The sequence below is a fragment of the Pantherophis guttatus genome, chromosome 4, assembly GCF_059756535.1.
Source record: "Pantherophis guttatus breed Tessera chromosome 4, ASM5975653v1, whole genome shotgun sequence".
NCBI lineage: Eukaryota > Metazoa > Chordata > Lepidosauria > Squamata > Colubridae > Pantherophis > Pantherophis guttatus.
Window position 1 is genome coordinate 9,993,628 of NC_142066.1, and position 72,089 is coordinate 10,065,716.

The 72,089-nt window shown below is 39.9% G+C and overlaps 2 protein-coding genes across 2 annotated transcripts; one reads left to right on the top strand and one right to left on the bottom strand.

The window, feature by feature from the left end:
* Positions 1-3,298: 3,298 nt before the first annotated feature.
* Positions 3,299-25,738, top strand: LOC117658698 (vomeronasal type-2 receptor 26-like). The gene is made up of 3 exons (XM_087893298.1): positions 3,299-3,859; positions 22,860-22,986; positions 24,840-25,738. Exons 1-3 carry the CDS (start codon positions 3,299-3,301, stop codon positions 25,736-25,738), a joined length of 1,587 nt encoding a protein of 528 aa, XP_087749424.1.
* Positions 25,739-55,761: 30,023 nt separating this feature from the next.
* On the bottom strand, positions 55,762-62,864 carry LOC148113703 (vomeronasal type-2 receptor 26-like). The gene is made up of 4 exons (XM_087893299.1): positions 62,776-62,864; positions 61,791-62,082; positions 58,550-58,676; positions 55,762-56,660 (listed from the first exon to the last, which is right to left on the bottom strand). The coding sequence occupies exons 1-4, from the start codon at positions 62,862-62,864 to the stop codon at positions 55,762-55,764; spliced, it is 1,407 nt and encodes a 468-aa protein (XP_087749425.1).
* Between the last annotated feature and the right edge of the window lie 9,225 nt (positions 62,865-72,089).

The window sequence follows — 72,089 nt, forward strand, 5'->3', positions numbered from 1 at the left end:
TTATTGTATCAAACATGCTTTAATCCATTAAGTTCCCACATTGAACATAATCCCATTAGAAAGCTGAAATTGTCACCCTGTGTAATTTTTTACTCTCCTCGCCCTTCAAACAGGACCTTTTCTACATTAATGTAATTTTTACATCTTTTTAAGTTGTTAATGAAATTGATAAATTCCGTGTTCTTTTGGGAAGTCAAAAATAATTTCCCTATATAAAAGATAATAAACACAAACAGTTTTAAATATCTCCCTTTTCAAAACCTTTTATGATTATCACCAGATTCCTCTGCTTTCTCGATGCAATGACCCTTGTCTCCCTGGATCCAGGAAGAAAGCGATTGAGGGGGATCAGTTCTGCTGCTATGACTGTATTCCCTGCCCAGAAGGGAAGATTTCAGATCAAAATGGTAGAATGGGGATTCTACCACTTTTCATTAGACTTAAGCAAAAATTAACAAATTACTTGATGCAAACAATTGAGGTGTTTTTCACTATTATAGAATGCAGATGATAAAATCCCTTTACTTTTCTTCCAGATATGAAAGATTGCTTTGAATGTTCAGAAGATCAGTATCCAAATAAAGAAAAGAAAGGCTGTATCCTGAAACTACTGATCTTTCTAACTTTTAAAGAAACTTTAGGAATTGGTTTATCCTCAGCAGCTCTTTGTTTCTTCTTCTTGACCTCTTGGGTACTTGAAACTTTTATTAAGTATAGGGATACTCCCATTGTCAAAGCCAACAACCAATCCTTAACCTACACCCTCCTTGTCTCTCTTCAGCTCTGTTTTCTGTCCTCTTTGCTGTTCCTCAGCCAACCTGGCAAAGTGACTTGCATTCTCCGACAACCAACTTTCTAGTGTACTGGCCAAAACTACCACTGTGGTTGTGGCTTTCATGGCCACTAAACCAGGATCTCAGATGAGGAAATGGGTGGGGAAAAGATTGGCCTTTTCTATTGTCCTTTCCTGTTCTCTCTTCCAAATATGCATTTGTATTCTTTGGTTGTTGACATCTCCCCCATTCCTTGATTTGGATATGAAATCAGAAGTCCAAGAAATGATTTTACAATGCAATGAGGGGTCAACTTTCTTCTTCTACTGTGTCTTGGGCTACATGGGTGTCTTGGCCATTGCCAGCTTTATTGTGGCTTTCCTTGCCCGTAAATTACCCGACAGCTTTAACGAAGCCAAGTTCATCACCTTCAGCATGTTGGCCTTTTGCAGTATTTGGATCTCCTTCTTTCCAGCCTATCTGAGCGCAAAAGGCAAAGCCATGGTAGCTGTGGAGGTCATCTCCATCTTGTCCTCTAGCGCTGCATTACTGGGATGCATATTCTTGCCAAAATGCTACATCATTGTTTTGCGGCCTGAATTGAACCACAGGGAACAACTCATAAACAGAATTAGTAACCCACGTGACCTTTCTGGTTCAGCTAAAGTGTTGGAAAACAAAAATAATACAAAGACTGCTTTCTACAGGAAACTTACTTAAATCTATTCATACATTTATTTTCAGAGCAACCTGTTATCAGATAGGAATAATATGGGAAATGTAGTGAAATGAAAAGAAAAGTGAATGAATGAATGAAAAGTGAAATGAAAATGAAAAGAAATGTGCCCCCACAGAGACCCTTCTCTGTGGGGGCACCTGCTATCTGGAATGAGCTCCCCCCGGAGATACGGAGGATCCCAGATTTACGCACCTTCTGCCGTGCCCTCAAGACCTTTTTATTTCAACAGGCTGGCCTGGCCTAACTTCCCTTTTTAATTGTAAATTTTAAATCTGTTTTAAAATTTTAGGGGTATTTTAATCTGTTCTGGGCCAAACGATTTACTTGGGTTTTATATTGTCTTTTAAATTTTGTAGTCTGTATGTTTTATCTCTTTGGCTTTTCACAGCCCTGAGTCCTTCAGGTGTTGGGCGGTATATAAATCTAATGAAATGAAATGAAATGAAATGTATTTTTCTTTCTGTCTCACGCTTTATTCAAAGTGTATGCTGACCAGTGATCATAACAAAGAGTGATTTGAATTAGTTTACAATACGAAACCTGCATTTTTAAAGAAAATCTGCTGAAATTCAGATGAAATCATAGAAAAAAATGTGTACCACTCTCTGATTACAAACTATATCAAGAGGGCAACATCAAGATTAGCTACAGGAGGGTTTTAAAAAAAGAACTTGTACTCTTTGAAGAAAGAGGTGAGAGGTGGCCAAGTTGAGAGGTGGGCCAGTTGAATGGGAGCCTAGCTGAGTTTTGGCCAAATGAGAAGTGGCCCATCTGAGATATGGTCCAACTGGGAGGTGGATTGGCTGAGAGGTAGCCCACCTGAGGGGTGGCCCAGTGACCCAGCCTGACACCTGAGTGGAGCCAGTGTCATGCAAACAGAGGCCACTGAGCAGCAGGGAAATGAAGCTAGTTGGGGGTAGACCAACAGCTCTGAACAGCAGAAGTGCAGAGCTACCTGGCGGAGGAGTGAAGCACCCTGAGCAGTGACTAAGAGCAGAGTGGTGAACTAGCAGTGGCTGAGAGCAGCACAGATGACCAACTGAGCAGCGGCTGGCACAGCAGTGGCTGAGAGCAGCATGGTAGACCACCAGCAGCTGAGAGCAGCACAGTGGACCAGCAAATCAGAGTTCCCACATCAGCACATCTTACCAGAAAAACCTCCTAGAAAATAGCCAGAGACTTCCAACAAAAAAAGGAAATATTACTTCATAAAGGGCCAAAAAATTCTGGTAAATTCTTAAATTTTTAAAATCCCCAAATTCTCTTTCTTAAGAAAAATTAGTTTTCAATTTTTCAGTTTCTTTTTTCAATTTTTGTTCCAATGTTCCAATTTTAATCTTTTTTCAACTCTTAAATATCATTTTTAATTTAAAATTCCTTTTTCAATTTTTATTTTTCTAATTTTAAAATTCTTTTTTCATTTTTTTAATTTTTAAGTGTTTTTCCATTATATTTTTTAAATTATATATTTTTTACATTTTATTTTTTAAAAATTATCATTTTTAATTTAAAATTCTTTTTTCAATTTTTATTTTTTTTTAATTTTTTTTATAAAATTCCTTTTTATTAATTTTTCAATTTTTTTTCAACTAAGCATTTGAAAAAAAAGTTTAAAAAAAAAACCAGAAAAAGAGACAGACACTTAAAACTTGGAAGTTAGTGATGAGTTTTTCAAGATAGAAAACAGAACGTCAAGAACTCTTGTAAACTCACACTTCACAACACAGAAAATATTTAAACTTTTAGAAATTTTTGATTTTTTAGCAAATGAACAAAGAAAAAAGTCATGGAGATAGAGACTGAAATTATAGTGATTTGCAAAGTGTGCTATATGTTTCAGCTTATGCCAACAGAAGGTCAAAAGTATGTATGTATCAAATGTAAACTACTTGAATTACTAGGAGAAAAAGTAAAGGGTTTAGAGGCAACTCTAGCTACTCTGAAACTCAATGATCAAAGTGAGAAATCCCAACCTAAACAAGAAGACTACACCAAAATAAAACCCAATAGGGAGCATGAAGCTTCTAAAAAAATGATAACGCCATATATGAACATAAAGAAGAAAACATCAAAACACATTAGAGAACAAGCAGCTTCCGTAACAAACCAGCTTACACATGTACCCAAAGAACAAGATGGATGGAAACATGTCACTCTTAGAAGAAAACAACCAAGAGCAAAGTCCCTACTATCTACCTTAGCCCACTCCAATGAAGCCCCTCTGGAACTGAACAATCACGTTTATATCTTCCCACTGGAAGAAAATATACAGACCCTTACAAAAGAGCATTCATCAATAGTTTCTAAAAAAGAGGCAAAACCTGGGATTCCTATGACAGGAAGAAAAGTATTCCAGACTTCCTAGGGGGGGAAAAGGTGAATATTGGTGATAGGAGATTCAGTTCGTAGGGGAACAGAAACTATAGTCTGCAGACAAGGCAGTCAATCTAGCGAATTATATAGTTTCCCTGGAGCAAAAATCAAAGATGTAACTGAGTACCTTACTAACATAATCAAGCCCACAGATTACCACCCCATTCTTCTCCTACACTACACTCCTACAAGAATGACAGAACAATGAATCTGAAAATAATAAGAGATTACAAACAGCTAGGGAAGAAAGTTAAAGAATTAGGAGCACGAGTGGTATTTTCATCTATACTTCCAACAAAAGGCCAACATCCAATGAGAGAGCAAAGTATTTTAGAAATGAACCACTGGCTGAAAAGCTGGTATCATCAATAGAACTTTGGATTCCTAGACCATCATCTGTATTACCTAGATGAACGGCTACTGGCAAGGGATGGACTGCAACTCACAAGAACTGGAAACAATACATTCAGAAAATGACTGGCTCATCTTCTCCAAAGGGCTTTAAACTAAAATTGAGGGTGGGGGCAATCTTCATGACCTAAAGAACCTAATTTCAAGCAAAAACTACTAGATAACCAACCACATAAGGAGGAAGGGAGCAGGGGTGGTATTTACTTACTTTCCCTACCAGTTCACAAATGTGAGCGCATGTGTGCCTCAGAAACATGCCTAAATAGGATGCCATAGAAGTAAATCTTGAACCACAGAGAGTTTGGTACAAGGGGTAGTAATTTCTCTGTCAGATTCATTGCTTCAAGTTTTCAGCCTCGGTTCTCTTCTGCCAGAGTATCTCTTCAAATCCTTGTGATATTCAAGATAAAAATTTGTACTCACGTGGATCTTCAAACAGAAAATGATAGAGTTTCTCATTAGATGTATTCTCAAATATAATCCTTAGATCAATCTTTAGATGAAGTATTGGATTATATATGCTTCCCTATGGGTAGGATGGAAGGCAAAACATTTTCACAATAACAAGATCATCAAGATGTTTCTCCTGATGTTTTTGGTGCACAGAGTAGTTTCTCTGAGCTGCCCTGCAAGTGATTCTTTCCTTGTTCCACATTAGTGGTACCAGCCTGGAGACCTCATCATTGGTGGGATAGTGACTCACATGGGCTACCACTTTTATGAATTTAAATTTATTGAAAATCCTTCTATAACTCCTTATGAAATACCAGTGTAAGGATTTTTTTTCTTTATCTAATCTTACACAGACTTTCAAAAATCTTTTATATGAATAAAAGCTGTTTGTGCACAAATGTAGTATTTTTAATGTAATCTATGCCTTGTTTTTCTTTCAACTGTATCTGATTATGAGAGAAGAAATAACCTTTACATTCTTTTAAAGTCTTTCACATGAAATGTACAAAATTTCAAATCAAGAAGTCTCTATTTGAATGTTTACTGAGGTAAAGATAATTTTAGAAAGATTTGGCACTATTTCTCCTCACAAAACATTTATTTATTTTATTTTATTTATTTATTTATTTAATTTATATACCGCCCTACTCCCAAAGGACTCAGGGCGGTGAACAGCCAAACAGTAAAAATACAGAAATACAAAATTTAAAAAGCAAAGTAAAATCAAATTAAACAAGTTTGGCCCAAACATATTAAAACCCCAATCATTTAAAAATTTGTTGTTGTTGTTTTAAATCATGTCTGACCTATTGTGACCCCATGACAACATTCCTCCAGGTTTTCCTGTCTTCTACCATCCTCTGGAGTCCATTTAAGCTCACGCCGAAAGCTTCAGTAACTCCATCCAGCCACTTCATTCACTACCATCCCCTTCTTCTTTTGCCTTCAATCGTTCCCAGCATTAGGCTCTTCTCTTCTCTTCTCCTTCCTTCTCATTAGGTGGCCAAAGTATTTGAGTTTCATAAAACATACATACAGTAAATGAATGATACCTCCTGAATCTCTTCATATACCATTTTCTGTAAATCTCATAGAAAATAAATATAATACTTTGAAAAAAGTCACTACTTATATTTGTTGCAGTACATATTTGTTGGAAGTCATGAGAATGCTGTTTAAAATAAATCTGAACTCTGCATGAATTATTTAGCATTGTATCAAAGCTAAAATCTTCCTACTACTGTCAGAGAAAAAAAAGTTTGTGATTCATAGAGAAATGATGCCACCTTACAAGGCTGTAAAATTATTTTGTCAATGGGGGGATTTAACCTATTTGCAGTGTATTCACCAAATTTCATCAACACATTCTTGCCTTGGCCTTTGCTGTGAAGGAGATCAATGAGGGCTCTCACCTAATCTTACCTAATGTCACTCTTGGGTTCCACATCTATGACTGTTACCTCCATGCAAGGATGACCTATTGCACCACTCTGGACCTGCTTTTCAAATCCCAGGAATTTGTCCCTAACTACAAATGTGGTAGCCAGAAGAATCTCATGGCTATCATTGGAGGACTGGATTTTGTATCATCATCTCATATTGCTGAAATTATAAGTTTCTTCAAGATTCCACAAGTATGTTGTGAGAAGATTAACCAGAAAAATTCTGTATTCTGTTGCTGTTGTCGTTGAATAATTAAGGAACATTAAAATTTAGTCTCAGGTTCATGTTAAGATGTTCTTCCTGGCTTAAGGTCTATTAGTTAGCATAATTTTGAAACTACTATGCCAAATACAGGAAATAAGAATCCATAGACATTCCATACCAGAGGGAAGATTTGAACTCTTTGCTTCTATGAAAACAATTGATCAATTATATGTATTTGAAATAATTTCAAGAAATTCCTTTCTGTATTAATACTTAGAAGAATTTCAGGAAAATAATTCCTTCCTTGGATATATTTTATATTTGGACTAGACAGGACGATCAGATTTAATCTAACAGCTCAAGAGAATACTACTAAATTTTCTTTTAGCTGACGTATGGCTCATTAGCCCAAGAGGAATTTCAGAGCAGTAAGCTCTCTTCACTTTATTTCATGGTCCCAAAAGACGACCATCAGTGCCTTGGGATTATCCAACTGCTGCATCATTTCAGGTGGACATGGATTGGGATTTTTGCTGTTGATAACAATGATGGAGAACATTTCTTCTTTTATCCGCCTCTAGGGGGATCTGGAAGGAAATCATACAAAATTTCTTAAAATGAGGGAATGTCATAATCTCTTTGCATCTTAGTGCTGTGCAAAGGAAGGGGAACTGCATTTATTATTCATTGTAAAAATAACACATATTTCAAAAATGAAGTCTATTTTGCATTGCAAATTCCCCCCTTAGCAAGTGTGTGCATTTAAAAAAAGCATTTAAACATTAGCCACTTATTTTCTCATCAAAAACAAATAATTATCTCCTACAGGAATCACCATATTTTCTGAACTAGGCAAAAATATCCAAGACTGCACAGAAGGCTATTTCAATTCAACAACAATCAACGTATCTTGAACCCAAAGGGATTTGCACAAGGATAATAATGGCTGTGTATCAGAGTCATTGCTACAGGTTTCCTCCCTCTGTTCTCCTCTGCCAGAGTGTCTGTTCAAGATATGAATTCGCACTCTCATGGATCTTCAAAATCCCAGTGGTGGATTTTCTGATTAGGTGCACTCTTAGATATAAACCTTGAATTAATCGCTGTATTAACTATTGGAATAATGAAACCTTTCCTGTAGGATAGGATGAAAGACAGAGGCATTTTCAAGAGTGAAGATGTTGCTCCTTCTGGTGTTCCTGATGAAGAAAATAGTGACTCTGAACTGCCCTTCAAGTGATGCTTTCCCTGTTCCACATGAGTGGTACCAACCTGGGGACCTCGTCATTGGTGGGATGGCATCCCGCATAATTTACAACCTTTTTGAAATAGATTTTAAGAAATATCCTATTATAACATCTTATGATATACTAAAGTAAGGATTTTTTTTTCTTTTTGTAATCTTAATCAGTTTTCCCAAAATTGCTTATGAGAGTAAAAGGATTTCAGCATAAATGTAGGCTTGATATCTAATCTAACTCTCTCTGTCCAACAAATGTTTCTAGTTATGGAAGCATAAACAATTTTATTTAACTTATGGTAAAGTTTATCATACAATATATGAAACTCTGGTGCAAAACATCTTTTGAAGAACATTTGTAATATCAAAAAAAAAAAAAAAAAAAAACCCAAAAACCCACCTCTATCATCAATCTTAAAAAACATAAAATAAATGACTGATACTTGCTGGATTAGTTCATATTCTATTTTGTGAAAATATTTTCTATGTTAGAAAATAAACTTGGCATCATAAAAAGGCACTATTTTTATTTCTTATAGCAAATATTTGTTGCAAATTATGCAAATACTGTAGAAAAAGAAAATTTAAATCAAATTATACAGCATTTTAGAAAACTTATTACTTTCCTACTTTCATCGGAGAAAGAAATATTTGATATTCATATAGAAATGATGCCTCATAATGAGAATGATCAACTTCCTTTTTCAACTGGGGTATTTAAATCATTTGCAGCATATTAATCAAATTCTACCAGCACATCCTTGCCTTGGCTTTTGCTGTGAAGGAGATCAATGAGGACTCCCAGATCTTACCCAATGTCACTCTTGGGTTCCACATCTATGATAGTTACTACAACCCAAGGATGACCTATCGCACCACTCTGGACCTACTTTTTAAGTCCCAGGAATTTGTCCCTAACTACAAATGTGACACCCAGAAGAATCTCATGGCTATCGTTGGGGGATTGGATTTTGTCACATCATTTTATGTAGCTGAAATTATAGAATTCTTCAAGATTCCACAAGTAAGTTCTGAAGGGATTGAGAAGAAAATATTTAATCTTATTGTTGTTCTGGAATAATTAATGAGCATCAAATATTAGGGTTAGGTTTGTGTAAAGATGTTCTGCATGGCTCAAAGTCTACTCCTTAGCACTCTTTTCTGAAACTACAATGCCAGTTATAGGAAGTGAGTATCAGTATGGTCATTCCATACTTAAGGGAAGATTTGAACTGTTTCTATTAAAGCAATTGATCTAGTATATATGTTTGAAATATTTCCATCAAATTTGTTTCTATATACTTTAAAGAATGCTGGGGGAAATGTTCCTTGGATATATTCTGTATGAAAACAAGATAGGAAAATTTAATTTAATCTAAAGACTCTAAAGAATACTACTGGACTTTCCTTTAGCTAACATATGGCTCATTAGCCCAAGAGGAATTTCAGACGAGTAAGCTCTCTTCACCTTATTTCATGGTCCCCAAAGAGGACCATCAGTACATTGGGATTGTCCAACTGCTTCACCATTTCAGGTGGACATGGATTGGGATATTTTCTGTTGATGACAACAATGGAGACAAATTCTTACAGAAAATACAGCCCTTACTTTCACAGAATGGAATCTGCTCAGCATTTATAGAAAGGCTTGATCAAAAAGTCCACTTGGAAGATTTCCCAGAACTTGATGAAACATTCTCAATCATTTCAATTAATATGTTGTATAGCAAATCTGATGTATTTCTGGCCTATGGAGAATCCTGGACAATTATGTGGCTAAGATTTATAATATTTCTGCTGGATCCTGAAAGCAAGGAAAAGGCATTATTTAGAAAGGTGTGGATCATGACTGCCCAGATTGACTTTATCCTATCAGGCATTCAAATCGCTTCAGATCTCAAGATGTACCATGGGGCTATTTCCTTCACTGTACATTCAAAGGCAGTTGCCGGTTTCAAGGAATTTCTTCAGGCCATAAATCCTTTTTCAAATGACAGAGATGGGTTTCTGCAGGAAGTTTGGGAACAAGCATTTGATTGTTCATTTCCAAAGCCAGAGTTACAAGGAATGCATAACAAAACATGCACTACGGAGATGAAGTTAGATGAACTTCCTGCACCTTTGTTTGAAATGGAAATGACTGGACAAAGCTACAGTGTCTACAATGCTGTTTATTCAGTGGCTCATGCTTTGCAGGATCTACACATATTGAGGTTCAATAGGAGGAAAACTATGATGGGTAAAAAACCTGATCTTCCACAGTTGCAGCCTTGGCAGGTATTCCCTTTGCATTGGACTCTTCTCTTATTTCAATGAATGACTTGTGGAAAGTCTTAATATATTCTGTATGTGTAATCTACTATGTAAAAAAACATAGAAATAGGATAATTTCTTGACAGTGATAACAATTAATTAGTGGAAATTTTTTCCTTCAGAAATTCTGGGTGCTCCATAAAATATTTACAGGCCCCTCACATCCTGGACATAAACTGTTTCAACTCCTACCCTCAAAACGACACTATAGGGCACTGCACACCAGAACAACTAGACACAAGAACATTTTTTTCCCGAACGCCATCATTCTTCTAAACAAATAATTTCCTCACAACTATCAAACTAGTTACTAAGTCTGCATTACTATTAATCTTCTCATCGTTCCTATCACCCATCTCCTTCTACTGATGATTGCATGACTGTAACTTGTTGCTTGTATCCTTACAATTTATATTGATTGTTTCCTAATATGACTTGATTGCTTATTTGTTCCCTATGAATAGATAGAATAGAATAGAATAGAATAGAATAGAATAGAATAGAATAGAATAGAATAGAATAGGAGGTTTTTTTTTTTTTTTTTTTTTTTTGTATTATTGGCCAAGATTGGACACACAAGGAATTTGTCTTGGTGCATATGCTCTCAGTGTACATAAAAGAAAAGATATGTTCATCAAGAATCATAAGGTACAGCACTTAATAATAGTCATAGGGTATAAATAAGCAATCAAATCATACTAGGAAACAATGTCAATATAAATCATAAGGATACAATAAACAAAATTGCAGTCATGCAGTCATAAGTGGGGGGAGATGGGTGATAGGAATGATGAGAAGACTAATTGTAATAGTAATGCAGACTTAGTGAATAGTTTGACAGCGTTGAGGAAATTATTTGTTTAGCAGAGTGATGGCATTCAGGGAAAAAATGTTCTTGTGTCTAGTTGTTCTTAATGACTATCATTAAGTGTTGTACCTTATGATTCTTGATGAATGTATCTTTTCTTTTATGTACACTGAGAGCATATGCACCAAAGACAAATTCCTTGTGTGTCCAATCACACTTAGCCAATATAAAATTCTATTCTATTCTATTCTATTCTATTCTATTCTATTCTATTCTATTCTATTCTATTCTATTCTATCCTATCCTATTCTATTCTATTCTATTCTATTCTATTCTATTCTATTCTATTCTATTCTATGGGATATTTATGAAGAGATTGGATAGCCATTTGTTTGAAATGTTGTAGGGTCTTCTTGAGTTTGCTGGTTTATTAGAAAACCTCCAAGGTCTCTTCCAACTGCGTTGTGTTGTTTTGTATAAAATAGATACCAAAAAATCTGTTTCTGTTGCTATTCTGTCATTTGATTATTCTGCCATTCAGATTATCAAGAAGCTACTATAAAAATCATGGTACACATGTTGATAGCAGTTATGTGGGAAATCTCCACAGCTTTACACAATAATAGTTGTGTCTAAGATGGCGTCCCGGCGCTGAATCCCGGATCCTTGGGGGCGATGCCTCGGCTTGGGGGGACTTCGGGGGGGTCATTTTGAACAGCTATGACCCCCGTTTGGGAAAAAGAGCACCTGGGGATCCCATTGAGAGCTTTGTTAGCTCTCCGGACCACCCCAGCTCTGAGGAGGACGACGTTGAAGCGCCGGTGGGTGAGGGCGTGAAGGATGCGGCCTGTGGGGGCGGCACTAGCACCGGCGGCTATGGGCGGTCGCGGCGGTGGCGGCCCCCTGACGACGGCAACGTTTGAGGCCCCTACGGAGGTTCCCCACGCCCCTGGATGCCTCGAGGAAGATCTAGAGGCAAGGGGCGGCTGGGGGAGTCCGTGGGGAGGCCGATGGCGACGGCGACGATGGTGGCGGCGGCAGCCATGGCGGCGGCTGCGGTGATGGCAGCTGGTGTCGGGGCAGCTCCCAGCGGCTTGCAGACCTGAACTACAGCATAGGATTCTTCAGCAACAGCCTTAGACTGAGCTCTGGGAGATTGGAGAGTGTTGGACCCTTGGGGGAAGGGTTACCTACATGGAGACCCAGAGACACCCCCCCCCAGGACGAGCTGGATGGGGGGGGGACGAAATAGGGCAGCATTATCCATCAGATAATGGTTGAGGGATTTGCAGGGGTCGGAAAAGAACTACAAACCTATGCGGCTTGAATTTCCCCTCCCTCTTCCATCCTTTGGACCGAGTTTAGGCCTATGGGCCTTACTACGGTTACAGCTACCCATCTACTTTGGCCTGCTGAATTATTCCGAATTTTCCCCCTTTTACATCTAGCCTGTCTGAACTCCCTGCCATGTAAAATCTCTTCAACGTGAATTTACGAACTTAAACCTCCTTCCGAGCAGGATACTTGGACTCCCGGATGCTACTAATCCCAGGAGGGATACTGGTTCTATGGACATAAGGCCAGTGGGAGGCGGACTATGGCTATCCTCACGCCCGGATTTCCATCAGAGTTTCTATGGGTGGCCTAGGTGAGAGCATGGCTGCCCTGGAAACCTCCGGGGTCGAAGGATATGCACCTCCTTGGCCATTGTCGTGAGAGGACAATGGGCTTGATGGCCTAACCATGGACTAGAATTTTCCCTATGTTTGTAACATCAGCGGTACTCCCTTCCCTTGGACTTTGTCTCCCCTGATGATTATATGTATTCGGTGTCGGAACTCCTCACCCTGCGAGATTCTCCCCTCTCGCAGGTTTGGCCCTCCACATTATCGAGGGCCTATCTCGATGACGGACTTTGGAGTCCAGAGAGATGGCATGGAGCAAGTAATAATTTGTGGGGTTTTTTAGGGAATTTTTTAAAGATTTTAAGGGGTTCTGGGAGGGGGGTTTGTAATGATCTTTCTAGAGAAATTGGGAAGAAGACTCTGGGGGATGGGGGGGGAGATCCACCAGGGTCAGAGCCGAGCCCGGCACAGGGTAACGATTTGGGAGGTGTTGGTCGAGGGACTGGGAAAGGGATGGGGGACGATACCTATGAGGTCTGTAGCATCAGCACGGTAGATGGGAGGGGCAGATATGGTGGGAGCAGGGGACCATATCATGTGTTGGGGGCTCGCACTCGCTGTTTGAGAGCAATTGCTTGCCCCGGTCCCCATGGCTCCTCTCGGAGACTAGGTGGCTTAGACACTCAGGATCTGGGCCTTCGGCTGATGTTATGCAATGCCAGGTCCATGGTAAATAAGGCCCCCTCATTCACGATCTTATACAAGAGGGAGGAGCGGACCTGGCGGGTATTACGGAGACCTGGTTGGGCCCGGAGGGTGGCGTCCCTCTGGTTGAAATGTGCCCACCAGGCTTCAGAGCATTCCATCAGCCGAGGGTCCAGGGGAGGGGCGGGGGGTGGCAGTTATTATTAACGAGGATCTGGATCCAAGGGAGACCACTGTGCCTCAGATAGCCGGATGTGAGTCCCTCCTTGTGAGGTGGGGCCATGGGGTTCAGATGGGCTTGTTGCTTACGTACCTGGCTCCTTGCCGCGTGGCAACAGCCCTACCTGATCTACTCGACGTGATAGCCACGGTGGCAGTAGATACACCCAGGCTTTTAGTCATGGGTGATTTCAACTTGCCATCCGTCGGTGAAACGTCTGAGGTGGCTCAGGAGTTCATGGCTTCCATGACGGCCATGGACCTGACCCAGTTAGTTCATGGCCCTACTCACAGGGGAGGTCACACTCTGGATTTGATTTTTGTCTCTGGCCAGTGGTTGAGTGGTCTTGTTATAGGGGATATAGACATGGAACCCTTGTCATGGACTGACCACTCACTCCTTCGCCTAGATCTTCGAACCGCGACCCCTCGCCGCAGGGAGGCGGACCCAATTAGATGGATCCGCCCCAGGCGCCTGATGGATCCTGATAGGTTCCAGACGGAGCTTGGGCCATTTCCTGAGGATCTAGCACATGACTCGGCCGAGGACCAGGTAGCCGCCTGGGATCGGGCGGCTGGTGGGGCCTTGGACCGAGTTGTGCCTTTGCGGCCTCTGACCCGATGCCGATCCCGGGCGGCTCCTTGGTTTACTGAGGAGCTGAGGGAAATGAAGCGCCGGAAAAGACGCCTGGAGAGCGGTTGGAGGGCCAGTCTCGCTGAATCTGATCGAACACTGGTAAGGTCGCATATTAAGACCTACCTAGTGGCGATAAAGACGGCAAAGTCTAACTACTTTTCCGCCTCTATTGCGTCATCAGGGAATCGTCCGTCCACCCTGTTTAGGGTGACCCGCGCCCTGCTCCATCAGGGAGTGCGGGAGGATCCCTTAGAAGGCAGGGCGGAGGATTTCAGACAATACCTGTATGACAAAATCGCTCAGATCCGGGGGGATTTGGACTCTGACTGGGTAGATCAGGGCAGGGTGACGAGGAACAGTCTTGAGAATGTTATCTGGGAGGAGTTTGATGCTGTGACTCCCAATGATGTGGACAGGATTTTGGGGAGACTTAGTGCAGCCACATGTTTACTGGACCCGTGTCCCTCCTGGTTGGTACTGGCTTCCCGGGAGGTTACACGAGGCTGGCTCCAGGGCGCAGTTTGTGTTGGCAGGGGGGCAGAGGTCGACCTTGAGGCCTCTCATTTGTGGAGTGCCGCAGGGATCGGTCCTCTCGCCCCTTCTGTTCAACATTTATGTGAAGCCGCTGGGCGAGATCATCCGTGGCTTTGGGGTGAGATACCACCAGTACGCTGATGACACCCAGCTGTACATCTCCACCCCAGGCCACCCCAACGATGCCCTTGAAGTGATGTCCCAGTGCCTGGAGGCTGTGCGGATCTGGATGGGGAGGAACAGGCTCAGGCTCAACCCTTCCAAGACTGAGTGGCTGTGGCTCCCGGCATCCCGATATAGCCAGTTGACTCCATCACTGACTATTGGGGGCGAGTCTTTGGCCCCCACTGAAAGGGCCCGCAATCTGGGAGTCCTCCTGGATAGGCAGCTGTCTTTGGAGGAACATCTGACGGCTGTTACCAGGGGGACCTTTTATCAGGTTCGCCTGATTCGCCAGTTGCGGCCCTTTCTTGATCGGGATTCCTTGTGCACAGTCACTCCCGCCCTCGTCACCTCTCACCTTGACTACTGCAACGCTCTCTACATGGGGCTCCCCTTGAAGAGCACCCGGAGGCTCCAGCTGGTCCAGAATGCAGCAGCGCGGGTAGTGATGGGAGCAACATGGCACTCCCATGTAACACTGCTCCTGCGCGAGCTGCACTGGCTCCCGGTGGTCTTCCGGGTGCGCTTCAAGGTGTTGGTTATCACCTTTAAAGCACTCCATGGCATAGGGCCTAGCTATCTCCGAGACCGCCTTCTGCTACTGATGACCTCCCATCGACCTGTGCGCTCCCACAGAGAGGGCCTCCTCAGGGTGCCATCAGCCAAACAATGTAGGCTGGTGGCCCCCAGGGGGAGGGCCTTCTCTGTGGGGGCTCCTACCCTCTGGAATCAGTTTCCCCCGGAGATAAGAAGAATCCAGGACCTCAATGCCTTCCGTCGTTCCCTGAAAACCTATCTTTTTCAGCAAGCTGGGTTGGCTTAAGAAGAAATTTTTAAAATTTTTAAATTCTTTTAATTAGTCTGTGATTCTTAACTTTTGGGCCAAAATTTATATATATTTTTAAATGTTTTAATATTTGTATTCTATGTTTTTTATCTTGGCTGTACACCGCCCTGAGACCTCAGGGAGAAGGGCGGTATATAAATTGGAAATTAAATTAAATTAAATTAAATTAAATAGTTAAAATGATAAGTAATATTACTTTTAGTTATCATTTACGAAAATAATCAATTCTCCAAGAACATTCAGTGTAGCTCATTAAATTTTCATGATTGGCAAGCTGAGTTTTCTGTCTCTATCAGATATTTAGAGGAATAGCTGACTCCTTTTAACTGTGGCATGCATAGTATGAAACAACTCTATGTTTGCAGTAGTCTCTAACTCACATTTATCTATTAAAGAAAGCTTGTGTCTCAAATTGTAAAATCTGGTTAAAGAAAATTAGTCAGACCTCAGACTCTCAAATAGCTTTGTACCAATGAGTAAATATTGGATATGATCTATCTTGAATTAGTTTGCTAAGTAGTAAAGTTAATTGGATAAAGTGACATAATTCCAAAAGCCAATTTTCATTCTGTTTCAATTCATTTTTACCTTTCCTTAAAATAATATTGTTGCAATATTTTTAGGATCAGACTCAATAATAATAATAAGAGTTAGAGGTTTAAATATATTTCTCTTTAATTATAATAGGCATTCTATATTCACTGAATATTCACAGATAGAAGCGAAGAAAATGGTGAAGGTGGCTCCTTATATATACAAGGGGTGGAGCCAAGAGTGGGAGTGGTGAATTATGAATACATTAAGAGTCAAAGAATAAGTTAACCCCTGATATCCCTTATATACATTATTTACACATTAGGGAATAAGGCATTTACATCTGACAAATCCCCCTCTAAATGCCGGTTCGCTATACAACACCAATTACATTCAGATTCAGGACAATATAAGACATACAATTTAGAAGTTAAATATTTGTGCTGTTTAGAAGGTAAAGGCTTCGTCAATATGTCAGCTAATTGTTCAGAGGTATCACAATGCACTGCTTTGATAAATCCATCTTGGGACAATTGTCTCACATGCTTAAATTTTATATCTATATGCCTGGATCTTTGTCCAATGGCATCGGATCTAGATATTTCAATGGCTGCTTTATTGTCTTCATGCATAACAAAAGGCAAAGCAGGTTTTTTCCAAACATCTGAAATTAAATCATTAAACCATACAAGGTTATTTGCAGCTTTGGATAAACAAACATATTCCGCTTCTGTGGTTGAAGTGGCTACCAGTTCTTGTTTACCAGTGTACCAGTAAACTGGACAGTCATTTAATAGAAAAATATAACCAGAAGTACTTTTTCTGCATGATATATCTCCAGCCCAATCCGCATCTGCGTAACATGTAAGTTTTGGTTCTTTATTATCACTAGGTTCTAATACTAGGCAAAAATCTAATGTACTTTTCAGATATCTTAAAATTCTTTTGACAGCTTCCCAGTGATACATTGTTGGTTTGCTAACGTGCCTTGATAATAAATTGAGTGGTAATGCAATATCTGGCCTAGTCCAATTAGATATATAAAGAAGTGAACCTATGACTGATCTATAAAATGTATTATCCTTGAATTCAGGGGAAGATTCATCAGTATTTCTAAGGAAATCAGTTTGCATAGGAGTGTCACAGGGTTTGGCATTGTTTAAATTGCATTTGTTTAGAAGTTCAATAATCTTATCTTTCTGAGTAAGTTTGAATCCCCTTCTAGTTTTGTTAATTTGTACACCAAGGTATTTGTTTACTTTACCTAGAGATTTCAACGAGAAATGTTCATTTAGCTTGTTTACAAAGATTTCTCTTCTCTCTTTGTGTTTTCCTATATATAAAATATCATCTACATAAATCAATACAAATTCAATGTAATCATCACTCTTTTTGACAAAGAAACAGTTATCAGCAGTGGTAGCGTTGAAATCCATGGTCTTAAGTACTTTTACCAAGCAATCGTACCATCTTTTGCCAGATTGCTTTAATCCGTATAAACTCTTGTTCAATAGCCAAATTTCATTTTTATTAGTGTATTGACTGTGGGGTGCTCTTACATATATTTCCTTATCTAGTTTTGCGTGTAGATACGCAGTCTGTATGTCATATTGAAATACATCAAGATTGAGTGCAGATGCTACTACTAGAGCTGTTTTAACACTCTCTGTTCTTACTGTGGAGGAGTACGTGTCAGTATAGTCCTCCGGATATTTTTGTGCATAACCTTGTGCAACCAATCTAGCTTTGTATAGAGTATTGCCTCCTTCTAGGTTCTTAATTTTATAAATCCACCTGGTACCAATAATTGTTTTATCTTTAGGTGCAATCGCAGGTGTGAATACATTTAATCCTTGCAAACTCTCCATCTCTTTTTTCATAGCTAGTTCCCATTTTTCCTTTTCTTCACGAGGGAGTTTTAATACTTCCTCATATGTATTAGGTGTTATTTGTTCACCATCCATATGCATTATGTAATCTCTGTATTTATTTGGTATTTGATTTCTGTTGTTCCTAATAGCTCTTTCAGGTTTGCTATGGTTGTCATGCAAATATCTTGCTTCCTTTTTTGTTAATGTGTCTGTCTTTATTTTGTATTGACTATTTGTCCATGTTTTGGTTTTGTTTTTATTTTTGTTGATATTTTGATTTTCTATTGTCCCTTCCTCACGAGATTTTGTATCTTTGCATTTATTTGGAAATATTTCATTAAGATGTAATTTAGACCAATTGGCCTGTTCATGGAACACAGCTGTTCTGGAAACTATAAATTTGTTATTATTATCAATGAATCTGTACCCTTTGGTGCCAGTTTCATATCCCATAAATCTTAGTCTTCTGGATACGTTTTCTCCCTTTCTTCTCAACTGTTTAGGTATGTGTACGTCTGCAGTGACCCCAAATATGTGCATGTGTGCTAATTTTGGTTTCCTATTATACATCACCTCATATGGTGTCTTATTCACAATACTGGACCAGGTTCTATTTTGAGTGTAATTTGAATAATGTAAGGCTTCTGACCAAAATTGTTTGCCTAAACCAGCATCCTCTAATGTGCACCTAATCATGGTTTGTAATGTGGAATTCTTTCTCTCTGCAATCCCGTTCTGGAACGCAGAAAATGGACTAGACGTGTAATGTAGCATTCCTCTATCCTTTAACCATTGGGAGAATTCTTTAGACATGAATTCACATCCCCTATCTGTCATAATTTGTTTTATTCTGATATTATGTTGTGTTTCTATGCGTTTGTAAAATTCCTTAAATTTTTGAAAGGTTTCATCCTTGTGTTTTAATGTGTAAACAAAACCATAGCGACTGTAATCGTCTACTATTGTTAGGAAGTAACGTTTTCTATAAGTGATTGATGGAGTTAATGGGCCAACTAAGTCCATGTGTACTAAGTCAAAAATTTTGTTAGTTGATCTGGTGGATTTTTTTGGCCTGGGACTAGTTTTTAGTTTAGTAGATTTGCATACTGAGCATTCCAAATAATTTTCACAATTTTTTATTTTGACACCTTCTGCGTGTTCAGTCATTTTTTGTACTACAGGAAAACTTGCATGTCCTAACTTCCTATGTAAGATGTGAGCACACTCATCATGAATTGGTTTACCTATTTTTGGTTTTTTCTCATTGTGTGTATCTGTGTGATCATGAGATATTTTACATTCATCATTGTCACTGTTACTAATATTTTCATCATCTGCCTCAATACAATCTTCCATATTTGAATCAATGTTATGTAACCATCTTTCTTTTGTTATCAGATAGGGTAGGCCTCCTTTAATCATCACAGTGCCTACATTTGTTTTATTCTTCTCTAAAGTTGCTTTTCCCTTTGAGAAAACTATATTGATGTCAGAATCTCTGCTTAGTTTTATGGCACTTAGTATGTTATGAGGTATTTCTGGTATTAACAATACCCCCTCTATTTTTCCTAGACCAGGTAAGGTCACATTCCCTCTGCCTAATACTTGAACCTTTTCTTGATTAGCTACCTTTATTACAAACTTATCTTCTGTAAATGAAGATAATATATTTTTGTTATTAGTGGTGTGATTAGTTGCCCCAGAATCAATAAGCCAATTATTGTTCTCATTTTGTTGCGTTTTAGTGCTGTCTTGTTTATTTAGTCCATTCAGTGAACCAGATTTTCTCTCTTTTGAATTTTCTCTGCCCCCTCTACTTTCTCTGTAATTTGGTGGGCTTCTATATTTATGTCTATCTGTGGAAGACTGTCTATAATTGTATTTATTCCTATATTCTGACCTATGTCTTTCCTTTGAAATTTTGGGACAATCTCTTCTATTGTGTTCCCTGGACCCACAATTGTGGCATTTAAAAGTTTCATTATATTTTTCTTGGGAAGCTACCTTCCTAAAAGATTTGTGTTCTGTGTGATTGCTATAACGATTTTTTCTTGAATTGTCTTCTGCTATCAATTTGTTAGATAGACTTTCTATGGATAAATATCCTAGATTGATGGTGTCTAAGTGTGACATAAAACTATCCCATGATGAATCAAGTGAATTGATAATAACACTTTTCATTGTTTGATCTGAAATCACTTCCCCCCTCAAATGCAGCTCAGCTCTTATTTTGTTTAAAGATATTAAATGCTCACTTATGGAAACCCCTGGTTTTACTCTGGAAGAAAAGAAGTCCTTAGACATTCTTGTGGTGGTAGCTACACTATCGCTGTGAAACAAATTAAACATGCATTGGATTATTTCTGAGACAGTTAGATTTGGTTTGATGCTATGATACATTGCAGGAGATACGCTAGATATTATTAAGAAAAATGCTTTATGGTGTAAACAATCTATTTTTAAAGTCCAAGGTCTTCTTGGGGGACTAGTGATAAAAAATAGTAAATTTTCTTTCATAAAGACAACCTGGAGTTGTTGATACCATTCTTGCAAATTAATGCCATCAACCCTAAGTTTTGGGAAGTCACTGGGTAAGTTTCCCACATTATTTTGTCCATTACTTACAACCTGAGGTAGTCCGTGGTCTCGCAAGTGTAGGAAATTGCAAAACGGCATGGGGATGCTCGCAACGAGTCTGCGCGGTTCTCTGGCCAGTTCAAGTCTTTCCAGACCGTCTACGTAGTTTCGCACATGCGCGTTGTTCATTTCTTCTTTGGCGTCGTCGTGGAAGGTTCTCTCCATTGTAGCTCGCTCGCTCCGCTCCTCTTCAGACGAGTCGGTCTCTGGCTCGGTCTTAGGAGTTCTGATGGCGGCGACTGCTCTTCTCTTTCTTTTGGGTGCGTTGGCACTTGCTTCGGTCTGCGGTGTGGGGCGGAATCGACATGGCTCTCTGGGCTCGGGCGTCGTCGCTCTCGAAGTCAGGATGGGAGCGTGCAGGTCTTGAAGTATCGGCTTGTTCGCTTGCTTCTTCGTTGGCGCTTTGGAAATTTTTAATTTTGGCCCAAATGCAGCAAAAAGCGTCTTCATTGCTGACTTTACTTGGGATTTCGTTAAGTCGTCTTCACTTTCTGATTCTGGCTCTTCCGAAGAGTTTGAATCCTCCTTTTCACTTTCGTTGTCTGATAACGTTTTTCGCGCCAGAAATTTTGAACTGAGCATTTTGATTGGCTCTGCTTCGTTCACTTTGGAGGCTTGTTGAAACCAAGATGGCTGCCATTCAAAATTTCGCGCGGGATCACATTTTTTCTTTTTCATAACGACTTTCTCTGTAGTCATATCACTCACAGTTTTTTGGTCTTTGGGTTTCTCTTTAGCGATGTTTTTCTCTCTCGCTGCTCCGCTGTTCTTCAGCATTTCTTGGAGGTTCGCGATGAGGCTTTCATCATTCTTCTGGCTTTTTAATAACTTCAATATCTCTGACCTGAGTTCGTTATTTTCTATTTCGATTTCCTCCTGGTCATCATTTTCATTTATTAATTCTTCTTCTTCAGTGCTGTATTCTTCGGATTCTCTCGAAATCGCGTTTGTGGATTCGTTGATTATTTCTTGTTCAGTTTCTATTTCTTTGCTGTAGGCCCTGGTGTTGGGCCTATCTTTCTTAGACATTTTTAGGTATTTATTGAGTCAATTAACCATCCTCTGCTACCAGCTTGTTGCAATATTTTTAGGATCAGACTCAATAATAATAATAAGAGTTAGAGGTTTAAATATATTTCTCTTTAATTATAATAGGCATTCTATATTCACTGAATATTCACAGATAGAAGCGAAGAAAATGGTGAAGGTGGCTCCTTATATATACAAGGGGTGGAGCCAAGAGTGGGAGTGGTGAATTATGAATACATTAAGAGTCAAAGAATAAGTTAACCCCTGATATCCCTTATATACATTATTTACACATTAGGGAATAAGGCATTTACATCTGACAAATATCAAATTAATAAGAGAGTAGACTTGGAAATTTCCATGCGGTATTGATTATCAATTTTCTAAGTATACATATTTAATAATAGTTATTGGAATGGGAAGAATGAGTGAATGAAACTTGAATATGTTGTTTTCCTCTCTATTATATTGCTTTTAATTCTGTTTCTGTTTTATTCCCTTTCAAGTAGCTCCATTCATTTCTTCAAGGCATTTCCTTTAACAATTCAGCTGGGGAGAAAGTATTCCTGAATGGGAAAGGGGAAGCAACAGGTGGATTTGACATCACCAACTTGGTCACTTTTCCAAACAGATCCTTTCAGAGAGTTAGAATTGGAAAGCTGGATCTACAGGCTCCAAATGGGAAGGAATTATCCATTGATGAAGATACAATTGTCTGGAATACAGCTTTTAACCAGGTATCGAATTAGTGAATTGACTATGCCTTAATCCATTATGATCCCATATTGAACCTAATCTCTTTCAAAATCTGATTCCTGGATTTTAAAGAAACAGTGGAATATTCTTTTCAAATGTTGTTGATGATCAAACATTAAATTGACAAAATGATATTACAATACAAAAGCCATGTTTGCATATTCGGTTTGCATTTCCATTTGAAATCACAAGAGTGGTCATGTTTCCATGAAATTGTCACCCTGTGCAAATATTTATTCCCCCTGCTCTTCAAACAGGACCTTTTCTACATAATTGTGGTTTCTACATATTTTTAAGTTGTGGACGAAACTAATAAATTCAGTATTCTTTTCTGTGAGCTTGTCACCAAGTTTTATTATTTGTTTGTCCTGTCCTACAAATAGGAAATTTTGTACATCATTCTAATTTCTAGTTTTTTTTTTTTAATTCCTACATCTTTTTATCTATCTTTTGGGAAATAAAAAAATAATTCCCCTCCATAAAGGAGAAAAATTACAAACTGTTTTAAATATCTCCAAATTCAAAACCTTTTATGCTTATCACCAGGTTCTTCCAATTTCTCGATGTAATGACCCTTGTTTCCCTGGATCCTGGAAGAAAGGGATTGAGGGGGAACAGTTCTGCTGCTTTGACTGTGTTCCATGCCCAGAAGGGAAGATTTCAGATCAAAATGGTAGGCTAGGAATTCTACCATTTTTTATTAGACTTAAGCAAATTTTAGTAAATTAATTGGTTGCATGAAATTAATAAGGTGATTTTCAATAATATGGAACACCAAGAAAGGAGAGTATTTGCAGCTCAGGGTTGAAATGAGGAGTCCTTGGTACTCTCTGAGCTTGCTTGTTTTCTTGCAAATGTTTCATTACCTTAACTAGGTAACATGATCAGTGCTAGTAAGGAGTGATGTTTGCTGTCAGTTGTGTGGGTATCCACATTCCAACAAAATGGATACCTACACAACATTATCAAAAAGTCCCTGATTACCCAATTCAGTAGAGCACAACCAACTCAAACCCTAAAAAGAATTACATTGCCATATGTCAAGAATATCTCAAAAACCACCAACCGACTATACAACTGCATGGAATCAGCTTTTTTTTTTTTTTTGCTTTGATTTATATGCCGCCCTTCTCCGGAAACTCAGGGCGGCTTACAGTGCGTTAAGCAATAGCCTTCATACTTTTGTATATTTATACAAAGTCAGCTTATTGCCCCCACAAACTGGGTCCTCAATTTACCCACCTTAGAAAGGATGGAAGGCTGAGTCGACTTTGAGCCTGGTGAGAATTGAACTCGCAGTAATTGCAGGCAGCTGGATGTTAAATGCTGCCTTAGTAGGAGGCATTAGCTTCCTACACCACTCAAGCTCAGTGTAGCACACAAGCCAACTAAAGCCCTTCAAAACATTCTAAGCAACTAAAAGGCTAAGCAACCCTAAAAGAAAAGAAACAGAAGTCATCTCAACATACAATGTAAGAATTGTATGTATTGCAGTGTAAGAAACAGGAAGACTGGAAGAACGCATCCATGAACACTGGCAGTCAGGAGAAATGAAGAAAATTCTTTAATTTCACAACATATAAACAGATTTAACTATAGTTTCAATTGGGAAACTGTGACAATCCTAGACCAGGCCAATTCCAAAACTGCCAGGGAATTTCTAGAAGGCTGACACTCTGACAAATCAGCCACTTATAGACACACAGACATTAACAACATCTATAGACTATGCAAAAGAGGCAATCAGCCCCAAGGAGAACAAAAAGACTCCAGCATCTCCAGAGAATGGAAAGGGGAGTAGAGGGATAGATAGGAGGGGAGAAGAGAGGAAGGGGAGAGAGAGGAACAGAAGAAAGGAAAAAGGAGAGGAAGAAAGGGAGGGGAAATAAGGGTAGGAGAGGTTAGAAAGGGAGGAAGAAGGGAGGAGTGGGGGAAAGAAAGAGGAAGGAGAGAAGGGGAAGGAGAGGAGGAAAGAAGAAAGTAGAAGAGGATAGAAGAAGGGAGGGAAGGGAAAGAGAGGAGAAGGAGAAGAAGGATTGTTGTAAAATAAGGGAGATGGAATGGTAGGATGAAGATTGAACTAATATAAAAGTTAAAAGAGCATATGTATGATTAACAATGGATAAGAGACTGTACATTTAAGATGTGTATGAGAAATATAAATAAAAAACTTTTTCAAAAAAAACCCAAAAAGACTCCAGCACATCTCCACCAGTAATCAGCATCATATCAGCAAAGATTAACTCCAGTGTTAACTTCAGACCAACAAGCAAGTATAAAATACCCCAAAGAAACTGCCAAAGAGCCATCAATAAACAGCCCAACCAAGGAATCTCTAAGACAGTCCCCACCCATACAGACAGGCAAGATACCAGAATATAAACTGACAGCAAGCAGCACTCCTTACTAGCACTGAAGATATTACCTAGCTAAGGTAATGAAATGTTTGCAAGGAAACAAGAAAGTTCAGAGAGCACCAAGGGCCCCTCAATAATATGAAAAAAATATCCTTGATTTTCCTTCCAGATATGGAAGATTGCTTTGAATGTCCAGAAGATCATTATCCAAATAAAGAAAAGAAAAGATGCATCCAGAAACTGCTGGTTTTTCTAACTTTTGAAGAAACCTTGGGGATTGGTTTAGCCTCAGCAGCTCTTGGTTTCTTCTTTTTGACATCTTGGGTACTTGGAACTTTTATTAAGCACAGGGAGACTCCCCTTGTCAAAGCCAACAACCGTTCACTCACCTACACCCTCCTTGTCTCTCTTCTGCTCTGTTTTCTCTCCTCTTTGCTCTTCCTCAGCCAACCTGGCAAAGTGATCTGCCTTCTCCGACAATCAATGTTTGTCATCACTTTCTCAGTGGCCATTTCTAGTGTACTGGCCAAAACCATCACCGTGGTTGTCGCTTTCATGGCCACTAAACCAGGATCTCAGATGAGGAGATGGGTGGGGAAAAGATTGGCTTTTTCTATTGTACTTTCCTGCTCTATCATCCAGGTATGTATTTGTATTCTTTGGTTATTGACATTTCCTCCATTCCCTGAGTTGGACATGCACTCAGAGCTCCAAGAAATGATTTTACAATGCAATGAAGGATCATCTTTCTACTTCTATTGTGTCTTGGGCTACATGGGTATCTTGGCCATCGCCAGCTTTATCGTGGCTTTTCTTGCCCGTAAATTACCCGACAGCTTTAATGAAGCCAAGTTCATCACCTTCAGCATGTTGGCCTTCTGCAGTGTGTGGATCTCCTTCTTTCCAGCCTATCTGAGCACAAAAGGCAAAGCTATGGTAGCTGTGGAGGTCTTCTCCATCTTGTCCTCCAGTGCTGCATTACTGGGATGCATATTTCTGCCAAAATGCTACATCATTGTTTTTAGGCCTGATCTCAACCACAGGGAGCAACTCACAAAGAGAAATTAGTGCATCTTTTGATTTTTCTGTCTCAGAGAAATAGCTAAAAAAATGACTATTAAGACTATTATCTATAGGAAACATATAAGTGATAAGAACATAGAGTTTTTATTTCTGTCAAAGAAAGATTTGTGTAGGATGTTTATGATTATTAAGGTTTATTATGATTGCCCATTCCAAAATCAATGCCCTTGCTGCTTTATTTTCACCATTTTTCAAGATTCTTTAACCTAATGCTTTCTCCTTTTCAGCACTTCCATTGAACTTGATTATGGTCATCTCGTTTTTTTTATTCCCTGTTAGGATATTTCATATATTGGCTCAAATGAAGTTTTATATTCGACGTTTTTATGCTTTGAATTCCTAAAGCATTAAATAAATATAGTAAAAAGCTGGCTTCCATTTTAAAAACATATGTTTAACACAGTATCATAATATATTAACTTTGAATTTGTTACTGTTCTTTCAAATGTAAAATTTATTGAGTTTGAGATTCCTGTAAGTTTAACTGCATTTTAGAAAAGGATGACAATTATTTGAGTGTATTCTTCTAAATAGATTTTAAGCAATAAATTAGATTATTTGAACTTCGATGTATGGACCTGCTTTTTTTTTTTTGTCTGATATTAATCCCCACTCCCATCATTGTTTACTGGGTCACAACAGAAAATATCAGAATGACATCTGATCAAAAGCAGAAGGAGCAGCTGACCATGCCACACTGGATGCTATACTGTGCCATTTTTGCAATCTGTGCCCTTTGACAGTGCTCCAAATAATAGAAAAGATGCAGAATTTGGTCCATCCAATGTCTGTCAACTTCAAACCGAACCTGGCGGGAACCCTTTTCTCGTTTTTCAGTTGCCACATACTATGGAGGTGGGGTGTTTGTGTGAAGATGTTGGGATTCATTGCCTGACAAAACACCCATCTTTCCCATGGGTACCAAGGTCATCTCCACAGGTGTCAGATAAAGAAGTGTGGGAGTGCCTAAAGAGCCTGCCAATTCATTTAATTGGACAACGTGACCAGTAACACATGGGAAGGGAGTCATTTGCTATTTTATTTATTTATTTATTTATTATATTATATTTTTATACCGCCCGTCTCCCGAAGGACTATTTTAATTATACTGAAACCCTGGGAAATGTTTAGAGTTGGTTTTCCATTTAAGTGTGCCAATATGATGTACCCAATAAAGAAACTCTTTGGGGAAGATTCCAGCCTTGGAGTTTTGATTGGCTTGGGCTCATTAGTTGGAACCTGGACAGTATCCCTGGTACAGCTGGAAGCTCTGGTGCTATAGTTTCTGGCAAAGGAGTCACAATAGCCTCAAAGATGCTTTTTTAAAAGGCAACTGGACTGATCTTTCCTTGAGGAAGAAGAAATTTCACTTCTCATCCAAGAAGCTTCATTGGTTCTGGCAGGATGGTTGAATTATGAAGGGATTAGTTCTGACAAGATAGAGGAAGGGTTGGCAGGATCGAATTTTCTTTGCAGTCATTTGGTCTTAGCATTCTCCCTGAGAGCTCTTGAGGCCACAGGGTCATCTGTATCAGAGTGCAAATGGGGATAGAATCTCCTTAGAACTGCTGAAGGGAAGTTCCTTTGAAATTCCAGTTTTTCGCCATTTGATGCTGCTCATAGAAGAGCCTCTAAGCACTATGCATTCTCACCACCTCTCACAATGATTTTGGAGGGGGAAACAGTGTATGAATTGAAAGAAATTTTGGATTCTAGGTGAAGAGGCAAGGGCATTCAATATTTCATCCATTAGGAAGGCTAACTCATGGGAGAATGCTAGGAATGTTCATGGCCCCAACTTTTAGCAGCAACTCCACCAATATCTTGGTACCAATATCTCCACCAAGAGCCTTGGTAGTACAGTGGTCTAAGGCACCCTGTTATTAAGCTGGTTATTAAGACCAGCTGCCTGCAATTACTGCAGGTTCGAATCTCGCCAAGGCTCAAGGTTGACTCAGCCTTCCATCCTTTCTAAGGTAGGTAAATTGAGGACCCAGTTGTGGGGGCAATAAGCTGACTTTGTATAAATATACAAAAGAATGAAGGCTATTGCTTAGCACATTGTAAGCCGCCCTGAGTCTCCGGAGAAGGGCGGCATATAAATCAAATTTTTTTAAAAAAAAATCTCCCTGAAAAACCCTGTCACTCCAAATTTCCAGCTCCCTACCAGGCTTCACCCAAGGAATTCATAGATTAAGGAGATAACAAGTCTTAGTGGTCACAACAAGGGAGGTACTGAATGGTTGATGACGCACCACTGTCCACTTTGGTCATTCATGTCTCAAGGGTGAAGGGTGACATTATATATGTTTTGCAGCCAGCAACACCTGTGTCAACTGTATTGACAATTGTGCATTTAAAAAAGCATTTAAACTTCGTCCACTTACTCTCTCATCAAAAATGATGTAATTATCTCATACAGGAGTCACCATATTTTCTTCACTAGGCAAAAACAAGACTGCACAGAAGGCCATTTCAATTCAACAACAATCAACATATCTTGAATCCTAGGAAGAGTAGCACAAGGATAATAATGGCTGTGTGTCAGAGTCATTGCTACAGGTTTCCTTCCTTTGTTCTCCTCGGCCAGAATATCTCAGAGAAAGCAAGACCATCTAAATAAATATATATTGCTGAAAATTCATATTGACTTGACACTCTCAGACAAATAGAAATAATGGACTGCAATGTTAGTGGATTCTGGGGCAACAACTGACTTTATAGACTTCACGATGGTTAAAATTTTATAAATCCCTACAGTTATTTTAGACACTCCAATAGAAGTAGAAACAATACATCACAAAATTTAATTATGTTGATCCAATGATGTGGTCCATGCTGCAAATAGCAGTAGGCCATCATACGGAACTATTAACCCTGTATGTCATCAGCCACCATCACTTTCGGATCATCTTGAGATCAAAGTGCCTGAAACTTCAAATCCCATTATTAATTGGAGGCTGAAACACTGTCTTTTACAAATCCAATTTACCAACTTTTCCAAGTATAAGCAGACCAGAAGATCCATTGCAGTAACTGGAAGAACCAAATTACCAGTTAAATATGCAGATTGCCCAGATGTTTTTGGGGAGAAGAAGAAGCAGTCCTTCCCCCACATAGAAACCACATCTTTGCTATAGACAGGTCCTATGGGGTGGAGCTAAAATACACACTTAGATATAGTACCTCATGTTAGTTAAGAGATGCCCCAGTGCTTATTTACCTGGATCAAAGAACAGGAAATCATCAACAAGTTTTTAGGGGCAACCAAGGGATGACCTCCAAGAAACCCCAGCAGATAATTTATCCTCAGTTACATTTGAATAGGGCTTTTGAAGCAAAGGACAGAATAGTAGTACTCCATCTTTGAGAGGAGAAGTTTGTTAGCTTTGCCATGATGACTAAAGAGCAAGGCATGAGAAATGGTTGCTGGAATAGGGTCTGTCTAGTTTCATAAAAAGAAGGACTAGGAGTGACATTATATGAGTGTCCCAATACCTCAGAGGGAGTCAAGCTATTCTCCAAAGCACCAGAAGGCAGAATAAGAAGCAATGGATGGAATCTAATCAAGGAGAGAACCTATCTAGAACTAAGGAGAAATTTCCTGGCAGTGAGAACAAAGTGGAATGATTTGCCTTCAGAAATTTTGTGTGCTCTAACACTGGAAGTTTTGAAGAAGATAAATAAATAAATAAATAAATAAATAAATAAATAAATAAATAAATAATAAATAAATAAATAAATAAATAAATAAATAAATAAATAAATAAATGGATAGATAGATAGATAGATAAATAAATAAATAAATAAATAAATAAATAAATAATTTCATTTCTATACCTCCCTTCTCCCGAAGGACTCAGGGCGGTGTACAGCCTATTAAAAACACAAGACAACATCAATTAAAATAGTTTAAGATTATTAAATGAATTTGGCTTAATTTAAAACCCCAGGAATTTAAAACCCAATTTAAAATTGTTATGTTGATAGCCCAGCCTGGCGGAACAACAGGGTCTTGAGTGCACAACAAAATACCCGGAGGTCGGAGATCTTATGTATTTCTGGGGGCAGTTCATTCCACAGGGCTGGGCTCCCACAGAGAAGGCCCTCCCCCTGGATGTCGCCAGCTGACATAACTTGGCCAATGGCACCCTGAGGAGACCCTCTCTGTGGGAGCGAACTGGCTGGTGGGAGGCTATTGGCGGCAGAAGTCGGTCTCGAAGGTACCCGGGTCCCATGCCATGAAGCGCTTTAAAGGTGGTAACCAACACCTTGAATCGCACCCGGAAGACCACTGGGAGCCAGTGCAGCTCGCGCAGGAGGGGTGTCATGTGGGCACAATGGGTTGTGCCCATAACCACCCGGGCGGCCGCATTCTGGACCAGCTGGAGCCTCCAAGTGCTCTTCAAGGGGAGCCCCATGTAGAGAGCATTACAATAGTGCAGCCAGGTGGTGGCAAGGGCGTGAGTGACCGTGCACAAGGCGTCCCAGTCCAAAAAGGACTGCAACTGGCGAATCAGGTGAACCTGATAAAAGGCCCCCCTGGCCACGGCCATCATATGCTCTTCTAAAGACAGCCGTGCATCCAGGAGGACACCGAGATTGCGAGCCCTCTCTGTGGGGGGCAAGGATTCACCCCCAATAGTCAGCGATGGCACCTGCTGACTATATCGGGACGCTGGAAGCCACAGCCGCTCAGTCTTGGAAGGGTTGAGTCTGAGCCTGTTCCTCCCCATCCAGACCCGCACGGCCTCCAGGCAGCAAGACATCACATCAAGGGCATTGTTGGGGTGGTCTGGGGTGGAGATGTACAGCTGAGTATCATCAGCGTACAGATGACACTTCACCCCAAAACCACGGATGATCTCACCCAGCGGCTTCACATAAATGTTGAACAGAAGGGGCGAGAGGACCGACCCTTGTGGCACTCCCCATACGAGGTGCCTCGAGGTCGACCTCTGCCCCCCTGCCAACACAAACTGCAAGCGATCAGAGAGGAAGCAGGAGAACCACCACAGAATGGTGCCCCCTATTCCTAACCCTCTCAACCGCTGCAGCATGATACCATGGTCTATGGTATCAAAAGCCACTGAGAGATCTAATAGGACTAGGACAGAGGAGCAACCCCTGTCCTGAGCCCTCCAGAGATTATCCACCAACGCGACCAATGCCGTTTCAGTGCTGTACCCCTGCCTGAAGCCCGACTGGTATGGGTCCAGATAGATAGCTTCATCCAGGTGCTGGGGAAGCTGTCGTGCCACCACGCTCTCAACAACCTTCGCCACAAAACTTTTTTTTTTCTGTCTGACGTTGAGTCCCACTCCAAAAAAGTTTTCTGGGGACAATGGAAACAACCAGTGAAATAGTATAGGGTCCCCCCCACGGTCCCTTCTAAGTATTATTCTGTTATTCTGACACCTTTCCCAGGCCCTCCACTCAGATTTTGGCATCCTCAGTTTTCCTGCCAGAGAAGGGGTTGGACTAGAAGACCTCCAAAGTCCCTTTCAACTCTGTTATTCTGTTATTCCTGAGCTAAATAGCTAAAACCCTCATTGGGATCCTCTCTCTTTTGCTCCCTCTGGACTAATGAATTAAAGAGCTGCCTCTAGACATTCCTTTTAACAAGATTTTTAGAAACCTGCATTTGAAAGTTCTTCATGTCTCCTTACCCTGAAGACCCAATTTCATTTGGAATTTAATCCCAAACTGATTGCCCTTTTATCATTTGTCTTGATTCTTCTTCAAATTGCACCCCCAAGAAGCCATCTCTCTCTCTCTCTCTCTCTCCCTCTCTCTCTCTCTCTCTCTCTCTCTCTCTCTCTCTCTCACACACACACACACACACACACACACAATTTAAGCAAATTCCCTTGTCTTGGGGACTTTAGAATCATAGGCTAGCAGAAGGTACCTTGGAGGTCTTATAGTTCAAACTTTTGCTCAAGGCAGAAGACTTCATACATACTTTGTCTATTATGTGGATGTTTGGGTGGTTTAGGGGTGGAGAATTGTGGTGGGTGAGAGTGTGTTTGGGGATTGTTATGTGTGTTGGACCTGGTCTTTGGGTGTTAAGTGAATTTTGTTGTATGGGTATACTGTGTATACACATACAATGACTATTTATTTATGTATTTATGTATTTATGTATGTATGTATGTATGTATGTATGTATGTATGTATGTATGTATTTATTTATTTATTTATTTATTTATTTATTTATTTATTTATTTATTTATTTATTTATTTATTCATTCATTCATTCATTCATTCATTCATTCATTCATTCATTCATTCATTTATTTATGGATTCACAGACATCCTGGCTTTGGCTGCAAGAACTGCAGGTAGCCTCCCCGGCCACACAGTTCCTCCTCCCACTGCCCCATGCGAGGTGGGAGGCCCATGCAGCGGTGACAGAAGGTGAGCTCCAGAGCAGTGGCAGAAGGCAGCAGTGGTGGCGGAAGGCAAGCTCCAGAGTGGCAGTGCTCTGGAGGGGCAGGCAGATGTCCTGGGTCTGCACTGCATGTGATCACCGCTACAGAGCAGCAGTCTTGGCCCCAGTGTAGCATCTCCCTGAGGGCCACTCACCCGCCTGCTGGCTGGGCCGGCTGCAGCATGTGCCCCCATCACGGGCTGAATATGGGACCCAAGGCAGAGGGAAGGCGAGCTGGCAGCAATCACCTGGAGCCCACGCAGAACCCCAGCACACCAGGGCAAAAGGTGAGCGAGCCTCGCCATGTCTGCCTGAGTATGCTTTTTGGCTGAGCGCAGTGGCTCTCCCTCCCCTGCCGTAGGCATCAGCCTTACCTTCCAGAGCTTCCTCGGACCTCTGCCTGCCTGAATGCCATGCTTTTCAGATCCCAATGGGGTCAGTGTGCAGCTGTCCATAAAGGTAAGGCTAATGGCGGGTAGCCCTCAGGGGAGACACTGCACTGGGCCCGAGCCTGCATTTCCACTGCAGTGCATGCATTCAGCCCCAGGACATCCACCCGCCCTCCCAGAGCACCACTGCCATTGGGTGCTGGCCCCATTGGGATCTGAAGGGCAGGGCACCTGGGCCAGTGGAGGTGCATGGAAAGTCTGGAGCTTCTCAAGGCCTTCAGAACAGATCAGGTCATCCAAGGCTTTGTTCCCCAGAAAGGGCTCCATCCTGGAAGGCTGTGTGCCCAGACCAGGCACCTTGTCTTGGCCCTCGAGAAGCAGTAGGAGGCAGAGGGAGAGAAATGATAGAAGGCAAAGAGAGAGAAGTGGTAGGAGGCTGAGAGAAGTGATAGGAGGCAGAGGGAGAGAAATCGATTGAGGCTGAGAGAAGTGATAGGAGGCAGAAGGTCAGAGAAACATGAGGCTTTGGAGATGAGCACCCTTCCAAGCCCCACTTCCCTGAGGGGGTGCCCAGCTGTGCTTACTATTCTGCTGCTGGAGCAGTTGGGAGCAGGCCAAGACAAGTGGACATAAATGATTTAGTTGAAAATCAGGAACATTTTTAACATATAGTTTTTTATATATTTTTAAACATAATCTTAATAGGTTACATTCATGCTAACTTAGTTACCTTTACTTCCCATTGAAAATAATGGAAATGTTAATCATGCTATTTATTTTATTATGTACTTTTTGAAGATCTCCAGAGGTCCAGAAGAGGCTGACCCACTGGCAGAGAAGCCAAAATGTTTTATTCAGGTGATGGTGAAGCTGTAAGAATGTGAAATCTAAGGAAAACATTTTCACCAGTTTCTGAGTAAAAGACTTCGGCTGGGGCCATGTGGCCAGCAGACCTAGGTCTGAACTGGACCACAGCAGCTTCCTGCTCCAGGGATTGAGGCAGCAACAGCAGCAGCCAATGAAAGGGGAGGTAGCTTCCTTTGTCTCATCAGGCTGAACTATAAGACCTTTGTTGATTGGCTGCCACACCCCAATCACTGAAGCTGCTCATTCGAACTTGCCAGTCAGCAGCAAGAAGACTGGGCCCAAAGTAAGCCTGACCTGACTGGGTAAAAACTAAGCCTGCAGGACCTCATGGCAGAGAAGCCGAAGTCTTTTATTCAGATGGGGAAAGCTGTTTTCATTATATCTCACATTCTTACAGCCTCATTGGCTTCTGAATAAAAGACTTCGGCTTCTCTGCCACATGGCTCAGCCTCTTCTACAGCTCTTTGAAAAGTAAGTACAATAAAGCCATGGGAAACGGGGTGGGGATGGCAGATCAGGGTCAGGGACCCTTCATTTCGGCCTGTAAGAAGCCAGGGGAGCCCTAGGAAGGCCCGGACAGGGCCTGGGAGGACAGATCAGGGCCAGGGACCTTCCATTTTGGCCTGTACCAGGCAGAGATCATCTGGGCCACATGGTCGTGGCAAGCAAGGGAACCAAAGAGCAGCAGCATCTATGTCTCAAGCATGACTCTAAGCACCGGCCAAGGCAGGCGAGGTGAGGTAAGGAGCGACTAGGAGTGGCGGAGTGGGTGGGGCCAGCCAGTTGTGGCATTTGCCATTTGCCAAACTCTGCACAGTGTGATTCTAAGCCACCAGCCAAGGTGTGAGGCCAATAAGTAGTGGCTGGGCGGGACAGGGCAGGGCCAGCCAGCAATTTAACAACTGGTTTGGCCAAAGTGGTGCAAACCAGTTGAATCCCACCACTGGAAGAAAGAGATTACCTAAGTGGTGATCTGATTACCTAAATGAGCCTCGGTGGTGCAGCAGACTAAGTGCTGTTAAGTACTATCACTTAGCTGCCAGCTGCCTGCAATTAGTGTGAATTCAAATCTCACCAGGCTCAAGGTTGACTCAGCCTTCCATCCTTTCGAGGTAGGTAAATTGAGGACCCGGATTGTGGGGGCAATAAGCCAGCTGTGTATAGAACAACACCGTTTGGGGGGGCCGAAAGCCCTAATAAGCAGGTATATACATAGAAGTATGCAGGCTATTGCTATAATGCATTGTAAGCCGTCCTGAGTCTACGGAGAAGGGTGGGATATAAATTGGACTAATAAATAAATAATAAATAAATAAATAAGACACTTTTCAAAATGACAGAAGAAATTTGTACACAGGATGTCTGAAGAGAAATAAATCCAAAAAAGGCTCAGTACCCGTTCTATTCAGACAGACACAAATCATGGTCTAGAATTGATATGATCTGGATGACCCCTGAATTTAGAAACAACATACTTGGGCTGGAGATAGAACCTAGCATTTGGACTGACCATAACCCAGTAAAATTGACTTGGAGAAGAGTAAAGAAGAATTTCAGGTGGACATTGACCCAATCCATATTAAAAGAGAAAAAATTTACAGAACCTACAGCAAAGGAAATGGAATTTTTCTTTAAAGAAAATAAAAGAGAAGATACTTCACTCCAGAACATATGGGATACAGCTAAAGCATCATTCAGAGGATTACCTATAACCTCTAGGGCTAAAAAGAGAACAGGGTATATGTTAAAAGAAGAGTATAAGAAATTGGAGTTAGAACTCCAAAGTGACCCACAAAAGAAAGCTCTTAAAAGAAAAATGGCGATAATTAAACACAAATTGAATTTAATAGCCTCAGAAGAAATAGCCGAACAAATCAAAAGGGCAAAACGGTTTTTTTTTTTTTTGGAGAATGCAAATAAACCAGGAAAATGGCTGGTGTATAAACTGAAAAAAGAAAGAGAGAAAAGGGTGATAAATAAACTGCAAGATGAACAGGGACACATACCAAAAAAACTTGGAAGTCACTCTTTTTCAGTTTTCCTTTTTTTCCTCTTTCTTTCTTACACTTTCACTCTTTTTCTTTCCTGAGCCTTTTCTTTTTTCAAATCAGTTTTTTATTTGTTTATCCCTTAGCTTTGTAATTTTTTTTTGATGTACGAAGGATCAACTACTCAGCCAGTATAATTCTACATTCCTTATTTACAGAAATCATATCAACATTTAGAATGAAATCCACTGGGAGCAATCTTATATAAAGCAGACTCTGAGTCCCTCTAACCAAAAAGTGTTTATTGATAGAAGAGAATATTTGTAGCTCAGGGTTGAACTCTGGGGTCCTTGGTGCTCTCTGAGCTTCATGGTTTTCTTGTAGATGTTTCATTACCAAACTACATAACATCATCAGTACTAGAAAGGAGTGGAGTTTGCTCTTATTTTCATATACTAGTGGCTTCCCCCTGTCAGTGTTGATCAGTTGCTTCACAAACAGTGTTTTGATTGCTGCCAGGTCTCTACAGCCTCAGGCAGAGAAGGGATATTCTGCACCCTTCCCTCAAATGTTCTTTAAAATACAGACTTTCCCAGAATTCCTTTAGGAACCTCCAACATGCAAACTGTGGTTACTCATCCGAAAATGAATCCTCTTTATCTGGAGCTTCAAAATATGCTGTTTGCTAGGAAGATGTGTAGCTAAAAGTCAGTCTACATTTAGTGTACATCTCATGATCAAACAATCTTCCTCAAAGAGCTTCTTTACTGGGTACATCATATCGGCACACTTAAATGGAAAAGTACTCTAAACATTTCCCAGTGTTTCAGTATAATTAAAATAGCAAATGATTCCCTCCCCAAGTATTACTGGTCAAATTGTCAAATTAAATGAATTGGTGGGCTCTTTAGGCACTACCTTCTTCATCTGACACCTGTGGAGATTGTCGAAGCGTGAATCAGCTTCGTTCCCCCCCCTGTCGAAACTGTAATTAATTAGAGGTGAATGAATCTTGTTTTCCATGGTGTATACTCTCAAAGAAAGAAAACCCGAAGTATATATTCTAAGAAACATTTTATTATAAAAGTACAAAACCAGGTAACTACATTTTACTGGCAGTTATCATACAGACGGACAAAGGAAGTTAGAAAAGAAAGAATGTAGACATGTGCAGTAGTCCAATGTCTCACAAGACCAGTCTTATCTCAGCTACAGCTAAGTTCCCTGGCCAGGCTACCGTAAGTCTTAGAATGGGAGCTCAGCTGGCAAACACTTAACGCAGTGACAACCCCTTCTTTGTCAGTTGAGCGGACATCAGGTACTGCCATCAATTAAGGCACATCTTCTTACGCAGATACTCGTGCTGAGCTGCTGGAAGCGGTTTGTTGAGCATGTCAGCAATCTGATCATGTGTAGGCACATACTGCAATTTCACAAAACCTTGTTTCACTAATTGTTTTATATTTTTATAATGGATGTCAATGTGTCTGGACCTAGAACCCGTGAAACGTGATTCAGAAATATAAACCACAGATTCATTGTCTTCCATCACGGTGATTGTTCGGCTCGGGTGTGTCCAGATATTTGTGACCAAAGCATCAAACCACGTTAGAGAATTACGTGCATCTGAAACACAAGCATATTCAGCCTCAGTAGATGAACAAGAAACAAAATTCTGTTTTCGCACATGCCAGTAAACAGGACATCCATTTAAGAACATCATATAACCTGAACTACTTTTACGTGATTTCTTATCACTTGCCCAATCAGAATCTGCATAACAACACAATTCTGCATGATCAGTATGTGTCAGTTCTAACAATAACCTCATATGTTTAGTGTGCTTTAGGTATTTCAATAATTTCTTAACACATGTCCAATGAAACTGTTTTGCCTTACCTACATGTCGAGACAAGAGATTAACACTAAGTGCAATGTCGGGTCTAGTCCAACTACTAATATACAACAGTGACCCAATAACTGAACGATAAAGTGTTTGATCCTCGAACTCAGGACTTGGTTCATGTGCCAAGTTGTGAAAATCTGTTTGCATGGGTATGCGTCCTGCATTAGCATCTTTCATGTTGCAATGTTGCAAAATTTGTTCAATTTTATCCTCTTGTGAAAGACTAAACCCCTTCTGTGTTTTGTCAATCTGAACACCTAAATAAGTGCTAACATGACCTAAAGATTTCAACGTGAAATATCTCTGCAAAGCTTTAGCAAAATTCTCACTCATCTGCTTATTTGGACCAATATAAACAATATCATCAACATAAACAAGAACTATCTCATACATATTATCAGATCTTTTTGTAAACACACATTCATCAGTTTCAGACTTAATAAAGCCCATTGAATTTAGTTTGTCAGTAAGACATAAGTACCACATTAAACCAGACTGTTTCAGACCATAAAGACTTTTGTTTAGAAACCAGGTATCCCCTTCTTGCTGTCGGAACCCTGGAGGACCTCTCACACAGATCTCCTCATCTAGGTCAGCATGTAGATAAACCATGTCGACATCGAACTGGAAAGCTTCTAAACCAAGAATAGTTGCAGTGGCTAAAGCAATTTTTACACTTTCCGTCTGGACTGTCAGTAAGTAGGTATTTGTGTAGTCCTCGGGATAACATTGAGCGAAACCCTGAGCTACAAGTCTGGCCTTGTACAATGACTCACCATTTGACTTCTTCTTGATTCTGTAGACCCATAGAGTGCCATGACTTTTTTGTTAGCTGGAGATTTTGCAGGCGTAAACACCTTAAGTTTCTTTAGACTATCCATCTCAGCCTGCATTGCCTGATACCATTTCTCTTGCTTGGAGTCAGGATGATGCTTGATTTGTGTGAACTTATCAGGAGGAAGTGTAACAGTACAAATCAAAGGCAAGGGTGCTTTTGTCAGTTGCCACGAATATCGCTGTGGAGGGATCCCCTTTGTGACCCTCTTGGAACGCCTCAGAACAGCCGTCCATTCGTCTTCCATTTTGTCCTCGTCTTCACCATCGTTGCTAGCATCAGCATCGGTGGCTTGCAAAGACGGAACATCAGGTTGAGAAGAACTAGTGGATGGAACATTTGCCTGTGAATCTTGGTCATCAGACTGCGTGGCATCAGCAGCAGCATCTCTAGGAAAATAAACTCCAGGATCATTGGAGTGAATCCTGGACCAGTAATTTCCTCAAAATTAGTGGATTGGGAAATCACTATCACATGTTTGGAATCAATAAATTTGCTCCATTTTGAATTATCATCAATACCCATAAATCTCAATCTCTTTGCTGTTGGACCTCCTTTCCTTCTTTGAGCTAAGGGAATGTTCACCATAGCGTATGAACCAAAAATATGGAGTTTTTGAGATCGGGCTTGTACCCATACAACATGAAGAATGGAGTCTGATTTATTACACTACTCCAAGTACGGCTGACATTGTAATTTGCATATTTAATAGCTTCACCCCAGTATGACAAAGAAGAGGTTGTCACTGCATTGTCACTGCATGAAAACTCCTTCTTTGTCACCTTGGTTCCCAAGAGAAAGATTGGTGCTTTGTCAATGCATTCCAACCTCCCCTCTCCCACACACACACCTCCATAGTGTGTGGCAACTGAGAAGCTTTAGGAATTCAAAGTATAAAAACCATGAAATCTCTCTGGAAACCTTAGACTTCATTTGAGCCAATATCTGAAATATCCTAAGAGGGAATAAGAAAACTAGATGACCAAAATTAAGATCAATGGTTGAAAAGGAAAAAAGCATTAGATTAAAGAATCTTGGGAAATTGTGAAAATAAAGCAGCATGCGCACAGATTTTGGAATGGGCAATCATAATAAATCTTAATAACCATAAACATCCTAAACAAATCTTTCTTTGAGAGAAATAAAAACTTCTATGTTCCAAACGCTTATATGTTTTGTACAGATAATAGTCTTCCTAGTAATCTTTTCAGCAGTTTCTCTGAGTCAGAAAAATCCCAGGATGTATTAATTCCTCTTTGTGAGTTGCTCCCTGTGGTTCAATTCAGGCCGGAAAACAATGATGTAGCATTTTGGGAGGAATATGCATCCCAGTAATGCAGCACTGGACGACAAGATGGAGAAGACTTCCACAGCTACCATGGCTTTGCCTTTTGTGCTCAGATAGGCTGGAAAGAAGGAGATCCACACACTGCAAAAGGCCAACATGCTGAAGGTGATGAACTTGGCTTCATTAAAGCTGTCAGGTAATTTACGGGCAAGGAAAGCCACAATAAAGCTGGCGATGGCCAAGATACCCATGTAGCCCAAGACACAATAGAAGAAGAAAGATGATCCATCATTGCACTGTAAAATCATTTCTTGGAGCTCTGAGTGCTTGTCCAACTCAGGGAATGGGGGAGATGTCAACAACCAAACAATACAAATACATACTTGGAAGAGAGAGCAGGAAAGGACAGTAGAAAAAGCCAATCTTTTCCCCACCCACTTCCTCATCTGAGATCCTGGTTTTGTGGCCATGAAAGCCACAACCACAGTGATGGTTTTGGCCAGTACACTAGAAATGGCCACTGAGAAAGTGATGCCAAACATTGATTGTCGGAGAAAGCAAGTTACTTTGCCAGGCTGGCTGAGGAATAAGAAAGAAGAGAGAAAACAGAGCAGAAGAGAGACAAGGAGGGTGTAGGTGAGGGACCGGTTGTTGGCTTTGACAATGGGAGTGTCCCTGTGCTTAATAAATGTTCCAAGTACCCAAAATGTCAAGAAAAAGAAACCGAGAGTTGCTGAGGCTAAACCAATCCCCAAGCTTTCTTCAAAAGTTAGAAAAACCAGCAGTTTCATGATACAGTCTTTCTTTTCTTTATTTGGATAATGATCTTCTGAACATTCAAAACAGTCATCCATATCTGTAAGGAAAATCAAGGATATTTTTTTTAATCTGGGCATTCCATATTATTCAGGGGTGCTTGATGCTCTTTGAACTTGCTTGTTTTCCTGCAGACATTTCATTACCCCAAACTAGATACCATCACAGTGTTAATAAGGAGTGTTGCTTGCTCTCAGTTTATATTCTGGTGTCTTGCCTGTCTAAGTGGATGGGAACCTTCTTAGAGAATCTTTCATTGGACTGTTTACTGATGGCTCTTTGGAAGTTTCTTGATTGGGGTATTGTTTTTACTTGTTTGTTGGTCTGAAGTTAACATTGGAGTTAATCTCTGCTGATCTGGTGCTGATTAGTGGTGGAGAGGTGCTGGAGTCTTTTTGTTCTCTTTTGGTCTGATTGATTGCCTCTTTTGCATAGTCTGTAGATGTTGTTAATGTCTATGTGTCTATTGATGGCTGATTTGTCAGAGTGCCAGGTGTCTAGATATTCCCTGGCATTTTTGGACTTGGCCTAGTCTAGGATTGTCACATTTCCCCAACTGAAACTATAGTTAAATCAGTTGGCTTGTGTGCTACGCTGATTCCATATGGTTGTATAGTCTGTTCGTGAGTTTTTAGATATTCTTGACGTATGGCAGTGTAATTCTTTATAAGGCTTGTGTTGGTTGTGCTATATTGGGTTGAGTGGTCAGGGATTTTTTGATAAAGTTGTGTGGGTGTATATTTTGTTGATATGTGTTGTATATATGCTCCATTTCCTTTTTCTGTTTTTTCTGGGTTGCGGAAGTGTGTTTGGGCTAGTTTAAATAAAGTACTTACACTGGATATCCACACAACTGACAACAAACAGCACTCTTTACTCGCACTGATGATGTTACCTAGTTAGGATAATTAAATAAATGCAAGAAAACAAGTAAGCTCAGAGAGCACCAAGGACCCCTCATTCCAATCCTGAGCTACAAATATTCTCCTTTATTGGTATTTAATATTATTGAAAGTCACCTTATAAATGTTATGCATCCAAGTAGTTTATTAAAATTTGCTTATGTCTAATGAAGTTTGATATAATTCCTAGCCTACCATTTTGATTTGAAATCTTCCCTTCTGGGCATGGAACACAGTCATAGCAGCAAAACTGATCCCCCTCAATCCCTTTCTTCCAGGATCCAGGGAAACAAGGGTCATTGCATTGAGAAAGTGGAGGAGCCTGGTGATAAGCATAAAAGTTTTTGAAATTGGTGATATTTAACAGAGTTTGTAATTTTTCTCCTTTATGGAGGGGAATTATTTTTTATTTGCCAAAGAATAGATAAAAATATGTAGGAATTTAAAAAAGTAGAAATTACAATGATGTCCAGACTTTCTTGTTTGAAGGACAGGGTGTGAAAATAATAACACTTAGTGACAATCTCATGGAAAAGAATACTGAATTTATTAATTTCATCCAATTAATTTCATCTTTAAAAGATGTAGAAACCACAATTATGTAGAAAAGGTCTTGTTTGAAGAAGGAGAGCAAATAATTGCACAGGGTGACAATTTCATGGAAACATGGCCACTCTTGTGATTTCAAATGGAAATGCAAACCAAATATGCAGACATGGCTTTTGTATTGTGATAGCATTTTGCCACATTGATGAGTGCTTCATCATCAACAAAATGTGAAAAGAATGTGCTACTCTTTATTTAAAAAAAAGGAGAGAAATAGATTTCTAAAGAGATTGTGTTCAATGTGGGAACATAATGGATTAAAGCATGTTTCATACAATAATTCGAAACCTGGTTAAAAGTTGGGTTCCAGAAAATCACATCTTCATCAATGAACAATTCCTTCCCTTTTGGAGCCTCTAGATTCAGCTTTCCAACTCTAACTCTCTGAAAAGATCTGTTTGGAAGAGTGATCAAGTTGGTGATGTCGAATCCACCTGTTGCTTCTCCTTTCTCATTCAGGAACACTCTCTCCCCAGCTGAATTGTTAAAAGAAATGCCTTGAAGAAATGAATGGAGCTACTTGAAAGAGAATAGAAGAGACAGACAATTGAAAGCAATATAACAGAGAAGAGAACAACATATCAAAGTTTCATTCACTCATTGTTCATATTCCAATAATAATTATTAAATCTGTATGCTTAGGAATTTGATAATCAATATTGCATGGAAATATACATGTCCACTCCATTATTTATTTGATATTATTTTAAGGAAAGGTAGGAATGAACTGAAGCACAATGAAAATAGGCTTTTGGAATTGTGTCAGGTCCTTCATTTATGTTTTATGTCCACTACTTAAACAACTAATTTAAGAGAAATTGTATCTAATCTTTCCTCACTGGTATAAATTATCATCCTAACTAACTCTTATTGTACAATCTATGGTGATTTGTTAAATAACTCCTACTGATACCTAAATCATGATTTTTAATAGCAGTTTCTGGATGATCAGATGATCCGAATACCTGAATGACAAAATAAGAACAGAAGCCAGTTTTTCTGTATCTGTTTTATACAACACAATAGAGTTGGAAGGGATCTTGGACCTCTTCTAGTACACCACCCTGCTCGAGGAAAGACCCTACAACATTTTAGACAAATGCCTCTCCAATCACTTAAAATCTCCAGTTATGTAGCACCCAGGATTTCTGAAGACAAGTTTTTGCATTAATTCATTGTTCTATCAAGAAATTCTTCCTTATTCTATGTTTTTCTCATACTTAACTTGATTCTATATGGAGAAAATATTAAGATTTTCCAGAATAGCTTCAAAAAATAATTCTACATCAAACTGTTCATTGAAATAAAAGAAGAGTCAAATTCAAAGGGAATACCTGCCAAGGCTGCAGATTTGGAAGATCAGTTTTTTTACTCATCATAGTTTTCTTCCTATTGAAACTCAACATGTAAAGAGCCTGCAAAGCATGAGCCACAGCATAAACAGCATTGAAGACACTGTAGCTTTGGCCAGTCATTTCCATTTCAAACACAGGCCCAGGAAGATCCTCCAGCTTCATTTCCCCAGTGCATTTCCTACTCTGCATTCCTTGCAATTCTGCTTTTGGAAATGAACACTCAAATGATTGTTCCCAAACATTCTGCCGAAACCCATCTCTGTAGTCTGAAAGAGGATTTATGGTATGAAGAAATTCCTTGAAACCAACAACTGCTGTTGAGTGAACAGTGAAGGAAATCGCCCCATTGTACATATTCAGATCCCATCTGATATGAGTGCCTGGTAATACAAAATCAATTTGTGCAGTCATGATCCACACCTTTCTAAGTAATGCAGTTTCCTTGCTTTCAGGATCTATCAGAAATATTATAAATCTTAGCCATATAATTGTCCAGGCTCCGCCATAGAGAAGAAACACATTGGCTTTGCTATTCCTCATATTAATGGAAATAATGGAGATCATTTGAAAAAGTTCTGAGAATCTTTCCAAGTGGAGTTGTTGAGGAAGCCTTTCTATAAATGCTGAGCAAATTCCATTCTCTGAAAGTAAGGGCTGCATTTTCTGTAAGAAATTTTCTCCATTGTTGTTATCAATAATAAATATCCCAATCCACGTCCACCTGAAACGACGAAGCAGTTGGACAATCCCAATGTACTGATGGTCCTCTTTGGGGACCATGAAATATAGTGAAGAGAGCTTACTGATCTTGAATTCCTCTTGGGCTAATGAGCCGTATGTCAGCTAAAAGAAAATCCAGTAGTATTCTTTACAGTCTTTAGATTAAATTTAATTTTCCTATCTTGTTTTCATATAAAATATATCCAAAGAACAAGGTCAAGCAAACAAAACCAAGAATTTAATAGTGAATGCCATACTATGTACACTAATCAAACAGGTGGCAAGAAAATAGGGGCAGTCAGGCACAACAGAGTTATGTAGACAGTAAACACAGGGTCAGTCAAAATGGACTCAAATGTCTATACACCAATGCACAGAGTATGAGGAATAAACAGGGTGAATTAGAAGTTCAAGTAAATGAGGGCAGATATGATATTGTTGCCATTACAGAAACATGGTAGGATGACACCCACAAATGGAATATACAGCTAAAGGGATTTAATTATTTAATAGAAATAGACCAAATAAAAGAGGAGGTGGAGTTGCACTATATATAAGAAATAACTACAAGAAATAGAGCACAACAATGATGGAAATTATCTTGAATGCATTTGGGTCAATATTAAAGGGGGGGAATAACATTGCCATAGCTCTCTACTATAGGCCACCCAAGCAAACAGAGGAAATAGATGAACTTTTTGCTAGTCAGCTAACTAAGGTATGTAGGAAGCACATCACAATAGTAATGGGGGATTTTAACTATCCTGACATCAACTGGGAGAAAGGTTCCTAACAAACCTAGCAGACAACTTTGTTTCCCAAAAAGTAGAGAAGGGAACAAGGAGATCAGCCATATGGGACTTAATTCTCACTAACAGAGATGAAATGATAGAAGATGTTGAAGCTACAGGAACCTTGGGGGCAAGTGATCATGCGATATTGGAATTCAACATTATGCAAGCACAAGTAGTAGAACAAAGTCAAACTAGAGTCTCGGACTTTAAGAGAGCTAATTTCAATAAAATGAAATTAGAGAGAGCTTGGGAAGGATTCCATGGATGAGAATCCTCAAGGGGAAAACAACTTAAAAAGCTTGGGAAATTTTGAAAAGTGAGATTATAAAAGTCCAGACTAGCACAATACCAATGAAGAAGAAAAATAACAGCTCTCAAAAGAAACCAGCGTGGCTGCATAAAGAACTCTGACAAGTTGAATGACAAGAAGAACAAGTATAAAAAGTGGAAAGAGGGGCACATAACTAAAGCAGAATATCAGCAAATAGCCTGAGCCTGTAAAGATGAATTGAGGAAAGCTAAGGCTCACAGTGAACAAAGACTTGGGACAAAAGTAAAATATACCCCCCCCCAAAAAAAAAGCTTCCTCCAACATGTTAAAAACAAGAAAAAACTCAAGGAAACAATTGGCCCGTTGCTGGGAGAAAGTGGCAAGAAGGTGACAAGCAACATGGAGAAAGCAGAACTACTTAACTCATTTTTTTGCGTCTGTCTTTACACAAAAGGAAAAAACAGTCCAACCTATCAAAAACAGCGCCACAAAAAAACAGATTAGAAACACAAGTTAAAATAGGGAAGAAAATGATAAGTGAACACCTGTCTACCCTAGACGAGTTCAAATCACCAGGTCCAGATGGATTACACCCCAAGGTTCTGAAGGAACTGGCAGATGAGATCTCAGAACCACTGAATTATACCTTTCAAAGATCCTGGAGCACAGGGGAATTGTCAGAGGACTGGAAAAGAGCTGATGTAGTTCCCATCTCCAAAAAAGGAAAAAAAACAGAACCAGGAAACTACAGACCTATCAGCCTGTACCAGCCTTCCCAATACCAGGGAAGATTCTGGAAAAGATAATCAAGCAACGAATCAGCAAACACCTAGAAGCAAACAAAGTAATAACCAAAAGCCAACATGGGTTTGTCAAAAAGAGATCATACCAGACTAATCTTATTGCATTCTTTGACAAAGTGACAAAATTAGTGGACCAGAGGAATGCTGTCGATATAATTTATTTGGACTTCAGTAAGGTATTTGATAAAGTAGACCATAACCTACTACTAGATAAAGTAGAAAAATGTGGGTTAGACAGCATCATCATCAGTTGGATTCGTAACTGGCTGATCAACGTGTAGTCCTCAATGGAACTGCATCTACATGGAGGGAAGTATGCAGTGGAGTACCCCAGGGCTCAGTTTTAGGCCCAGTACTCTTCAACATCTTCATCAATGACTTGGACGAGGGGATAGATGGGGAACTCATCAAATTTGCAGATGACACCAAGCTGGCAGGAATAGCCACCACTCCAGAAGATAGGCTCAAGATTCAGAAGGCTCTTGACAGACTTGAACATTGGGCGCTATCTAACAAAATGAAATTCAATGGTGAAAAAAGTAAGGTTCTACATTTAGGCAAGAAAAACAAAATGCACAGGTACAGTATATTTGGTACTTCGCTCAATAGTAGCAACTGTGACAGGGATCTTGGAGTCCTAATGGACAACCATTTAAATATGAGCCAGAAATGTGCAGCAGCTGCAAAAAAAGCCAACACAGCTCCAGTCTGCATAAACAGAGGAATAGATTCAAGATCACACAAAGTGTTAATACCATTTTATAATGCCTTGGTAAGGCCACACTTGGAATACTGCATTCAGTTTTGGTTGCCACAATGTAAAAAAAGATGTGGAGACTCTAGAAAGAATCCAGAGAAGAGCAACAAAGATGATTAGGGGACTGGAGGCTAAAACATATGAAGAATGGCTGCAGGAAATGGGTATGTCTAGTTTAATGAAAAGAAGGACTACGGGAGATATGATAGCAGTGTTCCAATATCTCAGGGGCTGCCACAAAGAAGAGGGAGTCAAACTATTATTCAAAGCACCTGAGGGTAGAACAAGAAGCAATGGGTGGAAACTAATCAAGGAGAGAAGCAACCTAGAACAAAGGAGAAATTTCCTAACAGTTAGAACAATTAATCAGTGGAACAACTTGCCTCCAGAAGTTGTGAATGCTCCAATACTGGAAGTTTTTAAGAAGATGTTGGATAACCATTTGTCTGAAGTGGTGTAGGGTTTCCTGCCTAAGCAGGGGGTTGGACTAGAAGATTTCCAAGGTCCCTTCCACCTCTGTTACTCCATTCTATTCTAACATTCCCCCCTAGCATTCTTTTAAGAATATAGTAAGAAATTTCTTTGACTAGAAGACCTCCAAGGTCCCTTCCAACTCTGTTATTCTGAGGATGTTCTCATTGCATGAAAATATTTCAAGCACATGTACTAGATCAATTATTTTTATAGAAGCCATTCAAATCTTCCCTCAGGTATTGATCTTTGATACACACTTCCTGTAACTGGCATTGTAGTTTCACAAAAAAATGCCAAGTAGTAGACCTTAAGAACAGCTTAACAGAAACCTAAGCAACAAATTTGTTGGAAATATTTCAAATATATGTACTAAATTGTTTTAATAGAACCAGTTCAAATCATCTCCCAGCTATGGCATGACACCTGATATTCACTTTCTGTAATTGGCATTGTAGTATAAGAAAAAAATGCTAAATAGATTGTAAGCAGTGCAGAACATCTTAGCAGAAAATTAAGCTTAATCTTTGATGCCCATTAATTATTGCATAACAACCATAAGAATAAGAATTTTCTGCTCAACCCCTTCAGAACTTACTTGTGGAATCTTGAAGAAATTTATAATTTCAGCTATATAAAATGATGTGACAAAATCTAGTCCCCCAATAATAGCCATGAGATTCTTCTGGCGATCACAATTGTAATTAGGAACAAATTCCTGAGATTTGAAAAGTAGATCCAGAGTGGTGCGATAGGTCATCCTTGAATCATAGTAACTGTCATAGATGTGGAACCCAAGAGTGACATTAGGTAAGATCTGGGAGTCCTCATTGATCTCTTTCACAGCAAAAGCCAAGGCAAGGATGTGCTGGTAGAATTTGATTAATACACTGCAAATGATTTAAATACCCCAGTTGAAAAAGGAAGTTGGCAAATTCTCATAAGGTGGCATCATTTCTATATGAAATAACAAACATTTCTTTCTCTGATGAAGGTAGGAAAGTAATAGATTTCCTAAAATACTGAATAATTTGTACACAGTTCAAATTTGCTTTTCTACAGTAATTGCACGATTTGTAACAAATATCCTCTCCAATAAAATAAAATAAAAAATAGTGCTTTTTTCATGGAAGTCCATTTAGTTTCTAATTTCCTCCCCAAATGGAATATGAACAATTTCAGCATGTATCTGTCATTTATTGTATGTATGTTTTGTTCAAAGTGACAATACAGATTTTTTTTTAAAAAAATATTCTCTTAAATTTACTAAATGTTCTTCAAAAATGTTTTGCGCCAAAGTTTCATACATTATATGACAAGCACTTCACCATAAAGTAAAAAAAGAGGTTTATTCCATAACTAAAAACATTTGAAAGATAGACTTAGATTAGATACAAAACCTACATTTATACTGAGAACCTTTTACTCTCATAAGGAATTTTTGGGAAACTGATTAACATTAGAAAAAGAAAAAAAAAAGAATCCTTACTTTGGTGTGTCATAAGATGTTTTATAAGGATGTTCCTTAAAATTAATTTCATGAAGGTTGTAATAGGTGTGGGACACTATCCCACCAATGATGAGGTCACCAGGTTGATACCACTCATGTGGAACAAGGAAAGCATCACTTGCTGGGCAGCTCAGAGTTACTATTTTGTTCATGAGGAACACTAGAAGGAGCAACATCTTCACTCTTGAAAATGACTCCGTCTTTCATCCCATCCTACAATAAAGGTTGTATTATTCCAATAGCTAAACCAGAGATTAATTCAAGGTTTATATCAGAGAGTGCATCTAATCAGAGAACCCACTGTTAGGTATTTGGATATCCATGAGAGTGAAAATTCATGTCTTCAGTAGAATCAGCATTTGAACAGATTCACTGGCAGAGGAAAATAAAGGGAGGAAACCTGTAGCAAGGACTCTGACACAGAGCCATTATTATCTTTGTGCCAATCTCTCTGGGGTTGAAGATACATTGATTGTTGTTGAATTGAAATAGCCTTCTGTGCAGACTTTGAGGTTTTTGCCTAGTGAAGAAAATATGGTGATTCCTGTAGGAGATAATTAGTTTGATTTTGAGGAAAGAAGAAGTGTCTGATGTTTAAATGCTTTTTGAAATGCACAATTGCTAATTGTACAAGGGGAATTTGCAACACAAAATACACTTCTTCTTTTTTTTGAAATTTGTATTGTGTTTACTATGAATGCTAAATGCAGTTCACCTTCCTTTGTATAGTATTAACATGCATAGATGTTTTGGCATTTCCTCATTTTAAGACATTTTCCATTATTTCCAGATCTCCCTAGAAGGTGTTTCACAATGTACTGTAGAAACTTAGCACCCTCCCTTCTCCTAGAAAAATGAAATATTTTAGGAAATATTAAAAAGGCAGAATATTTTCCCTAAAACTGAAATAAAAATCTCAAAGGAAACATAAACTCAGCCTCAGCTCCCTGCCCCCAGCAGATATTTTGGTGATAGCCTATCTACAAGACAAAAGACTGGGCCAACCTATCTACAAGACAAAAGACCTTCATCCCCAGGACATAGTAGGATTAGCCCTCTACCCATCTTTCAGCAGAGCTAACCACATGGCATCTGGGAACATTACATCAGCCCAAGGTTCAACCAAACTTGATTCTGACTGCCTACAAACTTAGCTATGATCCCTGCGTAGTCCTCTGGGAGTCTGCAACAACCAATAGTATAGAAATTCTTGTGGAATTTCTTCCACAGGAACAGGAAGCTCAAGGACAAGGCCCAAGAGAGGATATAAAAGCCTCTCTCTCTCAACTCCAGTGGTGGGATTCAGCCAGTTCACACCACTTCGGGAAAACCGGTTGTTAACTTTCTGAGCAGTTTGGCAAACTGGTTGTTGGAAGAAATCATTAGGGCAGAGAACCAGTTGTTAAATTACTTGAATCCCACCACTGCTCAACTCCATATGTTCAGGTGCACCAGGACTTCAAACCAATGTGGTCCTGTCCACAAATAAACCATCTTTCCAATCAGCCTCCATGTTTCCAGTGTCTTTCTCCCCACTTGGAACTGAACCCAGATGGATATTTCTTCCAACAGTACTTCCTGAGATCTTTGTAAGATCTTATATTTGCCTATTTAATTTTCTGTATTAGAGCAGAGACAATTTCTGGGCTGCTGTGAAAAAAAAAGTAGTACATTCAGGGTACATTACATAGACAGATAGCTAATTCTGGAACATATGATGAAGCCAATCATTTGTCATGTACAAGGGAGAAAAATGTCAGGAAGAGCAAGTTTTCCTCGGCTTTCCTATACTAAACTAATTTTCCTGAGTAGCTAAGTCCCAATGAAAAATCCAGAGAGGAATTCCTATAGGTGAAGGAAGCCAGCTTCTGTGATATCTAATCTTTTCACAGAGTTTAACTGTGGACTCTAAAGGTCAACTCCCAAGCAAATTATGCTGATAGATAGTGAGTATTGAAAATTTCCTCAGAGATCCAGATGAGGCTGTTAAGAAGGCTATGGAACCATATAGCTTTTTACTAGATGCATTAGGGCTGGGTAGTGGGTTGTTAGACATCAGGGAGGGAGGGAGGGAGGATATTATCAACAGAAAATATCCCAATCCACATCCACCTGAAATGGTGAAGCAGTTGGATGATCCCAATGTACTGCTCGTCCTCTTTGGGGACCATGACATAAAGTGAAGAGCATTTACTGGTCTAAAATTCCTCTTGGGCTAATGAGCCATATGTCAGCTAAAAGAAAATCCAGTAGTATTTTTTAGAGTCTTTTGATCAAATTTAATTTTTCTATTTGTTTTCATATAAAATATATCCAAGGAACACTTTCCCTATCATCCCCTAAAGAATAAAGAAAATAATGGAAGAAGGGAAGGAAGAAGAAAGAAAGGAGAAGGAAGAGAGAAGGAAAAAGAAGAAAAGAAAAGAAAAGAAAGAAGGGAGGAAGGAAGGAAGGAAGGAAGGAAGGAAGGAAGGAAGGAAGGAAGGAAGGAAGGAAGGAGGGAAGCTCTAAATTAATTCAGGTTCTCCTTTGAACCTTGCATTCCTAGAGCTTCTTTGTATCATTGGGCTTATGCAAATATCATCATGAAGTTCTCCCCTTTAAATCATTGGCCCCCATGGAAAGGGCTCGCAACTTGGGCATCCTCCTGGATGCACGGCTGTCTTTAGAAGAGCATATGACGGCCGTGGCCAGGGGGCTTTCTATCAGGTTCGCCTGATATGCCAGTTGCGCCCCTTTCTGGATCAGAACTCCCTATGCATGGTCACTTAAGCACTCGTCACTTCTCGTCTGGACTATTGTAACGCTCTCTACATGGGGCTCCCCTTGGGGTGCACCCGGAGGCTCCAACGGGTGCAGAATGTGGCCGTGTGGGGGATTATGGGAGCGACTGGGCGCTCCCATGTGACTCCTCTCCTGCACGAGCTGCATTGGCTTCCGGTGGACTTCCGGGTGCACTTCAAGGTGTTGGTGATCACGTTTAAAGCGTTCCATGGCTTAGGGCTGGGGTACTTACGGGACCATCTTCTGCCACCAATTGCCTCCCACCGGCCAGTTCGCTCCCACAGAGAGGGCCTCCTCAGGGTGCCATCGGCCAGACAATGTCGGCTGGCGGCAGAGAAGGAGGAGAGCCTTCTCTGTGGTGGCACCTACGCTCTGGAACAATCTACCCCCAGAGATACAAGTGATCCCAGACCTCCGGACTTTTCGTCGGGCCCTTAAAACCTATTTTTTTCAGTTAGCCGGGCTGTCCTGATTTTATGGTGGGTTTTTAAAATTTGAAATTGGTTTTGAATTGAAATGTTTTAAATTATGGGCCAAACTTTATTTAATTATTTTAAATCTATTTTAACTTTTGTGTACAAATGTTTTACTTTGGCCGCCCTGAGTCCGAAAGGAGAAGGGCAGTATAGAAATCTGAAAAATAAAATATAAATAAATAAATAAAATAAAAGGAGGGTCCTGGTTTTGGATCTTTGCATTTTCTTCAAATTGTATATGTCAAGTTGCAGGAAATTCATTTAAAGATACACTGGAATTCTTGCTGTTTTTTCTTTTCTCTGATAGCCATGTCAAAACATGAATACATAATTTTAGAGAAAGCAATAATATATCCCCCCCCCCCAATGTATGCGAATTCTAGTTTAATTTCTTCTCCTTCTTTAGGCTCCCTTTCTGATGTACAACTTTTTAATTAGGGCCGTAAACTCTAAGATTAGGGCAAAAATCTCAATTTGCTCTGTAAAGTTACAGTTGTCTCCATCACTAATAGTATCTATGGTTAGGACTGGATCCATCAGCCTCCAGGAAGGATTAGCAAAATCCATCCCTCTATGATGAAAGCAAATGATATTCATCTTCTCTTCGAAGCCATGGGACCATTGCTTCAGACAATGCCACAAATGAGTTTTCTCTTCAGTTGAACTTGTCAGCTGCTGACACTGCCCTGTATTAGTCAGAGAATCACACTGACTAATTTTCCCTGATCTTCTGAGCAAAACCAGGAAGCTGATTCTGACAGGGCATTTTTGTTCCATCCAGCAGACCAAAATTTCAGATAATGAAATCAGTAAACTCCTGGAGGAATATATCTCCCAGAAGAACATCTGAAGGAGTGGACCTAGCCAGAAGTACAAGTCAAAGAGAGGTTGAAAAATAAACAACTGTCGAATTGATCCAGCTGGCTGAGTCCAGCCCAAAAAATTTAGGCTGATTATTCATGGGAATTTTAATAAAGCATAACAGTGTTGATGACATGGAAATAACATCCTTTTGTGCAGCTCACTATGCAGTTACAAATTGGATTGAATTTATATCGCCATGTCGTCACACATGTTTCATCTTCTAGTCCTTCTCACTCGCCACATCAGATTTAGTTTATTTCACTTTATTTTTATTTCACTTTATTTTTTATTTCATTTTAATTTTATTAGATAGATAGAAGATAGATAGAATGTGATTGGACCAAATGTGATTGGACACACAAGGAATTTTTCTTTGGTGCATATGCTCTTGGAGTACATAAAAAGACAAGATACATTCATCAAGAATCCTAAGGTACAACACTTAATGATAGTCACAGGGTACAAATAAGCAATCAGGAAACAATCAATATCAATATAAATTGTAAGGATACAATCAACCAAGTTACAGTCATGCGGTCATAAGTGGGAGGAGATGGGTGATAGTAAGGTGAGAAGACTAATAGTAATAGTAATGCAGCCTTAGTGATTAATTTGACAGTGTTGAGGGAAATACTTGTTTAGCAGAGTGATGGTATTCAGGGAAAAAACTGTTCTTGTGTCTAGTTGTCTTGGTGTGCAGTGCTCTATAGCATCATTTTGAGGGTAGGAGTTGAAACAATTTATGTCCAGGATATTATTTCTACAGACTAACAGAATTGGAAGGGACCTTTGAGGTCTTCTAGTCCAACCCCCTGCTCAGGCAGGAAGTCCTATACTATTTCAGACAAATGGGGAGGATGGGGAGGAACAGGCTCAGGCTCAACCCTTCCAAGACTGAGTGGCTGTGGTTCCCGGCATCCCGATATAGTCAGTTGACTCCATCACTGACTATTGGGGGCGAGTCTTTGGCCCCCACAGAGAGGGCTCGCAATCTGGGAGTCCTCCTGGATACACAGCTGTCCTTGGAGGAACATCTGACGGCTGTAACCAGGGGGACCTTTTATCAGGTTCGCCTGATCCGCCAGTTGCGGCCCTTTCTTGATCGGGATTCCCTGTGCACAGTCACTCATGCCCTCGTGACCTCTCGCCTTGATTACTGTAACGCTCTCTACATGGGGCTCCCCTTGAAGAGCACCCGGAGGCTCCAACTGGTCCAGAACGCAGCAGCGCGGGTAGTGACGGGAGCAGCATGGCGCTCCCATGTAACACCACTCCTGCGCGAGCTGCACTGGCTCCCAGTGGTCTTCCGGGTGCGCTTCAAGGTGTTGGTTATCACCTTTAAAGCACTCCATGGCATAGGGCCTAGCTATCTCCGAGACCGCCTGCTGCCACCGACGACCTCCCATTGACCCGTGCGCTCCCACAGAGAGGGCCTCCTCGAGGTGCCATCAGCCAAACAATGCAGGCTGGTGACCCCCAGGGGGAGGGCCTTCTCTGTGGGGGCTCCCACCCTCTGGAATCAGTTGCCCCCTGAGATAAGGAGAATCCATGACCTCAGTGCCTTCCGCCGTGCCCTTAAAACCTTCCTTTTCCAACAAGCCGGGCTGGCCTAATTCTTTTTAAGTGTTTTTAATTGTTTGGTTTATTGTTTTAATTAATGGGGCCCAATTTATATATATTTTTTTAACTGTATTTTAATATTTGTATCTGATGTTTTTATTTGGCTGTTCACCGCCCTGAGTCCTCAGGGAGAAGGGCGGTATACAAATTCAATAATAATAATAATAATAATAATAATAATAATAATAATAATAATAATAATAATAATAATAATAAATGGTTGTCCAATCTCTTCGTCCAATCTCGTCCAACATCTCCAGTGTTAGAGCACACAAAATTTCTGGAGGCAAATGATTCCACTGATTAATTGTTCTAACTATCAGGAAATTTCTCCTTAGTTCTAGCTTGGTTCTCTCCTTGATTAGTTTCCACCCATTGCTTCTTGTTCTGCCTTGGTGCAGAACATTGCTTTGGAGAATAGGTTGACCCCCTCTTCTTTATGGCAACCCCTTTTGTATTGGGACACTGCTATAATGTCACAATGAAGAGAAAAATAAATAATCTCCTACATCACCCACCTATCCCATTCTTTCATTACATGTTCAAAGCAAATCCCGCCCTCTTCATCTGACACCTGTGGAGATGTCCTTGGTTCCCAAGAGGAAAATTGGTGCTTTGTCTGGCAATGTATTCCAACCTCTCCCCCCATCCCCCACCTCCATAGTATGTGGTGACTGAGAAATGAGAAATGGCTGCTGCCAGGTTCGGTTTGAAGTTGACAGATATTGGATTCACTATTTTTTTTTTAATTTGATTTATATTTAAATTTTGCATCCTTTGTATTTGGAGCATTGTCAAAGACAACAGATTGCATAAATTGTGCAGTATAGCATCAACTGTGGCATGATCAGCTGCTACCGCTGCTTCTAGATCACATAACATTCTGATATTTTCCGTTGTTTGCCCAGTAAACAATTGTAGGAATGGAGATTAATATCAGACAGAAAAAAACAGTTCCAGACATCAAGGTTCAAATAATCTAATTTATTGTTTAAAATCTATGCAGAGGAATATACTCAAATAATGATCATCCTTTTCTAAAATGCAGTTAAATTTACAGTCATCACAAACTCAATAAATTTTACATTTGAAAGAACACTAACAAATCCAAAGTTAATATACTATGATACTGTGTTAAATATATGTTTTTAAAATGGAAAACAGATTTTTACTTTATTTATGTAATGCTTTAGGAATTCAAAGTATAAAAACCATGAAATGTCTCTGGAAACTTTAGACTTCATTTGAGCCAATATCTGAAATATCCTAACAGGGAATAAGAAAGATAGATGACCAAAATCAAGTTCAATGGATGTATTGAAAAGGAAAAAGCATTAGGTTAAAGAATCTTGGGAAATGGTAAACATAAAGCAGCATGAGCACAGCATGAGCACAAGCAATCATAATAAATCTTAATAATCATAAACATCCTACACAAATCTTTCTTTGACAGAAATAAAAACTGCTATATTCCTTATATGTTTCCTATAGATAATAGTCATTCTAGTCATTTTTTCAACAATTTCTCTGAGCCAGAAAAATCCCAGGATGTACTAATTTCTCTTTGTGAGTTGCTCCCTGTGGTTGAGGTCGGGCCTGAAAACAATGATATAGCATTTTGGCAAAAATATGCATCCCAGTAATGCAGCGCTGGAGGCCAAGATGGAGAAGACCTCCACAGCTACCATAGCTTTGCCTTTTGTGCTCAGATAGGCTGGAAAGAAGGAGATCCAAACACTGCAGAAGGCCAACATGCTGAAGGTGATGAACTTGGCTTCATTAAAGCTGTCAGGTAATTTACGAGCAAGGAAAGCCACAATAAAGCTGGCAATGGCCAAGATACCCATGTAGCCCAAGACACAGTAGAAAAAGAAAGTTGATCCCTCATTGCACTGTAAAATCATGTCCTGGAGCTTTGAGTGCATGTCCAACTCAGGGAATGGAGGAGATGTTGACAACCAAACAATACAAATACATACTTGGAAGAGAGAACTGGAAAGTACAATAGAAAAAGCCAATCTTTTCCCCACCCATTTCCTCATATGAGATCCTGGTTTCGTGGCCATGAAAGCCACAACCACAGTGATGGTTTTGGCCAGTACACTAGAAATGGCCACTGAGAAAGTGATGCCAAACATTGATTGTCGGAGAAGGCAGGTCATTTTGCCAGGTTGGCTGAGGAAGAGCAAAGAGGAGAGAAAACAGAGCAGAAGAGAGACAAGGAGGGTGTAGGTGAGGGACCGGTTGTTGGCTTTGACAATGGGAGTATCCCTGTGCTTAATAAAAGTTCCAAGCACCCAAGATGTCAAGAAGAAGAAAAAAAGAGCTGCTGAGGCTGAACCAATTCCTAAGGTTTCTTGAAAAGTTAGAAAAACCAGCTGTTTCATGATACATTCTTTCTTTTCTTTATTTGGATAATGATCTTCTAAACAGTCAAAGCAATCTTCCATATCTGTAAGGAAAATCAAGGTTATTTTTTCATCTAGGCATTCAATCAGTGGTGGGTTGCTACCAGTTCGTCCCGGTTCGGACGAGCCATTAGCAGCAGCAGCGGGAGGCTCCGCCCACCTGACTGGACATCATCAAATACGATCTGCGCATGCAGAAGTGGTGTGTGCACAAGTGAAGCAAGCGCATGGGTGAGCAAACCAGTAGCAAGGTTAAGAAAACCCATCCCTGCATTCCATATTATTGAGGGGTCCTTGGTGCTCTCTGTGCTTGCTTGTTTTCTTGCAGACATTTCATTACCCTAACTAGGTAACATCATCAGTGCTAGTAAGGAGTGCTGTTTGCTGTCAGTTTATATTCTTGTATTTTGCCTGTCTATGTGGATGGGGACCTTCTTAGAAAGTCTATAGTTGGGCTGTTTACTGATGGCTCTTTGACAGTTTTTTGATTGGGGTATTTTTTTACTTGACTATTGGTCAGAAGTTAACATTGGAGTTAATCTATGTGTCAGACCTGGAAGCCATCTTTTGTATTGGGCCTATAGGCCTACCACATTTACTGCTGTGGGAAATTGGGAGGAGGGGATTGTATGGAGCATGTGTGATGTATAGTCATAATAACCTTTCTTTCTCAGAAAGTCAAGGCCGTCTTGTCCTGCACCTTGGGCACTGGAATAGGGAGGCATCTCCAGTTGGGACGGTGGTTTGATTGCATCATGTGATGGACTTCTGGGTGTTGGGCAGGGACTTGAACTTTTCTTTGGGTGGGGAAAACCTGGAAACGTTTAGATTCGGGTTTTCCCAGATATGCCAATATGACATCTCTAATAAAATGTAGCTTTCAGGAAATTCAAGCCTTGGAATTCTCTTTCGTCGGCAGTGTTTCTTGGAACCCTGATGCTATGCTGATCTGGGTGCTGATTACTGGTGGAGAGGTCCTGGAGTCTTTTTTGTTCTCCTTGGGGCTGATTGATTGCCTCTTTTGCATAGTCTGTAGATGTTGTTAATGTCTATGTGTCTATTGATGGCTGATTTGTCAGAGTGCCAGGTGTCTAGAAATTCCCTGGCATTTTTGGACTTGGCCTGGTCTAGGATTGTCACATTTTTCCAATTGAAACGATAGTTAAATCTGTCTATATGTTGTGAAATTAAAGAATTTTCTTCATGTCTTCTGATCGCCCGTTGGTATTCATAGATGCATTCGGCCAACCTTCTGCCTGTTTGTCCTATACAGTGATTGTTGCAGTTCTTACATTGTATGTTTACATAACTCCTGTTATGTAAACAGGAGTTGTTTTTTGTTTTTTGTTTCTAGGGTTTTTTTTTTTTTTTTTGTAGGGTTACTTGGCCTTTTGGTTTGCTTAGGATGTTTTGGAGGGGTTTTAGTTGGCTTGTGTGCTACACTGATTCCATGTGGTTGTATAATCTGTTCATAGCTTTTGAGATATTCTTGACGTATGGCAGTGTAATTCTTTTTAGGGTTTGTGTTGATTGTGCTATATTGGTTTGAGTGGTCAGGGTTTTTTTTGATAAAGTTGTGTGGATATACATTTTGTTGGAATGTGTTGTGTAGATGCCCCATTTCCTTTTTTCTGTTTTTCTGGTTTGCAGAAGTGTGTTTGGGCTAGTTTAAATAAAGTCCTTACATTGGATACCCAGACAACTGTCAGCAAACAGCACTAGCACTGATGATGTTACCTACTTAGGGTAATGAAATGTCTGCCAGAAAACAAGCAAGATTAGAGAGCACCAAGGATCCCTCATTTCAATCCTGAGCTAGATATATTCTCCTTTATTCCGTATTTTTTAAAGTCACCTTATTAATTATATGCATCCAAGTAGTTTATTAAAGTTTGCTTAAGTCTAATGAAAAATGGTAGAATTTCTACTCTACCATTTTGATTTGAAATCTTCCCTTCTGGGCATGGAACACATTCGTAGCAGCAGAACTGTTCCCCTTCAATCCCTTTCTTCCAGGATCCAGGGAAACAAGGGTCATTGCATCGAGAAAGTGGAAGATCCTGGTGATAAACATGAATGGTTTTGAAATTGGAGCTAGTTAAAACAGTTTGTAAAAATTGCAAACCTCCTTTATGGAGGGGAATTATTTTTTATTTCCCAAAGAATAGATAAAAAGATTAAAGTAGAAATTTTAAAAAGTGGAAATCAGAATGATGTCCAAACTTTCCTGTTTGAAGGACAGGATGGGCAAACAATAACACTTGGTGACAATCTCATGGAAAAGAATACTGAATTTATTAATTTCCCAACTTAAAAAGACGTAGAAACCACAATTATGTAGAAAAGGTCCTGTTTGAAGAGCAGGGGGAATAAATATTTGCACAGGGTGACAATTTCATGGAAACATGACCACTCTTGTGATTTCAAATGGAAATTCAAACCAAATATGCAAACATGGCTTTTGTATTGTAATGTCATTTTGTCAATTTAATAAGTGCTTGATCATCAACATTTGAAATGAATATTTCATTGTTTCTTTAAAATCCAGGAATCAGATTTTGAAAGAGACTAGGTTTGGTTTAATATAGGATCATAATGGATTAAGTCATGGTCAATTCACTAATTTGATACCTGGTTAAAAGCCAGATTCCATACAATCGTATCTTCATCAATGGATAATTCCTTTCCCTTTGGAGCCTGTAGATCCAGCTTTCCAACTCTAACTCTCTGAAAGGATCTGTTTGGAAAAGTGATCAAGTTGGTGATGTCGAATCCACCTGTTGCTTCCCCTTTCTCATTCAGGAACACTCTCTCCCCAGCTGAATTGTTAAAAGCAATGCCTTGAAGAAATGAATGGAGCTACTTGAAAGAGAATAGAAGAGAAATGAAATTGAAAGCAATATAATAGAGAAGAAAACAACATATTAATGAAACAAGTTTCATTCACTCATTCTTCCCATTCCAATAACTATTATTAAATGTGTACACTTAAAAATTTGATAATCAATATTGCATGAAAATGTACATGTCCACTGTATTATTTATTTGATATTATTTTAAGGAAATAAAATAATCAACAGAAGGAGAATGAAAATAACCTTTTGGAATGATGTCATTTTACCCAATTAAGTTTACTAAAAAAAAAAAAAACCTAATTCAAGATAGATCATATCTAATATTTGGTACAAAGCTATTTGAGAATCTGAGGTCTGACTAATTTCCAGATTTTAGAATTTGAGACACAAGCTTTCTTTAATAGATAAATGAGAGTTAGAGACTATTGCAAACATAGGGTTGTTTCATGCTATGCATGCCACATTTAAATATCTGATAGAGACAGAAAGCTCAGCTGCTCACTCATGAAAAGTTCTTGGAGAATTATTTATTTTTGGAAGAGATGACAAAAAGTAATATAAATTATCATTTTAATTAGTACAGTGCAATCTATGGAGATTTCTCAAATAACTCCTATCAACACCTGCACCATGGTTTATATAGGAGCTTCTTGATAATCTGAATAGCAGAATAACCAAAGGACAGAATAACTACAGAAATTGGGGATTTCTTTCTTTCTTTTTTTTTTTTTGGCATCTATTTTATACAAAACAACATACCACAGTTGGAAGATACCTTGGAGATTTTCTAGTAAAATAGCTCAAGAAAAAGATCCTACATCATTCTAAAAAATGGCTGTCCAATCTCTTCATAAATATTTCCCATTTTGGAGCACCCAGAACATTTGAAGGCAAATTTTTCCACTAATTAATTGTTATCGCTGTCAAGAAATTGTCCTATTTCTATGTTTTTCACATAGTAGATTCCACATGCAGAAAATATTAAGACTTTCCACAATCATTCAAAAAAATAATTCTACACCAAACAGTTCATTGAAATAAAAGAAGAGTCCAATGCAAAGAGAATACCTGCCAAGGCTGCAGATTTGGAAGGTCAATTTTTTTACTCATCATAGTTTTCTTCCTATTGAAACCTAACATGAATAGAGCCTGCAAAGCATGAGCCACAGCATAAACAGCATTGTAGACACTGTAGCTTTGGCCAGTCATTTCCATTTCAAACAGAGGCCCAGGAAGATCATCCAACTTCATCACCTTAGTGCATTTCTTACTATGCATTTCTTGTAACTCTGGCTTTGGAAATGAACAATCAAATGCTTGTTCCCAAACATCCTTTCGAAATCCATCCCTGTAGTCTGAAAAAGGATTTATGTCCTGAAGAAATTCCTTGAAACCTGCAACTGCTGTTGAATGAACAGTGAAGGAAATAGCCCCATGGTACGTCTTGAGATCTGAACTGATTTGAATGCCTGACAGTACAAAATCAATCTGTGCAGTCGTGATCCACACCTTTCCAAGTAATGCAGTTTCTTTGCTTTCTGGGTCTATCATAAATGTGACAAACCTTAGCAATATAATTGTCCAGGATTCTCCATAGACCAGAAATACATTGGATTTGCTATACAACATATTATATGAAATAATTGAGAATGTTTGATAAAATTCTTGGAAATCTTCCAAGTGGACTTTTTGATCAAGCCTTTCTATAAACGCTGAGCAGATTCCATTCTGTGAAAGTAAGGGCTGCATTTTCTGTAAGAATTTGTCTCCATTGTTGTCATCAACAGAAAATATCCCAATCCACGTCCACCTGAAATGGTGAAGCAGTTGGACAATCCCAATGTACTGATGGTCCTCTTTGGGAACCATGAAATAAAGTGAAGAGAGTTTACTGGTCTGGAATTCTTCTTGGGTTAATGAGCCATAGGTCAACTAAAAGAAAGTCCAGTAGTATTCTTTAGAGTCTTTAGATTAAGTTTAATTTTCCTATCTTGTTTTCATGCAAAATATATCCAAGGAACATTTGCCCCCAGCATTCTTGAAACTATATAGAAACAAATTTGTTGGATTATATTTCAAACATATTTGCTAAATCAATTGCTTTAATAGAAGCAGTTCAAATCTTCCCTCTAGTATGGAATGACCCCGATACTCACTTACTATAACTGGCATTGCAGTTTCAGAAAAGAATGGCAAGTAGTAGACTTTGAGCCATGCAGAACATCTTAACAGAAATCTAACCCTAACATTTGATGCCCATTAATTATCCAATAATAACAATAAGATTAAGAGTTTTCTTCTTATCCCTTCGGAACTTACTTGTGGAATCTTGAAGAATCCTATAATTTCAGCTACATAAAATGATGTGACAAAATCCAATCCCCCAATGATAGCCATGACATTCTTCTGGGTGTCACATTTGTAGTTAGGGACAAATTCCTGAGATTTGAAAAGAAGGTCCAGAGTGGTGCGATACGTCATCCTTGGGTTGTAGTAACTGTCATAGATGTGGAATCCAAGAGTGACATTGGGTAAGATCTGGGAGTCCTGATTGATCTCCTTCACAGCAAAAACCAAGGCAAGGATGTGCTGGTAGAATTTGATTATTAAACTGCAAATGATTTAAAACCACAGTTAAAAAAGGAAGTTGGTCATTCTCATTACATGGCATCATTTCTATATGAATATCAGACATTTCTTTCTCAGATGACAGTAGGAAAGTAATAGGTTTCCTAAAATGCTGAATAATTTGAACTAATTTCAAATTTTCTTTTTCTACAGTATTTGCCACAAATATCTGCTACAAGAAATAAAAATAGTGCTTTTTCATGATACCACATTTTTTTCCACAAAATACAATATGAAAAAATCCAGCATGTATCAGTCATTTATTTTATGTTTGTTTTGTTAAGATTGATGGTATAGATTTTTTTTTAATATTACAAATGTTCTTCAAAAGATGTTTTGCACCAAAGTTTCATACATCATATGACAAACTTTACCATAAGTTAAAAAAAATTGTTTATGCTTCCATAACTAGAAACATTTGTTGGACAGAGAGAGTTAGATTAGATATCAAGCCTACATTTATGCTGAAATCCTTTTACTCTCATAAGCAATTTTGGGAAAACTGATAAAGATTACAAAAAGAAAAAAAATCCTTACTTTAGTATATCATAAGATGTTATAATAGGATATTTCTTAAAATCTATTTCAAAAAGGTTGTAAATTATACGGGATGCCATCCCACCAATGACCAGGTCCCCAGGTTGGTACCACTCATGTGGAACAGGGAAAGCATCACTTGAAAGGCAGCTCAGAGTCACTATTTTCTTCATCAGGAACACCAGAAGGAGCAACATCTTCACTCTTGAAAATGTCTCTGTCTTTCATCCTATCCTACAGGAAAGGTTTCATTATTCCAATAGTTAATACAGCGATTAATTCAAGGTTTATATCTAAGAGTGCACCTAATCAGAAAATCCACCACTGGGATTTTGAAGATCCATGAGAGTGCGAATTCATATCTTGAACAGACACTCTGGCAGAGGAGAACAGAGGGAGGAAACCTGTAGCAATGACTCTGATACACAGCCATTATTATCCTTGTGCAAATCCCTTTGGGTTCAAGATACGTTGATTGTTGTTGAATTGAAATAGCCTTCTGTGCAGTCTTGGATATTTTTGCCTAGTTCAGAAAATATGGTGATTCCTGTAGGAGATAATTACTTTGATTTTGATGAAAGAATAAGTGTCTGATGTTTGACTTGACTGATGTTTGAGGCTTGACTTTAGATGCACTTAAAAACTGTTTTTGGACTACTTATGAACAGTTGGAAAGAAGAAATTAATTGGAACAATTAAAATTGCTGATTAATGGCATTGTACCAAAAAGGGGAAGGGCCCCTTCCCTTTCTTTTTTTTGAATCTTTTTTTAAATTTCTTCTGCTATACTTTTATTCCTTTTTTCTTCTCCCTTTCTCTTTCCTACTTTTATCTTTCATTATTACTATTAAGAGAAGTGATTCTCAAGGTGGGGAAAATGTGATTATAGAAAAACTATAAGAAATATGAAGATTATGAATGAATTTTTGATTATTAATAAGAATTGCTGATAGATTTAATGACTACAGAAAATTGTTTCTTTAAAATGGTCTAAAATATTGTTCTTTATAGAAAATAAGAAAACGTGAATGAAGCTTTGAATATTACCAAGAATTGTTTATAGACTTTATGATTACTTTTAAAGCGAGAAATGTCATTATAGAAAAACTACAAAAAATGTGAATATTTTGAAAGAACTTTTTAAAAATATTAAGCATTCTAATGGGTACAGAAAATTGATTTAAAAGTGGTTTAAAATGTTGTTTTTTTCATAGTAAATAAGAAAATGGGAATGAATTTTTGAATATCAATAATGACTTGTTTATAGATTTTATAACTATGGTAAATTGGTTTTTAAAATGGTTTAAAATGTTGTTTTACATAGAAAAGCAAGAAACAAATAGGAAATGGCAGAAATTTAAAGAAAATTAATAGTTCAGGAAAAAGTAGGAGAGAAGATATATGTTAAAATGGATTATTATTTTAAATTGGTAAGGAAGTATGATTTTGGGGATCAGATGATTAAAGCTAAATTGTGATTTAGTCAAATATAAGGTTAGGAGTGGAGGAAAGCATTCCTGGAGAACAGCTGATTAGGTTGTGAACCAGCCAAAAATAAATCTAGGAGGAGTGGAGGAGGCAATGCTGGAGAGCAGTTAGAGCCAAATTGCGAACCAGTTAAATATAAGGTAAGGAGTGGAGGAAACCATCCCTGGAAAACAGCTAACTAAGCTGTGAACCAGCCAAAAATTTATTTATTTATTTATTTATTTATTTATTTATTTATTTATTTATTTATTTTTAAATTTGTATACCGCCCTTCTCCCTGAGGACTCAGGGCGGTGAACAGCCAAGTAAAAACATAAGCTACAAACATTAAAATACAATTAAAAAGATATATATAAATTTGGCCCCATGATTAAAAACAATAACAGACAATTAAAAACATTTTAAAAAGTGTTAGGCCAGCCTGGCTTGCTGGAAAAAGAAAGTTTTAAGGGCACAGCGGAAGGCACCGAGGTCTTGGATTCTCCTTATCTCTGGGGGCAGCTGATTCCAGAGGGTAGGTGCCCCCACAGAGAAGGCCCTCCCCCTGGGGGTCACCAGCCTACATTGTTTGGCTGATGGGATCCCGAGGAGGCCCTCTCTGTGGGAGCGCACAGGTTGATGGGAGGCCGTTGGTAGCAGCAGGCGGTCTTGAAGATAACTAGGTCCTATGCCATGGAGCGCTTTAAAGGTGATAACCAACACCTTGAAGCGCACCCAGAAGACCACTGGGAGCCAGTGCAGCTCATGCAGGAGAGGTGTTGTATGGGAGTGCCATGCGGTTCCCGTGACTACCCGCGCAGCCGCATTCTGGACCAGTTGGAGCCTCCGGGTGCTCTTCAAGGGGAGCCCCATGTAGAGTGCGTTGAAGTAGTCCAGGCGAGAGGTGATGAGGGCATGAGTGACTGTGCACAGGGAATCCCGATCAAGAAAGGGCCACAACTGGCGAATCAGGCGAACCTGACAGAAGGTCCCCCTGGCTACAGCCGTCAGATGTTCCTCCAAGGACAGCTGCGTATCCAGGAGGACTCCGAGATTGCGTGCCATCTCCGCGGGGGCCAAAGACTCGCCCCCAATAGTCAGTGATGGAGTCAACTGATTATAAACTTAGGAGGAGTGGAGGAGGCAATGCTGGAGAGCAGTTAGAGCCAAACTGCGAACCAGCTAAATATAAGGTAAGGAGTGGAGGAAAGCATCCCTGGAAAAAAGCTAACTAAACTGTGAACCAGCCAAAAATATACTTAGGAGAAGTGGAGGAGACAATGCTGGGGACCAGTTAAAGCTAAACTGTGAACCAGCTAAATATAAGGTGAGGAGTGGAGGAAAGCATCCCTGGAAAACAGCTAATTATGCTGTGAACCAGCCAAAAATAAACTTGATTTGGGTCTTTGAAGTAAAAAAAAATATATGAAATACTGATTGTTAAAATGATAAATGAATATTATAAAGAGCTGTTTAGATTTGAAGTTTAAGATTTAGGGTGATTACATAATAGCTAAATGTTAGAATAAGATCTTAGATTGAATGACAAAAATTGGGTTTAGATTTTTTCTGTTTTCTTTTTCTTTTTTTTCTTTTTTTTTCCTTTAAGATGTTAGATGTCCTTTTTGAATTGCACAATTGCTAATAAAATGTACAAGGGGAAATTTGCAACACAAAATACACAGGTTATTTGAAGAACTGTCTCTTCCTGGTAACATCCATGAGATCCAGTAGAGTAGGGAGGCTGGGAATATTGTGGGTCCTCTCTCCTAAGTGGGAACATCTGGTGGGATCCAGAGGAAGTGTCTTCTTTGTGATGGCTCCCTCTAGGGACGGGTTTCAAAACTCGTCACTACTGGTTCGCTCGTAGGCTTGCGCATGTGCAGAAGGGTCCAGGTGGGTGGGCGGAGCCTCCAGCCGCTGCCGCTACCAGTTTGTCTGATCTGGGGCAAAATGGTAGCTGGATCCCTCTGTCTCGAACATCATCCACACTGAGATTACATTGGTTCCCTTTTTGACACTCTTGTGCAAAGCCCTGAGCACCTGTTTCACCAGTAGGCCTGTGGAACCCAGTGTGAGTTGGAACCTATCAAGAAGCTCATCTGATTGATTGTTATCCCTAGGGGGTGTGTTTTTATTGTTTGTTTATCTCTTAAATGAATAAATAAAACTTCTTCCAATGTATGCCATCAGGTTTATTCAGGGATGTTCCTTAAATTTCAATTTATAAAACTGGTAAACTATGTGGGACATCATGCAGGGGTGAAATCCAGCAATTTCTGACAAGTTCTGGAGAACCGGTAGTGGAAATTTTGAGTAGTTTGGAGAACTGGCAAATACCACCTCTGGCTGGCCCCAGAGTGGGGTGGGAGTGGAGATTTTGCAGCATCGTTCCCCCAGGAGTGGGGAGGGAATGGAGATTTTGCAATATCCTTCCCCCAGGAGTGGGGAGGGAATGGAGATTTTGCAATATCCTTCCCCCAGGAGTGGGGAGGGAATGGAGATTTTGCAATATCCTTCCCCCAGGAGTGGGGAGGGAATGGAGATTTTGCAGCATCCTTCCCCTGGAGTGAGGTGGGAATGGAGATTTTGCAGTATCCTTCCCCTGCCCACCAAGCCACACCCACTAAGCCACGCCACACCCATCAAGCCACACCCACAGAACCGGTAGTAACAAAATTTGGATTTCACCACTGACATCATGCCACCAATGATGAAAACAGAGGAAGCATCACTTGCCGAGAAGTACAGAATAACTAGTTTCTATCTGAATTAGAGTTAGACTTTCATACCAAAGCTAAAAGAAATGACCTTGGAGTCATAAGCAAAGTGCAGACCGTAGTTGCAAAGCTGCAGTGAAAAATTCTCCACTGACCTCTCCCCCATTTTCCATGGCGGCAAGAAGCAGGTTAGCTGACGCAAGGATTGTATTAGCTGTTTTGGTGGTGGCACACTGCCGACTCATGTTTAAGTGATTGTCCACTAACACTCCAAGATCCCTCTTACAGTTTTTAAGCTAGTTTTCACTTAATCTATACTTGTAACTTTGGTTTTTCCTCCCCAGGTTAAAACTTTGCTTTTCTCCATATTAAATATCAGTTTGTTGGATAGGGCCCTTTGTTCAAGTCTGCCAAGACCTTTTGGAATTCTGAGCTTGTTTTCTGGGGTGTTGGCTGTTCCTACCAGCTTAATGTCATCTGAAAATTTAATGAGTTCCCCTTCTATTCCCTCATCTAAGTCATTTATGAAGATTTGATTGATTGATTGATTGATTGATTGATTGATTGATTGATTTAATTTGTATACCGCCCTTCTCCCAGAGGGGACTCAGGGCGGTGAACAGCCAAAATTAAAAAACATACAAATACAAAAGTTAAGATAATTAAAAAGAATTAAATCATTAGCTTCCCAATTTAAAACCCCCAAGTCCATAAAATTTAAAATCCCAATTAAGAACCATTTAGGCTAGGCCGGCTTGGTGGAATAAAAACATCTTCAGGGCTTTACAGAAGGTCCGGAGGTCCGGGATCAGTCGTATTCCAGGAGGCAGCTCGTTCCACAGGGCGGGTGCCCTCACAGAGAAGGCTCTCTCTCTGGGGGCCGCCAGCCGACATTGCCTGACCGACGGCACTCTGAGGAGGCCCTCTCTGTGAGAGCGTATTGGCTGGTGGGAGGTTATTGGTAGCAGCAGGCGGTCTCGTAAATATCCTGGACCTAAGCCATGGAACGCTTTAAAGATGAGAACCAACACCTTAAAGCACACCCGGAAGACCACCGGGAGCCAATGCAGCTTGTGCAGGAGAGGTCTTACATGGAAGCGCCACATCTCTCCCATAATCACCCGCGCAGCCGCATTCTGCACCAGCTGGAGCCTCTGGGTGCTCCTCAAGGGAAGCCCCATGTAGAGAGCGTTGCAGTAGTAACACTATTAAAGTTTACTGGGCCTAAGACAGAACCTTGTGCTACCCCACTGCTACTCCATGTCATTGTCAAAGAATGAAATAAGATTGGTTTGGCATGATCTGTTTTTAACAAACCTATGCTGGCTACTAGTTATAATTTTATTCATTTCCAGATGTTCACAGATCTGTTTTTAAATTATTTTTTCCAGTATTTTCCCAGGTATTTTATTTATTTATTTAATTTGATTTGTATGCCGCCCTATCTCCATAGGACTCAGGGCGGCTCACAACAATTAAAATCAAACCAGATAAAAACATATTAAAGTACAAATTAAACGTATGTTAAAACTCATTAAAATGATAAAACCATCAGTCCAGGCTGGGCGATTTAAACAGCCATGTCTTTTAGTTTTAGTTAAGCTGATTGGTCTGTAGTTTCCTATCCCTGCTTCCCCCCCCCCTTTTTTTTTTCTTTTTTTCTTTTTCAGCTCCTTCAGAACTCTGGGATGTAATCCATCAGGTCCTTGTAATTTATCTTCATCAGACAAGTGTTCCCTTACCATTTTCTTGCTTATTTTAATTTTTATTTCTAGTCTTGCTTTTACAGTTATGTTTTTTGTATAGGTTGAGCTATAGTTTCTTTTTGTGTGAAGACTGATGCAAAGTCTCCCATTACTACTGTGATATGTTTTCTACATACATTTATTAATTGATTAGCAAAGAGTTCATCTATTTCTTCTGCTTGGTTGTGTGGCCTATTGTATATCATTGTCATTTCCCCCCTTTTATATTGATCCATATGGTTTCTACTCCCTTCTTCCTTATGTGGTTGGTTATCTAGTGGTTTTTGCTTGGAATTAGGTTCTATAGATCATGAAGATTGCCCCCCACCCTCAATTTTAGTTTAAAGCCCTTTGGAGAAGATGAGATGGTCATTTTCTGAATGTATTTTTCCAGTTCTTGTGAGTTGCAGTCCATCCTTGCCAGTAGCCCTTCATCTAGGTAATACAGATGATGGTCTAGGAATCCAAAGTTCTATTGATGATACCAGCTTTTCAGCCAGTGGTTCATTTCTAAAATCCTTTGCTCTCTCATTGGATGTCGGCCTTTTGTTGGAAGTATAGATGAAAATACCACTCGTGCTCCTAATTCTTTAACTTTCTTCCCTAGCTGTTTGTAATCTCTTGTTATTATTTTGTTTAGGTTGGGATTTCTCACTTTGCTCATTAAGTTCCACAGTAGCTAGAGTTGCCTCTAAACCCTTCTTCTAGTAATTCAAATAGTTTACATTGGATACATACATAGTTTAGAATTTTTGTGAGCATAAGCTGAAACATATAGCACACTTTGCAAATCACTATAGTTTCAGTCTCTATCTCCATGAAAGGGAATTTAGGGATTTTAAAAATTTAAGAATTTACCAGAGTTTTTGGCTCTTTATGAAGTAATATGTCCTTTTTTTGGTGGAAGTCTCAGGCTATTTTCTAGGAGATTTTTTTTAGGTAAGATGTGCTGATGTGGCACTCTGGTTTTCTGGTCCACTGCGCTGCTCTCAGCCACTGCTAGCTCACCATACTGCTTTCAGCTGCTGCTGTTCTATCATGCTGCTCTCAGGCACTGCTGTGGCTGCCGCTGCTCAGTTGGTCATCTGTGCTGCTCTCAGCCACTGCTAGTTCACTACTCTGCTCTCAGCCATTGCTGGTTCACCACACTTCTCTCAGCTGCTGCTGATCTACCATGCTGCTCACAGCCACTGCTGTGGGTGCTGCTGCTCAGTTGGTCCTCTGCACTGCTCTCAGCAGAGGTGGGATTACCAGTTCTGTCCAGTTCGGGTGAACCGGTAGTTGCACCTGTGGGAGGCTCTGCCCACCTGCCTGGATGTAATGCTTGAGCCTCTGCGCATGCGTGGGAGTTCACATTTGCAAACTGGTAGGGAAGATGTGCCAGTGCCTGGAGGCCGTGAGGGTCTGGATGAGAGTCAACAGGCTCAGACTTAACCCAGACAAGACCGAGTGGCTGTGGGTATTTGCCTCCTAAAGACCATGCTGATTGTCCATCCTTGGTTCGGGGGGGGGAGAAATTGTCCCCCTCAGAATGGGCTCGCAATTTGGGTGTCCTCCTAGACTCGCAGCTAAGATTGGAGCAACATCTGTCAGCTGTGGCTAGGGGAACCTTTGCACAGGTCCGTCTGGTGCACCAATTGCAACCCTACTTGGATCAGGAGGCTCTCCTCACAGTTACTCATGCCCTTGTCACCTCACAGTTAGATTATTGCAACCTGCTCTACATGGGGCTATCCTTAAAAACTGTTCGGAGACTACACTTGGTCCAGAATGCAGCCGCGAGAGCTGCCGTGGGTGCACCAAGGTACACCCACATTATACCAATTCTCCGCGAGCTGCACTGGCTCCCTATTGGTCTCCGGTCACAATTCAAGGTGTTGGTTATTACCTTTAAAGCCCTACATAGCTCAGGGCCAGGGTATCTTCGAGACCGCCTTCTACCGCATAGCTCCCAGCAACCAGTAAGATCCCACAGAGTTGGTCTCTTCAGGGTCCCGTCAGATAAACAATGCCAGCTGGCGGGCCCACAGGGGAAGGTCTTCTCTGTGGCTGCCCCAACTCTCTGGAACCAGTTACCTCCTGAGGTCCGGACCATCCCCACCCTATTGGCCTTCCGAAAAGCTGTGAAGACCTGGCTCTTCCGGCAGACCTGGGGCCGTTGATCTTGCTGCTGCGATTTGGTGAGATCCGGCCATGAATGGTGTGAATGGGTTTTAATTGCTTTAAATTGTTTAACTTTTAATGTTTTATATATGGTTTTTAAATGCATTGTAAGTCGCCTTGAGTCTTTGTAGAAAGGCAGCATACAAGTTGAATGAATAAATAAATAAATAAATAAATAAATAAATAAATAAATAAATAAATGTGAATCCCACCTTTGGCTCTCAGCCACTGCTGGTTCACTGCACTGCTCTCAGCTGCTGCTGGTCTACCATGCTGCTCTCAGCCACTGTTGTGAGTGCTGCTGCTCAGTTGGTCATCTGTGCTTCTCTCAGCCACTGCTAGTTCATCACGCTGCTCTTGGTCACTGCTTGGGGTGCTTCACTCCTCTACCACATAGCTCTGCACTGCTGCTGCTCAAGGACTGTCATGCAGCTCAGAGCCACTGGTCTAATGCCACCTCGCTACATTTCCCTGCTGCTTGGTGGCCTCTGTTTGCACCACACTGGCTCCATTCAAGTGTCAGGCTGGGTTACTGGGCCACCTTTCAGTTGGGCCACTAGGCCACCTCTCTGCTGGGCCATATCTCAAATGGGCCACTTCTCAGTTGGGCCAAAACTCAGCTAGGCTACCTTTCAGATGGGCCACCTCTCAATTTGACCACGTCTCAGGTGGACTACTTCTCACCTCTTTGTTCAAGGAATACAAGTTCTTTTTTAAAACCCTCCTCGAGCTAATCTTGATGTTGCCCTCTTGATATAGTTTGTAATCAGAGTGTGGTATATATTTTTTCTACGATTTGAGCTGAATTTCAGCAGATTTTCTTTAAAAACATCATACTTCTTATTGTAAACTAATTCTAGTCACTCTTTGTTATGATCACTGGTCAGCATACACTTTGAATAAAGCATGAAACAGAAAGAAGAATACATTTCTTTTCATTTCACTACATTTCCCATATTATTCGTATCTGATAACAGGTTGCTCTGAGAAAAGATGTATGAATAGATTTATATAAGATTCCTGTAGAAACAGTCTTTCTATTCTTCCCCCCCCCCCAACCCTTCAACGGAGCCAAAAAGATCACATGGGGTACTAATTCCTCTTTATGAGTTTCTCCCTTTGGTTCAATTCAGGCCGCAAAACAATGATGTAACATTTTGGTACAAATATGCATCCCAGTAATGCAGCGCTGGAGGACAAGATGGAGAAGACCTCGACAGCTACCATGGCTTTTCCTTTTGTGCTCAGATAGGCTGGAAAGAAGGAGATCCAAACACTGCAAAAGGCCAACATGCTGAAGGTGATGAACTTGGCTTCGTTAAAGCTGTCGGGTAATTTACGGGCAAGAAAAGCCACAA

Excerpts from the sequence above, each read along its gene's own strand:
- LOC148113703 (XM_087893299.1), bottom strand. The coding sequence starts at position 62,864 with ATGAAAGACAGAGACATTTTCAAGAGTGAAGATGTTGCTCCTTCTGGT. Across the intron at positions 58,677-61,790 it reads GATTCTTCAAGATTCCACAA|GATCTTCCACTTTCTCGATG; the intron begins GTAAGTTCCGAA and ends GTTTATCACCAG. Across the intron at positions 56,661-58,549 it reads GAAGATTTCAAATCAAAATG|ATATGGAAGATTGCTTTGAC; the intron begins GTAGAGTAGAAA and ends TTTTCCTTACAG.
- LOC117658698 (XM_087893298.1), top strand. The coding sequence starts at position 3,299 with ATGGAGATAGAGACTGAAATTATAGTGATTTGCAAAGTGTGCTATATG. Across the intron at positions 3,860-22,859 it reads TTCCTATGACAGGAAGAAAA|GTTCTTCCAATTTCTCGATG; the intron begins GTATTCCAGACT and ends GCTTATCACCAG. Across the intron at positions 22,987-24,839 it reads GAAGATTTCAGATCAAAATG|ATATGGAAGATTGCTTTGAA; the intron begins GTAGGCTAGGAA and ends TTTTCCTTCCAG.